The sequence below is a fragment of the Phyllobates terribilis genome, unplaced genomic scaffold (assembly GCF_046119375.1).
Source record: "Phyllobates terribilis strain yellow unplaced genomic scaffold, ASM4611937v1 Scaffold_2__4_contigs__length_985480577, whole genome shotgun sequence".
In the NCBI taxonomy this organism is placed as follows: domain Eukaryota; kingdom Metazoa; phylum Chordata; class Amphibia; order Anura; family Dendrobatidae; genus Phyllobates; species Phyllobates terribilis.
The window spans coordinates 943,819,314-943,880,261 of NW_027362762.1; the positions used below are offsets into that span (position 1 = coordinate 943,819,314).

Sequence of the window (60,948 nt, forward strand, 5' to 3'; positions counted from 1 at the left end):
CCACAGGTGATCAATGGGATTTAGATCCGGACTCATTGCTGCCACTTCAGAACTCTCCAATGCTTTGTTTCCTTCCATTTCTGGGGGCTTCTTGAAGTATGTTGGGCTCATTGTCCTGCTCGAAGACCCATGACCCAGGACGCAAACCCAGCTTTCTGACACTGAACAGTACATTGGGACTCAAAATCCTTTGGTAATCTTCAAATTTCATGATGCCTTGCACACAGTCAAGGCACCCAGTGCCAGAGGCAGCAAAACAACTCCAAAACATCTTTGAACCTCCACTATATACTGTGTTCTTTTCTTTGTAGGCCTCATTCAGTTTTTGGTAAACAGTAGATTGATGTGCTTTACCAAAAAGCTCTATCTTGGTCTCATCTTTCCACAAGACTCTTTCCCAGAAGGATTTTGGCTTACGTACTGTAAAGATCTGAGATTGTGGGTTTTAATAATCACCTAGGCAGGTTAACAATGCAACAATATTTTATTCCTCACATCCATGGTAATACAGCAATTCCAGGCAAATGTCCAAAATACAATTGTCTCAGTCCACAAGATTCCCTTCCAGGGACAGTAGTTCCACTGCCTTTGTGCCAGTATAGTCTGCAGTCACAGTCCCCGATCCTCCAGACGACAGGTAAAACAATGGAAGCATAGGTATCCAGTAGCAACAGTACTTTAAGAAAGTTTAAATCCAAACGATAGATCCCACAACTGTAGCATGTTTATATAGTCCAGTAACTGATCTCAAACACTCCATATGCCATGAATCCAGGGCCGACTCCAGGTTTTTCTGGGCCCCGGGCGAAAGAATCTCAGTGGGCCCCTTTAACACATACCACGATTCATGATGCAGAGATACGGTGGAGAAATATATATACAGTACAATGCCAAAGATTTCACTTCTTACATTACATGAGCGATATCTATTGTAAATTCTACAATAGCTCAGAAACCGGTGAATCGCTCCACACAGAATACTGGCCCCCATATAAGGCCCCATACGGAATACTGGCCCCCATATAAGGCCCCATACGGAATACTGGCCCCCATATAAGGCCCCATAAGGAATACTGGCCCCCATATAAGGCTCCATATGGAATACTGGCCCCCATATAACGCTTCATACGGAATACTGGCCCCCATATAACGCTCCATACAGAATACTGGCCCCCATATAAGGCCCCATACGGAATACTGGCCCCCATATAAGGCTCCATACGGAATACTGGCCCCCATATAACGCTTCATACGGAATACTGGCCCCCATATAAGGCCCCATACGGAATACTGGCCCCCATATAAGGCCCCATACAGAATACTGGCCCCCATATAAGGCCCCATGCGGAATACTGGCCCCCATATAACGCTCCATACAGGATACCGGTCCCCTTATAACGCTCCATACAGGATACCGGTCCCCTTATAACGGTCCATACAGGATACTGGCCCCCATATAATGCTGCATGCAGGCTGTTACCCCCCACATAATGCCCCATACAGGCTGTCCCCCCCTTATAATGCTCCATGCAGGCTGTTACCCCCCACATAATGCCCCATACAGGCCCCCCCCCCCTTTTAATGCTCCATGCAGGCTGTTCCCCCCCACATAATGCACTATGCAGGCTGCCCCCCCCCTTTATAATGCCCCATGCAGGCTGTTCCCCACCTTATAATGCCCCATGCAGGATGTCACCCCCCCCTCTTTATAATGCCCCATGCAGGATGTCCCCCCCTCTTTATAATGCCCCATGCAGGATGTCCCCCCCTCTTTATAATGCCCCATGCAGGATGTCCCCCCCCTCTTTATAATGCCCCATGCAGGATGTCCCCCCCTCTCTTTATAATGCCCCATGCAGGATGTCACCCCCCCTCTTTATACTGCCCCATGCCTCCATACATTAAAAAAAAAAATCAAATACTCACCTCCCTTCTCCTCACCTGCTACCTGCTGCCCGCTGCTCGGGTCCGAACTTCATCGTTGTCGGCGTCTTCCCGCTCAGCGCTCCCTGTGACGGCTCAGGGGAGGGCGCGGTGTAAAGACGTCATCGCGCCCTCTGACCTGAGACGTCACAGGGAGCGCAGAGCAGGAAGACAGCTGATCTGCGGAGGCACGGGGAGAGGTAAGTATCCAGCTGCCGGGGCCCTGAGCAAGCGGCGGAGAAGGGCGGGCGCTGACACCGCTATCCTCTGCCCATAGCCCAGCGGGGTGCGCGACCGCCAGTGGGCCCCTCTGCCTGCTCAGGGCCCCGGCATTTGCCCGGGTGCGCCGGGTGCTGACGCCGGCCCTGCATGAATCCATACATCCTTCCAGGTCCTCAGTCTCGATCCTATTCCTTCGATGTCATTCCACCAACTCCCCACTAAACACATGGGTTCTTTTCTCCTTCACTGGGATCAGCCTCCTGAATGGGCAGAACTGCTCTCACCATAGACACTGGTTGAACAATGGTTAGAGGTTACAGAGATACTGATGAGATTACTGGAATGCTGGTCACTTTACAAGTAAGGTTAGTGTACATAAACTGACGAGCAAACAGAACATTAATAAAACACAGCAAGCAAATCTCTAATAAAACACAATAATAATATCAACGGAAACTGAGCTCCATGATGGAAAAGTCTCATAGTCTTTAGTAAGTGGGCAGCTCCTCACAGATACATGTTGGCAAACTGCAGTATAGCTTTTTTATGTCTATATCAGCAGTGGGGTCCTCCTGGGTCTCCTGCCAAAGTATTTCATTTCATTCAAATGTCGACAAATATTTCACGCTGACACTGATGCACCCTGAGCCTGCAGGACAGCTTGAATATCTTTGGAACTTGATTGGAGCTGCTTATCCACCATCCAGACCATCCTGTGTTGCAACCTTTGATAAATTTTTCTCTGCCGTCCTCGTCCAGGGAGATTAGCTACAGTGTCGTGGGTTGTAAACTTGATTAAGTTGCGTGCCGTGGACAAAGGAACATCAAGATCTCTGGAGATGGACTTGTAATCTTGAGATTGTTAATATTGCTCAACAATTTTGGTTCTCAAGTCTTCAGACAGTTCTCATCTCCTCTTTCTGTTCTTAAAATTGCAAATTTTAATAAATAACATAAAGGTTCATATCACCCATTTCCCAGGATGTACATAAAATCTAAAAAAAAATAATGTAGTTGGATAGCTAAATATGTGACTGTTCTGATTAGTTTAATAATGAATTAATTTAATTAATACAATATCATAATATTGTGGGGAAAAAAAATTCTCGCCAAAAGTAGGGGCATAACGATGGATGCGACCAGGACTGCGCAGGAGAGCCCGCTGTCGCCATCATCTACTTCATCTGGATCTGCATCCTTGGACGCGCATTCTGCTGAAATTTATTGCGGTGCAGAGACCCTCCTGCACCCTGCACCACAATACATGCCGTCAGCCAATCAGAGGCCGGTAGCTGACGTCGGCTTCTACATCATGGGCGGCGCATGGCAGTGACATCATGTGCAACTCGTGCCTGCAGACCAACGTCAGCTGCAGGCTTCTGCACCAGCTATAGAAACGGACACCACGCATCTTAAGAGCATGGGAAGGTAAGAATAATTGTTTATTTTTAAAATGTGCTTTAGAAGAGTGAGGGACATTATTGCTGAAAGGATGGGGGACATTATAGTAGGAAAAGGCTCAGGATGGGGGGACATTCTTATTGGATGGGGACCAGGATGGAGAGGGACATTAAAACTGAAAGGGGCCCAGGATGGGAGACATTATACCAGGAAGGGCCCAGCATGTGGGATATTATACCTGGAGGGGTCCCATGATGGGGGACATTGTTATAGGATGGAGGAAGACATTATTACATAAAGATTCCAGGAGGGGGTCATTATTACTGAAAGGGGTCCAGGATGGGGGTCATTATACTAGAAAGGGGCCCAGGATGGAGAACTTCATACCAGGTAGTGACCCAGGATGGGACGCATTATAGCAGGAGGGGGCCTAGGATGGGGGACATTGTTATAGGATGGAGGGAGACATTATTACAGAAAGAGGCCAGTAGTGGGTCATTATTGCTGAAAGGGGCCCAGGTTGGGGGTCATTATACTAGAAAGGGGCCCAGGATGGAGAACTTTATACTAGGTGGTGGCCCAGGATGGGAGACATTATGCCAGGAAGGGCCCAGGATGGGGGACATTATACCAGGAGGGGACCCACGATGGGGGACATTGTTATAGGATGGAAGGAGACATTATTACAGAAAGAGGCCAGGAGGGGGTCATTATTACTGAAAGGGGCCAAGGATGGGGGTCATTATACTAGAAAGGGGCCCAGGATGGAGAACTTCATACCAAGTAGTGGCCCAGGATGGGAGACATTATAGCAGGAAGGGGCCCAGGATGGAGAACTTTATGCCAGGTAGTGAACTAGGATGGGAGACATTATACCAGGAAGGGGCTCAGGATGGGGAACTTTATACCAGGAAGGGGCCCAGGATGAGGACAATGTTCGATGAGGAGGCCCAGGAAGGGGAACATTGTTACAGGATGGTGGGGAGACATTATTACCGAAAGGGCCCAGGGTGAAGAATATTAATTCAATAAGGGGCTAGGAGGGGGACATTATTACTGGAAGGGGCCGGGATGGGGGACATTATTACTGGAAGGGTCCAAAATGGGAGACATTACTACTGGAAGGGCCCAGGATGGGGGACATTATTACTGGAAGGGGCCAAGATGGGAGACATTATTACTGGAAGGGCCCAGGATGGGGGACATTATTACTGAAAGGTGCCAGGATAGGGGACATTATTACTGGAAGGACCCACGATGGGGGACATTATTACTGGAAGGGACCAGGATGGGAGACATTATTACTGGAAGGGCTCAGGATGGGGGACATTATTACTGGAAGGGGCCAGGATGGGGGAAATTATTACTGGAAGGGACCAGAATGGGGTACATTATTACTGGAAGGGCTCAGGATGGGGTGCATTATTACTGTAATGGGCCAGGAGGGGAACATTATTACCGGAAGGTGCCTGGATGGGGACATTATTACTGGAAGGGACCAGGATGGGGGACATTATTATTGGAAGGGCCCAGGATGAGGGACATTATTATTGCAAGGGGCCAGGATAGGGGACATTATTATTGTAATGAGCCAGGTTGGGGGGACACTATTACTAGAAGGGGCCAGGATGGGGAAAGTTATTACTATAATGGGCCAGGAGGGGAACATTATTACAGGAGGGGAACATTATTACTGGAAGGGGCTGGGATGGAGGACATTATTACTGGAAGGTGCCAGGATGGGGAAAATTATTACTGAAAGGGGCCAGGATGGGGGACATTATTACTAGAAGGGGCCAGGGTGGAGGACATTATTACTGGAAGAGGTCAGGATGGGGGAAATTATTACTGGAAGGGCCCAGGATGGTGGACATTATTACTGGAAGGGCCAGGATGGGGAACATTATTACTGAAAGGGGCCAGGATGGGGGACATTATTACTGAAAGGGCCCAGGATGGGGGACATTATTACTGAAAGGGCCCAGGATGGGGGCATTATTGCTGGAAGGGGCCAGGATGGGGAACATTATTACTGAAAGGGGCCAGGATGGGGGGCATTATTACTAGAAGGGGCCAGGATGGGGGACATTATTACTGGAAGAGGTCATGATGGGAGAAATTATTACTGTAATGGGCCAGGAGGGGAACATTATTACTGGAAGGAGACAGGATTATTGGACATTATTACTTAGGGGTGAATACGCATGTCTTTATAAATTCTGGAATGCTACAAGGACCCATACATCTGACCAACATGCAGGTAGGGGTCTAGGTCCAAATTTTGCATCAGGGCCCATCAGACTGTAGTTCTGCCACTGCCAAAAAACTACTGCTTGCAATGTGAAAAAAAACAAGCGTAGATACAACTCTATCAACAGTTCTTGGAGGATGAGGAGGAGAAATTGAAAATGAAGAGGAGCCCACTGGGACCAACATAAACCTGCAGGCTGCCCTGTAAATTACCATTACATTAAAGGGATTCTTCCACCTGGAAAGGAAACATAATAACTATGAAATAAAAATCTCATACCACAATAGAAAAAAAATGATCACATACAAAAGAAAAAACAAAAACTACATAATAAATCAGTATAAGGCCAGAAATAAACTAGTTGTGCCTTTTATATGGTGCATGGGTACTGGTGGGCCAGTGGTGAAAAACCCAATATGACAGGGAGGGCTTAATAATGATATCCCTGGGGTTAACCTCGTCCACATAAGATCTTCTTAAATAAACATGGCAGTAACATTTACCCTCCACAAAGGAACCGCCACAAAAATCAACATGAGTACAACAACTTGGGCTACGCATTCATCATTGTTACTGCACTTTTATTGTCACTTTTGATGTTATTATATCCATGAGTCACATGTTGTGGCTGGGACCACGTCCTTGCTTCATCTCTGTTTTTTTACATTTTCTACTCCTTAGACCAATAAAACTAATACAAAAAAAAATCTTGTCATGTTTTAGTGACTGAGAACAAAAAAATATCCCTGGCGGTCTAGCGAAAATATAAAATATTATCACTGGGGTATATGACGCCAAATTAATTAGGAGTAAATAACAGATAGCCATCCAGTTACAATTTAAAGGAAGGATGGACCTATTAATAAATAATGTCCCTGGTGGTCTGTTAAGTATATGAATAATTACATATCCACGGTGGTCTGAGTAAGTGAATACAAATTTTGATTGACTAGATACATACATACATATGGTCTGATGAGGGAATAAATAATATCCCTGGTGGCCTAGTGAGCCAGTGAATAATGTCTCTGGGGGTTTATGGAATTAATAAATAGCATACCTGGTGGTCTACTAAGCTAATAAATAATATCCCTGGTGGTGTAGTGATTAAATGCATATATACATATCTCTGCTGGTCTAGTGAGTTATTTAATAATATTCCTGGGGTCTTGTATGCTATTGAATAATAAATATCTAAACTTATATAAGAGTATATCCCTGCTGGTCTAGGGAGTTAGTAAACAATATCCCTGTAGGTCTAGGATGTTAATATCTTCTCTGGTGGTCTACTAAGCTAATATATAATATCTCTGGTGGCCTAGTGAGCTAGCGCACAATAAATTTGGGGTTTAAGGAATTAATAAAGAGCATACTTGGTGGTCTACTAAGCTAATAAATAATATCCCTGGTGGTGTAGTGATTAAATGCATATACAGTACAGACCAAAAGTTTGGACACACCTTCTCATTTAAAGATTTTTCTGTATTTTCATGACTATGAAAATTGTACATTCACACTGAAGGAATCAAAACTATGAATTAACACATGTGGAATTATATACTTAACAAAAAAGTGTGAAACAACTGAAAATATGTCTTATATTCTAGGTTCTTCAAAGTAGCCACTTTTGCTTTGATGACTGCTTTGCACACTCTTGGCATTCTCTTGATGAGCTTCAAGAGGTAGTCACCGGAAATGGTTTTCACTTCACAGGTGTGCCCTGTCAGGTTTAATAAGTGGGATTTCTTGCCTTATAAATGGGGTCGGGACCATCAGTTGTGTTGTGCAGAAGTCGGGTGGATACACAGCTGATAGTTCTACTGAATAGACAGTTAGAATTTGTATTATGGCAAGAAAAAAGCAGCTAAGTAAAGAAAAACGAGTGGCCATCATTACTTTAAGAAATGAAGGTCAGTCAGTGCGAAAAATTGGGAAAACTTTGAAAGTGTCCCCAAGTGCAGTTGCAAAAACCATCAAGCACTACAAAGAAACTGGCTCACATGAGGACCGCCCCAGGAAAGGAAGACCAAGAGTCACCTCTGCTTCTGAGGATAAGTTTACCCGAGTCACTAGCCTCAGAAATCGCAGGTTAACAGCAGCTCAGTTTAGAGACCAGGTCAATGCCACACAGAGTTCTAGCAGCAGACACATCTCTTCAACAACTGTTAAGAGGAGACTTTGTGCAGCAGGCCTTCATGGTAAAGTAGCTGCTAGGAAACCATTGCTAAGGACAGGCAACAAGCAGAAGAGACTTGTTTGGGCTAAAGAACACAAGGAATGGACATTAGACCAGTGGAAATCTGAGCTTTGGTCTGATGAGTCCAAATTTGAGATCTTTGGTTCCAACCGCCGTGTCTTTGTGTGACGCAGAAAAGATGAACGGATGGACTCTACATGCCTGGTTCCCACTGTGAAGCATGGAGGAGGAGGTGTGATGGTGTGGGGGTGCTTTGCTGGTGACACTGTTGGGGATTTATTCAAAATTGAAGGTATACTGAACCAGCATGGCTACCACAGCATCTTGCAGCGGCATGCTATTCCATCCGGTTTGTGTTTAGTTGGACCATCATTTCTTTTTCAACAGGACAATAACCACAAACACACCTCCAGGCTGTGTAAGGGCTATATGACCAAGAGGGAGAGTGATGGGGGGCTACGCCAGATGACCTGGCCTCCACAGTCACCAGACCTGAACCCAATCGAGATGGTTTGGGGTGAGCTGGACCGCAGAGTGAAGGCAAAAGGGCCAACAAGTGCTAAGCATCTCTGGGAACTCCTTCAAGATTGTTGGAAGACCATTTCTGGTGACTACCTCTTGAAGCTCATCAAGAGAATGCCAAGAGTGCGCAAAGCAATCATCAAAGCAAAAGGTGGCTACTTTGAAGAACCTAGAATATAAGACATATTTTCAGTTGTTTCACACTTTTTCGTTAAGTATATAATTCCACATGTGGTAATTCATAGTTTTGATGCCTTCAGTGTGAATGTACAATTTTCATAGTCATGAAAATACATAAAAATCTTTAAATGAGAAGGTGTGTCCAAACTTTTGGTCTGTACTGTATACATATCATACATATCTCTGCTGGTCTAGTGAGTGATTAAATAATATTCCTGGGGGTCTTATAAGCTATTGAATAATAAATATATAAACATATATAAAAGTATATCCCTGCTGGTCTAGGGAGTTAGTAAACAATATCCCTGGGGGTAAAGGATGTTAATATCTTCTCTGGTGGTCTACTAAGGTCTAGTGAGCTAGTGCACAATACATTTTGGGGTTTAAGGAATTAATAAAGAGCATACTTTGTGGTTTACTAAGCTAGTGAATAATATCCCTGGTGGTCTAGTGGCTAAATGCATAAATAAATATTCTAGGGAGTTAAGAATTTCGCTGGTGGTCTAATGGAGTAGTAAATGCTATGTATGTGGGTCTAGTGAATTATTAAATAGAATCCCTGCTGGTCAACAAAACTAATGAATAACATCCCTGGTGGTCTAAAGAAAATTCCTAAATACATATCCCTGGCAGTCTTGTGCATATTGTCCAATGAATTAATAAATAACGCCCCTAGTGGTCTAGTGAGGTATAAATAAAATTATTGGTGGCATATTGACGAAATAAACAAACATACAAGCAGATACTTGCACTAGTCTAAGGGGTTAGTGAATACCATTGTTTGAGGTCTAAAAAAATCCCTGGTGGTCTAGTGGCTAAATACATAAAAATTCCTGCTCGTCTAGGGAGTTAGGAAATAATTTTACTGGTGATTTAGTGACTAAATAAATAATACATAGTTGTGTTGGTCTAGTGTAGCAATAAATAAATGTGGGTTTAATGGATTATTAAATAAAATCCTTCCTGGCCAACAAAGCTAATGAATAATATCCCTGGTGTTCTTAGGAAATCCATAAATACATATCCCTGGTAATCTAGTGAATATTATCCAATGAATTAATAAATAATGTCCCTGGTGGTCTAGTGATGTATAAGGCTATGTGCCCACGTTGCATTTATGAAGCAGAAAATTTCTGCTGCATAAATGCAAGTCCTCTCCCGGAAAAACGCATGCGGAATTCCGCACGCGTTTATCGCGCATTTTTCGCGCGTTTATCACGCGTTTTCCACATGCGGAATTGCCTTGCGTTTTTTATGCATTGAACTAAGGCAATTCCGCTTGCGGAAACGCAAAATTAAATGACATGCTGCGGATTTTTGAACGCGGCATAAACGCTGCGGAAAAATCCGCAGCATGTGCATAGAACTTGCGGAATCCCATTGGGGACCATGGGGTGCGGATTACCATGCGTTTTTCAAGCGTTTACGCTGCGGAAATTCCGCAGCATATACGCTTGAAAAATGCTACGTGGGCACACAGCCTAAGGCTATGTGCCCACGTTGCATTTATGAAGCAGAAAATTTCTGCAACATTTCTGCATGTCCCTTGCCAGAAAATCGCGTGCGTTTTTTGGTCGCGTTTTTGGTCGCGTTTTTGACGCGTTTTTGTATGCGGATTTTACATGCGTTTTTGTAAGCTTATTTCATGCGTTTTTGAGCACAAATAAAGTTATTGAAAAAAAAAAAAAAAAGAGGGAAATCCTGATGTCATTTCCTAGTTCAACCCCTCGTCACCATTTTGTTTTTTGCAAAAGACAGTATGCCACAGGAATTGCAGCCCCTGCGGGTCAGCAGACCATGCCTAAACCTTCTGCTAATGACTTGCTTAAATCTCCTGCACTACAACGTTGAGCAGGTAATATAAACTAAGTTTTTTTGGGGTACATTATTTTTATGTAGTGTGTGTACTAACCTATTATTGTTCTATAGGAGCGTTTAAGGAGGAGAAGACGACCCAAAAAAATTTGGGTGCACCCTATCTTGCAGGAGCGGACGGATAAGGGCCACTTTAATGTTCTCTACCAGGATTTAAGGAGGTAAGATATATGTGAAGAAAGTAATGTCACCCGTCTATGCTGTTTTTTTAAGGTTTTGTTTGTATACTATGTTACAAAATTATCTTTTAATATTTTTTTTTTCTCTGTTTACTATAGTTTTCCTGAAAAATTTAAACAGTTCTGCCGTCTGAACATTATTGCATTTGATCGGCTGCTGAGCCTTATGTCTCCTGACCTGGACTTCCAAGACACTGTAATGCGAAGGGCCATCTCTGCTGAGGAAAGGCTGCTCATCACCTTGCGGTAAGTTGAATGTTGATTTATATGTACCTGGTTTTGTTCGCCACCCTGCGGTGATGGCTGGTGTACCTGGTTTTGTTACCCTGTGGTGATGGCTCCACTGTGTCTGTCTTTGTGTACATATTTTTGGCTTGACCATGAGATCACCATGCACAGAGATCAGATTGAAAAGGTCACTGATGTGTAAACTCTAGAGCAAACATCGTAGGCAAACACAGACACAAAGTCAAAACACATTATAAATTGATATGTGTGAACTCAAGAGAAAACAAAAGATGACCAAAAAAGATTGAAAATGTGGAGCCCCCCCCCCCCCCAAAAAAAAAACGCGCCCATTGTTGGAATAGTTTTTTGTAATAAAGACCTTAATTTTTTAAAAGATGAATCAATAATGGATAATTACTGTTGGCTTGTATTTCTTTTTATGGCTTTTCTAATTATCTATTTTTCCTTTTCAGGTTTTTGGCCACAGGAGAGAGCTATACATCACTGCACCTCCAATTTAGGGTTGGTAAATCCACCATTTCCAGAATTGTGAGGTGCACATGTACCGTCATCTGGCAGAAGTTGCAGCCCATCGTGATGCCTTCTCCAACCGAGGAGACTTGGCTGCAGGTCGCAGCAGGCTTTCAAACTGTGGCCAATTTCCCAAACTGCATTGGTGCTGTCGATGGCAAACATGTGAGAGTTCAGCAGCCACCACGATCAGGATCACGCTTCTTTAATTATAAGAAATATTTTTCTGTGGTCCTGATGGCGGTGGCTGATGCACATTTCAAATTTGTTGCCATTGACGTTGGTGCTTATGGCAGTACTGGGGACTCTTGGGTGTTTAGATCATCACAGATTGGGCTGCAAATTCTTCAAGATGGCGTAACGCTCCCAGCCCCAAGACCTTTGCCGGGTTCCACACATCCAGTTCCTTTTGTGATGGTATCGGATGAGGCATTTCCCTTACAGACCAACCTGCTGCGCCCATACCCACGAAGGGCACTGAATGCCCGGCGGAGGATTTTCAATTATCGGCTGAGTCGTGCACGCAGATATGTGGAATGCACCTTCGGAATCATGTGTAGTCAGTGGAGGATCTTTCACACTGCCATCCAGTTGGATACGGAGACCGTAGACACTGTAATTAAGGCATGCTGTGTACTCCACAACTATGCTCGTGAGTACAGCACCGAGCAAGATGAGGAGTCACAGCTATCTGAATTAATTCCAGTTGACAACTCCAGTCAGGGAAGGCCATCCAACTCTGGTGCCAGGGTGCGAGAAACCTTCGCTGACTACTTCATGAGTCCTGAAGGTGCCGTGCACTGGCAATACTCCTGTGCTGGTGTTGAGCAGCCTGACCAGCAGAGAAGATCTGATGAACAATAAAAGAAGAACTTCCTCCTTTTTTTTTAAATAAAAATGTAAAAAAAAATGTTTCTAAAAAAAATAAATTTTGGTTAAACTTAAATTTGTCTAAAATATTTCTTGAATTGCAACCTTCTACATTTTGTTTTCCGACAATACGTCAACGCAAAAGTGAACAACCCACAAAGACCAGAGCCTGTAAATTGGCATTACTACCTAGAGCGCTCTTCACAAGTACTGTCTGCTAAAGTCAACCCTCACCATTGTTATTTCCTTGCTCTAAGAACAGAACTAGCAAATAACAGTGTTGAGAGTAGTATTCATCCAAAAAATAGTTGTGGTCCAAAATATCAAAGTATATTTCTAATTTAAAAACGACTGTATACAGCCGACCACATATGTAGATTAGTTTGAACAAATTTCAAAAATGTAGAGTTCCTCTGACCTGCGCTATGGTGATCGCAGATCAGGGGAACACTTTTTCATTACAACCCAATCCAACCACATATACACTTGAAAAGAAAAATTAACAGATAGTTTAAATAATTTTTTTAATACGTAATATAGAATAACTGTAAAAAACTTTGTAAAAACAACAAACTTCTAGAAAATTTAATCAGACAAACATTAACCAGGGGAGGAGTCCTGAGGAGATAATTTGCATATTCCCACTGCATTTTGGGGTAAGTGAAGAGTCTCCGCGAGCTCAAAGAACACTGGATTTTGGCTGTTGGAGCTGAAAAGAGGACATCGGTAAACCAGGGGAGGAGTCCTGAGGAGATAATTTGCATATTCCCACTGCATTTTGGGGTAAGTGAAGAGTCTCCGCGAGCTCAAAGAACACTGGATTTTGGCTGTTGGAGCTGAAAAGAGGACATCGGTAAACCAGGGGAGGAGTCCTGAGGAGATAATTTGCATATTCCCACTGCATTTTGGGGTAAGTGAAGAGTCTCCGCGAGCTCAAAGAACACTGGATTTTGGCTGTTGGAGCTGAAAAGAGGACATCGGTAAAGCATTTTGAAGCTTTTTTTTTTTTTTAAAGCTTTTTTCACTGTTTTCAGAACATTAACAGTAAGAACATGGAAGAGTCCAGGAGCCATTTGGTGAGCTGCATATCCTGCTACATGTTCACAGACTTGCCAGTGGAAAAGCCAAACTTCACATGCCAGAAATGCAAGCTTGTGTCCCTGTTGGAGGAAAAGTTGCGAAATCTAGAAGAGAGGTTAACTACCTTGAAAATCATTAAGGAAGGTGAAGAGTTCTTAGACAGAGCAGAATTATCTCTTCATGATTCAGAAAGAGAAGAAATTCTCTCTGCACCTGACGAAACAGAGGAATGGAAGCATGTGACCCACAGAAGCCGGAGGATCGAGAGGCAGTCAGCACCCATACTGCTCAGGAACCAGTACCAGGCTCTCACGCTGGAGAACCATGAAGAAATACAGCAAAATAAGACTTTGCCAGCAATGAATAACCTTGTAAGCCCTCAGAATCCTCCTGGATGGAGAAAGAAGAATGTTGTGAAGAAAAAACGGAGAGTGGTGGTCATGGGGGATTCCCTGTTAAGAGGAACAGAGGCCGCTATCTGCAGACCAGACATAACCTCAAGAGAAATGTGCTGTCTTCCAGGAGCAAAAATTAAAGATGTGTCTGACAGGATATCAAGACTCTTCAGACCTACAGATCACTACCCATTCCTGCTAATACATGTGGGGACAAATGACACCGCAGGAAAGGACCTGGAAACCATCTGCAGTGTCTTTGAAGACTTAGGCAAGAAAGTGAAAGAATTGGGAGCGCAGGTGGTCTTCTCATCCATCCTCCCAGTGGATGGCCATGGAACAATGAGGTGGAATAAGATTCTACAGGTGAACAACTGGCTACGTCGATGGTGCCGTCAACAAGGATTTGGATTTCTGGATCATGGAATGAATTACCTATACGATGGACTACTTGCTAGAGATGGGGTGCACCTTACGAAGACTGGAAAACATGTATTTGGAAGTCGCCTTGCTACACTCATCAGGAGAGCTTTAAACTAGAACAATCTGGGAAGGGAAGCAAAAGGCCAGAAAAAGCCATACAGCTGACAAATACTATTGAGATCTCTGCTACTGGAAGTGGAAAGGAAGAACAAAGACAAAAAAATCTAAATAATAAAAATATGGGAGGAAGAGAAACCAATCACAAACTAAAATGTTTTTATACAAATGCACAAAGCATGGGCAACAAACAAGGAGAATTGGAACTACTAATGCAGGAAAAGAAATATGATGTCATTGGAATCACTGAAACTTGGTGGGACGATACACATGATTGGAATAAAAGGCTAAAAGGATACAACTTATTTGCAAGAAACAGACTTGATAAACGAGGAGGAGGTGTTGCATTGTATGTTAGAAAAGCGTATATCTGCACAGAGATTGAAGCTTCAGAGACTGGGAGTTCTGTGGAAACTGTTTGGGTAAGAATACAAGGAGAGAACAACGGAAAGGACACCATTGTAGGCATTTACTACAGGCCACCTGGGCAAGCTGAAGATATGGATGAACTCTTTATGTATCAAATGACCAAGTTCTCCAAAAAATATGACGTAGTGGTCATGGGAGATTTCAACTATCCAGACATTTGTTGGGAATCTCTCTCAAGTAAAACTAACAGGTCAAGCAAATTCTTATCCTCTCTTGCTGACAACTTTATCTTCCAAAAGGTAGGGGAGAAAACAAGGGGATCTGCTACTTTGGATCTAATCCTTATAAACAGGGAGGAAATGGTTGAGGAGGTAAAGGTGGCTGGGACCCTAGGAGGCAGCGATCATGCTATTATAGAATTTTGGATAACTAGAGGAGGAAGACATGTGAAGACTCAGACTTCAAGGTTAGATTTTAGAAAGGCAGATTTTAAGAGACTCAGAAAGAGAATAGGAGGGATCCAATGGCTGGATGTCCTTAAGGACAAAAATGTCCAGGAAGGATGGGAAATTTTTAAAAATAAGATTCTCAAAGCACAATCGTTAACAATCCCGAAAAGTAGGAAGAATGGGAAGCATTTAAGGAAACCAGGATGGATGAACACAGAACTTAAACACATGCTAAAAAGAAAGAAAGAAATGTTTATTAAATGGAAAGAGGGAGGCATATCTAAAGAAGATTATAATGCAGTCTGCAGATCCTGCAGGGCACGTATCAGGTTAGCTAAAGCTGACAATGAATTAAGGCTTGCAAGAGATGTCAAAAGCAATAAAAAAGGATTTTGGGGGTATGTCAAAAGTAAAAGAAAAGTCAAAGATGCTATAGGATTTTTACAGGATGAAAATGGAGAAATGGTAAGAGAGGATGTTGAGAAGGCCGAACTTTTTAATTCCTATTTTGCATCTGTTTTCTCTCAGAAAGAAAATGTAACATCAACTGATCTTCACTGTCCTTTTAAAGGAATAGAGGAATCAAAGTTATCTGTAAACAGAAAGATTGTGAGGGAATATTTAGCTAACATAAATGAGTTCAAGTCTCCAGGTCCAGATGAATTACACCCCAGAGTACTGAAGGAGATCGTAGAAGAAATTTTAGAACCACTCTCCATAATCTTTGAAAATTCTTGGAGAACAGGAGAAGTCCCAGAAGACTGGAGAAGAGCAAATGTTGTTCCTATCTTCAAAAAGGGGAAGAAGGTGGACCCAGGGAACTATAGGCCGGTGAGTCTGACTTCTATACCAGGAAAGATCTTTGAACAAATTATTAAACAACATGTATGTAAGTACATGGATAAGAATGAAGTGATTAACCAGAGTCAGCATGGGTTTGTAACTAACAAGTCATGTCAGACTAACTTAATTTCCTTCTATGACAGAATCACTGACTGGGTGGATCAGGGAAATGCTGTAGATATAGTATATCTTGACTTCAGCAAAGCATTTGACAAAGTATCTCACACCATCCTTATTGAAAAAATGACCAAGTATGCAATGGACCAGGCAACTGTTAGGTGGATTCATAACTGGCTTAGTGATCGGACTCAAAGGGTGGTTGTAAATGGCTTCACATCCAGCTGGATGAATGTCTCAAGTGGGGTACCACAGGGCTCCGTCCTGGGACCTGTATTGTTCAACATCTTTATCAATGATTTAGATGAAGGAATTGAGGGTAAACTGATTAAATTTGCTGATGACACAAAGCTAGGAGGGATAGCTAATACTAGAGAAGAGAGAGAGAGGATTCAAAAAGACCTAAATAAACTGGAGCAGTGGGCAGCAACCAACAGAATGGTTTTTAACAGGGAAAAATGCAAAGTACTACATCTGGGCAATAAAAATGAAAAAAGCATATACAGAATGGGAGGAATAGAGCTAAGCAACAGTACATGTGAAAAAGACTTAGGTATACTAATAGATCATAGACTGAACATGAGTCAACAGTGTGATGCAGCAGCAAAAAAGGCAAATACAATTCTGGGATGTATTAACAGAAGCATACAGTCTAGATCACGTGAAGTCATTATCGGTCTTTACTCCTCTTTGGTCAGACCTCATCTGGAATACTGTGTACAGTTTTGGGCACCACATTTTAAAAAAGACATAGACAAACTGGAGCAAGTTCAGAGAAGAGCGACCAGAATGGTGACTGGTCTGCAAACCATGTCCTATGAGGAACGGTTGCAGGATTTGGGAATGTTTAGCTTGCAAAAAAGAAGACTGAGAGGAGACTTAATAGCTGTCTACAAATATGTCAAGGGCTGTCACATTGTAGAAGGATCATCTTTATTCTCATTTGCACAAGGAAAGACTAGAAGCAATGGGATGAAACTAAATGGGAGGAGACACAGATTAGATATTAGAAAAAACTTTTTGACAGTTAGGGTGATTAATGAGTGGAACAGGCTGCCACGAGAGGTGGTGAGTTCCCCTTCAATGGACGTCTTCAAACAGAGGCTGGACAGACATCTGTCTGAGATGATCTAGTGAATCCTGCTTTGAGCAGGGGGTTGGACCAGATGACCCAGGAGGTCCCTTCCAACTCTACCATTCTATGATTCTATGATTCTATGATTCTATGATTGCCCATAACTTGGGAAGAAATTACACACTGTGTACAGCACACCTGTCCTGTAATCAGTTTTGGGCCCTAAAATACGGGCAGCACCTGTAGGTTGTTTAATTATATAAAAAGAAACACCTTTTCTTACAGTCCCCTACGCCTGAAGTCTGGTATAGGTGACCATAAGAAAAGGTCTTTGTTAATTGTCTGATTCTCTAAAACATTGTGTATCTATCGACCTACAGGTGCTGTCTGTATTTGCTAGGGTCCAAAAATGCTGACAGGGAGGGGTAAAATTATTTAACTACATGTTTTGAAGGTCTTCTTCAAAGCTGTACCCAGGAAACATTTCTTGAGAAAAAGTAGAGTTGGGGGATGGTCCTCTGACAAATGATGATGCACCATGAGCCATTTGGCGACCATAACTTGGTTGCATATCTTCTGGACGGTATGCTGCAGCAACCTGCCCAAAACGCTGGGTTGCAGCTGCTGGTCGTGGTGGAGGCACACTGGGTTTGAAACAATTAAATATTCCGCATACTACGGCTGGGGGCGAGGGCATAACTGCTGCCTCTTCAATTGCCATGACCATAGCGCCTGCTGCAGTCATGTACATGTTCTGCCTATCTCGTGGCAGAGATCTGATGCGGGCAGCTTGGGCTGAGCAAAATTTATCGATGGCATCTTCCTGGGATGCCCTTTCCACAAGGCTGAGGGTTCGATTTGTGAGTGCTTCAAGCACAATAGTCCCACCCCCGTGGCTTTTGGCCTTTTTTTTGCCCGCCCTTCTCGATGCCACGAGATGAGCAGAACCAGACCCCCTCCCAGTGGGCCTCAACACATCACCAGCAGAGCTTCCAACGTCACTTGGAGCAGGAGCAGGAGAATCAGTCACCAAACCCGTCCCGATGTCCGCTGGATTGGACAAAGAATGTGAGGGACAACCAGATGCTGAAGATGCCGAAGCAGATGGATCCGGTGAGGAAAGCTGGAAAAAGTCCTCGGATTCCTCCTCTGCTTGCTCTGTGTTTGTGTCCTCTTCTGCTGTTGGGGCCATGATGTTTCCTTCAGTTCTGTATATAATAAAAGGTAAATCCCAATGTAAATACAACATTTTTGGAAACATTTCAATTAATATGTTTTGGGAATTTACCTCCGCAAACTCCTACTGGTTAGTATGAAGGCCAGCTCGTCCGCAAAAGGAAATTTTCTTTTTTTTGGTGATGAGCCACTTTGCACCGACTGGTGATACTTCACCAGCCGGTCGGTGACCGATCTCCACAGATTTTTAATATCATACACTGCAATGACACAACCAAAACAATTTATGAACTGCTTTAACACCAAAAAGTGCAATTATAAATAGATATAAAAATAAATGTAAAAATCAAAACTTACTAATTTCCTCTTGGGCATCACGTTCCGCATTCACCCACTGGGGATACATTTGGCTCAACACAGAGGCCCAGGCGTCTTTTTTCTTCTGCTTGTCTTTGTAATCAGGACTAGCTCGGTCCCATATTTCGGGATATTTTTCAATCTACAGTGAATAATAACGTGTGTGAATATTATTTTAAAAACAAAATGGAGGAATAAAAGATTAACCCCAAAAAAATAATTAAATAAACATATGGAGATATGTACGCACACACACCAACACTAACCCCTCACCTATATTGTACGGTTCTTTCACACGTCAATCTCCGGGACGAGTGTTGATGCCATTTTCCACACACAGCGGAGACCCACACACAGACCCATTGCAAATCATGCTCGGTCACACTCATCTGTACTAACGTGGATATGTGGACGTGAGAAATCAACCTTACAGCGTATGCAGGAGCTTTCAGTGAATGAACCTACATACACTGTACAATAATCTTTCACTTTAATAAAATCTTTTTAACCAAAAAAAATAAGTGGGCTCACGCATAGTTTTAATAACTAGCAAAGGGAAAGCAGACGGTTGTTGGCTGATGTTATAGTCTGTGAAGTAGCCAATAACCATGGACCCTTCCTTTGCTATTAATACCAGGCCGCAGCTTAGCCTTTACTGGCTACTATATAGGAAGCCCCCCCCCCAAAAAAAGTGACATGGGGTCCCCCTATAAATTGTAGCCAGCAAAGGCTAGCCACTTTGCCTTTTCTGGCTACTATATATGAAGACCCCCCCAAAAAAAGTGACATGGGGTCCCCCTATAAATTGTAGCCAGCAAAGGCTAGCCGCTTTGCCTTTTCTGGCTACTATATATGAAGACCCCCCCCAAAAAAGTGACATGGGGTCCCCCTATAAATTGTAGCCAGCAAAGGCTAGCCGCTTTGCCTTTTCTGGCTACTATATATGAAGACCCCCCCCAAAAAAGTGACATGGGGTCCCCCTATAAATTGTAGCCAGCAAAGGCTAGCCGCTTTGCCTTTTCTGGCTACTATATAGGAAGACCCCCCCCAAAAAAAGTGACATGGGGTCCCCCTATAAATTGTAGCCAGCAAAGGCTAGCCACTTTGCCTTTTCTGGCTACTATATAGGAAGACCCCCCCCCAAAAAAAGTGACATGGGGTCCCCCTATAAATTGTAGCCAGCAAAGGCTAGCCGCTTTGCCTTTTCTGGCTACTATATAGGAAGACCCCCCCAAAAAAAAGTGACATGGGGTCCCCCTATAAATTGTAGCCAGCAAAGGCTAGCCGCTTTGCCTTTTCTGGCTACTATATAAGAAGACCCCCCCCAAAAAAATGACATGGGGTCGCCCTATAAATTGTAGCCAGCAAAGGCTAGGCGGACAGCTGCGACCTGATATTAATAGCCTAGAAAGGGGCCATGGTTATAGGCCCCCTCCCAGGCTATAATATCAGCCCTCAGCTGCCCCAGATTTGGCACATCATATTTGTGTGCCAAATCTGGCACTTAGCCTCGCTCTTCCACGCTGCCCTGGTGCGGTGGCAGGGGGTAATAGTGGTGGGGTTCATGTCAGCGCCAGCTGACATGAAGCCCAGGTTAGTAATGATGGGCGTCTATAAGACACCCCCATTACTAACCGACAAAGTGTTAAAAATAAAAAAGACAAACACCCAGAAAAAAATAATTTATTTGAAATAAAACACAATTTTATTTAATTCTAATTTTACTAAAAAAAAAAAATAGTTACCTGTCCACGTTCCTGCGCTGATCTGCCATGCACAGCTGTTACATCTGGAGATGGTGACAGCTGTGCATGGCTGCTGTAAGCTCACACTGCCGGGAACACGTCCGCTCCCGGCAGAGGGAGCCACTGACTGAGGTCACCGGAGTGCATTCAGTCAGCGCTGCTCCGGTGACCTCCTTTACAGCCCTGTTGTACCGTGGGAATTTCTCACGATACAGCAGGGCCGTAAAGGAGCTGACCGGAGCAGCGCTGCCTGAACTCCGGTGAACCCGCTTATGCAATGACGGGGCTGCTTTACGGCCCCATCATTCTAGCAGCGGTTCAGAGCGGTCACATTCTATGTGGCTGCTCTAAACTGGAGATCATCGTGGGACACTCGTGGACTACTACGGAGGGGTAAGGATAAGGTTGTGGTTTATTATTTTATATTTTATTACAGGAGATTGATGGCTTCGGGGAATTAGGTGTCTAGGTGAGTATAGGTGTAGTTTTTTATTTTTTACTTTATTTTAGGTGGCGATCGGCGGGGACAGGTAATGTATAAACTTTTTTTTAGGTAACCACTGGCCACCAATGAAAAAAAAGGGGGCAGTAGATTACATATTATTGGGGCCAATAAACAAAAAACTTTAATAATGATAGCACCCCCCCAAAAAAAAAAAAAAAAATAGGGGGGGGGGGATAGGGTCAATAATATATGGAGGCACATATGGGGGCTATTAAATTTAATTTTGGGGCACATTTTACAGCAGGATCAGTCTGATGGGAACTACTGCTCCCATCGAGCTGATCCTGCTGGCATGAGTGGACGGGGGACAGACATAGGCCGATGGGAGTAGTAGTGTCACATCGGCCTATGTCTGCCTGCTGACACCCGCGCACACAGACCCCACACAGACCCCACATACACACCACACAGACCCCACACAGACACATACAGACCACATACACACCACACAGACACATACAGACACTTACCACACTAATGATGAATCCCACGTTGACATTCATCCGCTTGTACCATCCCACGTTAGCAGCCATGATCCTGAGAGACGGGAATATTATGGGATTCTCGTCTTCCTGGATTATGGGATGCTCATGGGATGGATGGATGGAACGCCCAATTGTGACGTCACTTCCTATTTGCTGCGGTTTTGAGGTACAAGACCGCAGCAAATGCGCTTCACTTCCGCAATTATTTTTACATATTTGCGGATTTGAAGCGGCCCAATGCAAGTCAATGGCGGCGATTACGCCGCGCTTCCGCAAAATTAAATGACATGCTGCGGATTTTTCCGCGGAGCATAAACGCAGCGGAAAAAACCGCAGCGTGGGCATTGACAGTGCGGCTTCTCATTGAGGACCATGGGGGGCGGATTACCAAGCGTTTTTGGAGCGTTTATGCTGCGGAAATTCCGCAGCATAAACGCTTGTAAAACGCTACGTGGGCACACAGCCTAAATAAAATTATTGGTGGCTTATTGACTAAATTAACAAAAAAAAACAAGCAAGCAAACACATTCCTGTACTAGTTTAATGATTAATGAATAATAATGTTTGAGGTCTAGTGAAACAATTAATACGATTCCTGGTGGTCTAGTGACTAAATACATAAATACATATTCCTGCTGGTCTAGTGAGAGAGTAAATTCTATCCATGGGGGGTCTATGGAACTAATAAATTACATCCTTAGTGTTAATGAATTGGTAGTTTATTGACTAAATGCATATACAGTATATATATATATACAGTAGTGCTCAAAAGTTTTCCTACCCCGGTAGAATTTTTCCTTTATTGGCTATGTTTCAGAGAATATGAATGATAACAAAAAAAACTTTTTCTCCACTCATGGTTATTGGTTTTCTTCTTTGGCAAACTGCTCCAGGTCCCTGATATTTGAAGGGTGCCTTCTCCAAACTGCCATTTTGAGATCTCTCCACAGGTGTTCTATGGGATTCAGGTCTGGACTCATTGCTGGCCACCTTAGAAGTCTCCAGTGCTTTCTCTCAAACCATTTTATAGTGCTTTTGGAAGTGTGTGTTTGGGTCATTGTCCTGCTGGAAGACCCATGACCTCTGAGGGAGACCCAGCTTTCTCACACTGGGCCCTACATTATGCTGCAAAATTTGTTGGTAGTCTTCAGACTTCATAATGCCATGCACACGGTCAAGCAGTCCAGTGCCAGAGGCAGCAAAGCAACCCCAAAACATCAGGGAACCTCCGCCATGTTTGACTGTAGGGACCGTGTTCTTTTCTTTGAATGCCTCTTTTTTTTTCCTGTACACTCTATGTTGATGCTTTTTCCCAAAAAGCTCTACTTTTGTCTCATCTGACCAGAGAACATTCTTCCAAAACGTTTTAGGCTTTCTCAGGTAAGTTTTGGCAATCTCCAGCCTGGCTTTTTTATGTCTCGGGGTAAGAAGTGGGGTCTTCCTGGGTATCCTACCATACAGTCCCTTTTCATTCAGACGTCGACGGATAGTACGGGTTGACACGGTTGTACCCTCGGACTGCAGGGCAGCTTGAACTTGTTTGGATGTTAGTCGAGGTTCTTTATCCACCATCCGCACAATCTTGCGTTGAAATCTCTCGTCAATTTTTCTTTTCCGTCCACATCTAGGGAGGTTAGCCACAGTGCCATGGGCTTTACACTTCAGACACAGGAACATTCAGGTCTTTGGAGATGGACTTGTAGCCTTGAGATTGCTCATGCTTCCTCACAATTTGGTTTCTCAAGTCCTCAGACAGTTCTTTGGTCTTCTTTCTTTTCTCCATGCTCAATGTGGTACACACAAGGACGAAGGACAGAGGTTGAGTCAACTTTAATCCATGTTAACTGGCTGCAAGTGTGATTTAGTTATTGCCAACACCTGTTAGGTGCCACAGGTAAGTTACAGGTGCTGTTAATTACACGAATTAGAGAAGCATCACATGATTTTTCAAGCAGTGCCAATACTTTTGTCCACCCCCTTTTTTAGGTTTGGTGTGGAATTATATCCAATTTGGCTTTAGGACAATTCTTTTTGTGTTTTTTTCATTGAAGACAAATTAAATGAAGAGAAAAACACCAAAGAATTTGTGATTGCAATCATTTTCAGGAAGAAACTGAGTATCATCTGACAGAATTGCAGGGGTGCCAATACTTTTGGCCAGCACTGTATATCTCTGCTCTTCTAGTAAGTTAGTAAATAATATCCCTTGTGGTCCGGTGACTAAATTGATAAATACATATATCTGCTGGTCTAATGACTTAGTTAATAATATCCCTGGGGTCCTTGGGTTTAGGGAATTCATAAATAGTATTCCTGGTGGGCTAGTAAGCTAAGGAATAATATTCCTGATGATCAAGAGATTAAATACATAAACACACATACTATCTGGTCTAGGGAGTTAGTGAATAATAGTTCTAGTGGTCTAGTGAATAAATTCATAATTACTAGTGTTGAGCGAGCACTAAAATGCTCGGGTGCTCGAAGCTCGGGCCGAGCTCGCCGTGATACTCGGGTGCTCGACCCGAGCAACGAGCCCAATGTTAGTCTATGGGAGACTCGAGCATTTTTGCGGTGGCACCCCCGGCAGTCTTTTAAAAGCCTAACAAGTGCCCAAAACGATAGTGACAGTGCTCAAATGACATGGGGACAGCATGGGGATCGCCCCAGGAAGCATTTCTGACCCCCAGGTCACTGCTGTCAACAACGTGGTCAGAGGTATTAAGCCACTTTTACAGGCTCACAATAAAACGAAAGTGAAACTTTTTTCCTGTGAAATATGTTAAGGAACATCCTTTCCAGGGAAAAGACTTGTGTATAAGTTAAAATAAATGACCAAAAACAAAAATACTCCTCCACACCTTCGGCTATGTTCACAAGTAGCATTTTTTATGCGTTTTTGCACTTTTGTATTGCTTACAACTATGACAAATGCATTCACCGGGAAATGTCATTTTAACATTTTACAACCTTATCTGGCCATGTGCTGTGTGACACATGCATAAAGTGCTGAAAAGACATGGGAACAGCATGGGGAAGACCCCTGGAAGCATCTCTGACTCCCAGGTCACTGTCTAAAAGTGTGCCCATCATAAGTGATCCTTGCCGCATCAGAAGATGCAGACTTACAACTATCCCCATGCAAGTTCTAGTCCCAGGGCAGTGTTCAATTGTACCTCCCCCATTCCTTGCAATACAAGCGCAAGTATGCAGAATGCCACCCACCCACCCCCAGGCTGCAATACCATACTGCTTGTTTGCTTGAACTTGAAATTGGGCCATTTAGGCATGTGGAGGAGGAATCTGGCCACCACGTCATGGCTGTGTTGGCGGCCTGGAATCCATACTCAGTCCCCAGCCGCTCGGCGGCCGGGTGTCCATACTCAGTCCCCAGCCGCCCCGCGGCCGAGTGTCCACATGGTCCCCAGCCGCCTGGGGGCAGTCGGGTGTCCATAAACGGTCCCCAGCCGCCCCCATTTCTCCTTGGAACATCCCCCCACACACTCTTCTTAGCCCGGCCTGCTTTAGGCAGCATTGGACGAGCCGACCAGAGAACCAGACTCCTCCTGTGGGCCCTGACTAGTGTTGAGCGAGTATGTTCTGTCCGAGTATGCTCGGGCCGAGCTCCCAGTATTTACAGCTGCTCGGTGATATGGTTGAATCGCTCCTGTGTGCATGATTTGCAACTGTTTGACAGTTTTATTACATGTGAGGAATGTGTAAGAAATAGACATTCCTCACATGTAATAAAACTGTCAAACAGTTGCAAATCATGCACACGGGAGCGATTCAACCATATCACCGAGCAGCTGTAAATACTCGGAGCTCGGCTGGAGCATACTCGACGAAAGGGTTAATAGAACATACTCGCTCAACACTAGCCCTGACTTCTCCATCGGTGGAGTTGAGAGTGCCAAGGTGAGGAGCATGATGATGATGACAGAAGTTAGCATCTGCTATGTTTTCTTTTAATGCAAGTGTAAGTGTGCAGCCTGCCACCCACCCACCCCCAGACTGCAATTCATACTGCTAGCTTGCACTTGAAATGGGGCCTTTTAGTTTAGAGGAGGCCGAAGCTGGCCACTACCTCATGGCTGCTTCGGCAGCGAGGTATCCATACTCAGTCCCCAACCGCCCCTATTTGTCCTGGTGTGCCTTATACATAAGATTAAGCACATATACCAAAACATTACCTGTGCCCTCCCCAGTGCATTTAGTGGGAAGGACAGCCTATTCCGCTGTAGTGTGTGCATGCCAAACCCCTGTTCATGGTACATGCGAAGATGCCTCCCACCTTGCACCTGTCGTTGCAGACTATCCCCATTCAAGTCCTTGTCCCAGGGCAGTGTTCAATTGTACCTCTCCCATTCCTTGCAATGCAAGCGCAAGTATGCAGCCTGCCACCCACCCACCCCCAGGCTGCAATACCATACTGCTTGCTTGCTTGCACTTTAAATTGGGCCTTTTAGGCATGTGGAGGCGGAATCTGGCCACCACGCCATGGCTGTGTCGGCGGCCTGGTATCCATACTCAGTCCCCAGCCGCCTGGTGGCCGGGTGTCCCCGCTTGCTCCCCAGCCTCCAGGGGGTGGCCGGGTGTCCATACTCGGTCCCCAGCCACCCCTATTTGTACCGGTAACCTTTCCCACACTTTTCTTAGCCTGGCCTGCTTTAGGGCAGCATTGGCCGAGCCCACCGGACTATCAGACTCCTCCGGTGGGCCCTGGCTTCTCCATCAGGGGAGTTGAGAGTGCCAAGGTGAGGAGCATGATGAGGATGATAGAAGTTAGCATCTGCTTTGTTTTGTTGTAATGCAAGCGCATGTATGTAGTAGCGGCTAGGCCTGAGGTGGTCAGCGTTTTGGCGCATATCCTACCTCCTCCGAGGATTGCTGGATGTTTTCCTGCTACTATCCAAGTTCTATGACTCCCGTTAAAACAAAGCTTCAGGTGATAAATGATGGATGAGGTGGTGGCAAAGGAGAAAGAGCAGGAGGAACAGGGACCATTCACATCAATATCAGGCCAGTCAACCAGATATGTCTTGTAGGATATGTTTCTGTAACAAACGGAGCGGTTCGGCTACACAGTTATAGGGCATACAGTGAGTGCAATGCCTACCAAAAATTTCGAGGCACTCCAATGCCCCTTGGAAATGACATGGAGGTCAGAGGGCGTTAACTAAACCTTTTTTTCCATTTATAGCAACTGGGTCTCCTGTGCACTGTTGGCCTAAGCAGTGAATGGAATGCTTTCCAAAAATTATGAGGTACTGCAATGCCCCTTACAAGAGCCATGTGTGGCACCCTAGGGGTCTGGTCCCCACAGTAATAGAGATTACGTCGGAGAGCAAGTGGGAGGTTTCCTGGTCAGGATCCCTTAAACATGCAACATCCTCCTGCCCCAGTCCTGGGAGGGGAGAATTATGCCCTTATAAACTGGATCTGGGGTGGGGTTGAGTGAGTCAGAGAACAGTCAGAGTCAGAGTGAGAGCAAGGGAAAGTAACAGCAAGGAGCTCTGTAGGAGCTAGGAGCTAAAGACGAGGGGCTGGAAGCTGAGCAGAGCTCGCCCTGGCAGAAGACAATAGGAACCGGACACAGGAGTCCGAAGCTGTGAGGACTTATATATCCAGCAGCAGAAACCAGCCGGCAGGGGATTTCAGGTCCTCTGGCCATAGAAGCCCGGAGGCTCAGTCACAAGCAAGGGACCAGCACCGCCGTCGTGGAGCGGAGGCTAACAGAAGGCCCCAAGTCACCAGCCATACGGGTGAGCACTACACGGTACACTCAGGGACGTGGGCTACTTCTACCCGCTTACAGCAAGGTAGCCAGGAAGAGTGCAGACAGACGGGGAGGCCTACAACTCCACCTGGCCAGGGGAACTCCTGCTTGCTCACAGACTGACCAGGCCTCTTATGCTAGCCAGTACTCCCGGGAGGGTCTACCTTATAATCATCAGTAAAGACCCTGAACTGCACTGCAAAGACTCTGAGTCATTCCTGCTGCGCTCGTGCACCATCACCCCCATCATCCACACTCACTGCCCTGAGGCTATACTCCTCCCGAGGGGAGTTATCCCATTTTATGCTGCGCACACAACACCAGCCTCAGTGGTCTGCCTCGCAGCGGTGGTACTCCCTGACCGCAATCCACGAGTGGCGCAGTCGGACAATTAACCTCAAAACCTAAGAAAGATTGCCACTGGTTTGACCAGCCTGAGCCACGAGACCGGGTCACCGCCACAGAGACTACAGACCCCAGAGACCCGGCACCGGGTATCCCACACACGTCTACACACGGCCCAGGGGGCGCGTCACATGCAGTACAGCATATTACAAACATAAGTCCCATTATTGGGGAGTGGGTGTCCCATAGTATTTGCTTATGCTTTCCAAGCAAAAGCTGCCAAAAATTAGGACGGAGCAACTTGCAATGCCCCTTACAAGAGCCATGCAGTACAGCATATTACAAACATAAGTCCCATTATTGGGGAGTGGGTCTCCCATAGTATTTGCTTATGCTTTCCCAGCAAAAGCTGCCAAAAATTAGGACGGAGCAACTTGCAATGCCCCTTACAAGAGCCATGCAGTACAGCATATTACAAACATAAGTCCCATTATTGGGGAGTGGGTCTCCCATAGTATTTGCTTATGCTTTCCCAGCAAAAGCTGCCAAAAATTAGGACGGAGCAACTTGCAATGCCCTTACAAGAGCCATGCAGTACAGCATATTACAAACATAAGTCCCATTATTGGGAAGTGGGTCTCCCATAGTATTTGCTTATGCTTTCCCAGCAAAAGCTGCCAAAAATTAGGACGGAGCAACTTGCAATGCCCCGTACAAGAGCCATGCAGTACAGCATATTACAAACATAAGTCCCATTATTGGGGAGTGGGTGTCCCATGGTATTTGCTTATGCTTTCCCAGCAAAAGCTGCCAAAAATTATGACGGAGGAACTTGCAATGCTGGCACCCTGGTGGTATAGTGGTGGTGGAGGCTGAGGATAAGGAGAAGAAGATTAAACAGCCGAAACGAGGAAGCGTATACCCATGTGTGGGTGTGAAGCGGTGCATGTGAATACACCTCCCGAAATAACACAGTGGATTTGACTTTATGTTACTCTGCTGTCATTTGGTGGTGATGGGAAGTCTGGCCCAATCCAGCCCTTGTTCATTTTGATAAGGGTCAGCTTGTCAGCATTGTCAGTTGACAGGCGAGTGCGCTTATCAGTTATAATTCCCCCAGCGGCACTAAAAACACGCTCTGATAACACGCTAGCGGCAGGGCAGGCCAGGACCTCCAAGGCGTACAGAGCGAGTTCATTCCAAGTGTCCAGCTTGGATACCCAATAATTAAAAGGCACAGAGGAATCACGGAGGACGCTGGTACGATCGGCAAGGTACTCCCTCACCATCTTTTGAAACTTTCCACTCCTTGTGAGAGTACCCCGCGCCTCAGGGCCTGTAAGCTGGGCGGGTGTCAGAAAACTGTCCCAGAACGTTGACAGTGTTCTCCTGCCTCTGTTGGATTGGAGTTGCATCTCTCTCGCCTGTACGCCTTGGTTGGGCAACGAACTGTGACCTCTGCCGCTAGCGTGTTCAGATGGGAATTTTTTTAAGAGTTCTGCAGCAAGGGCCTTCTGGTATTGCCCCATTTTTGTAGACCTCTCCACCTCAGGAATAAGAGAGTGAAAGTTCTCCTTGTAGCGGAGGTCTACAAGTGTCACCAACCAGTAATGACTGTCACCCAACATTTTGACAACGCGAGGGTCACGATTAAGGCAGCGTAACATAAAGTCAGCCATGCATGCCAGACTGGTAACGGGCAAGATTTCCGTGTCCTCACCAAGATGACGACTGACCATGCTCTCCTCCTCCTCCTCCTCCTCCTCTTCCTCCTCCCCCCTGTCCTCAGGCCACCCACGCTGAACCGACGGTATGACACTTGTACAGGTACTACCGTCTACAACGCATGATAGCAGCTCCTGTTCTTCCTCCTCCTCCTCCTCCTCCTCTCCCTCATTGTCCCCCAATGCACGTTGGGATGAGATGAGGCTGGGCTGTGTGTAATCGCCCGCTACGGCTTCTTGATCCATCTCATCATACTCTGGCTGCAATGCCTCCTCTTTAATTCTCTGCAGAGAAAGACAGACAAGTGGGATGCTGACACTAATGATGGCGTCATCGCCACTCACCATCTTGGTGGCCTCCTCAAAGTTTGTCAGGATGGTACATATGTCAGACATCCAGGTCCACTCCTGAGGTCTTATGTGTGGAGTCTGACCTGAATATCGACGGCCTTGTTGCAGCTGGTACTCCACAACTGCTCTCTTCTGCTCACAAATCCTTTGCAACATGTGGAGGGTAGAGTTCCAACGTGTGGGGACATCACACACCAGTCGGTGTGCCGGAAGCTGCAAACGCTGCTGCAACACAGCAAGGGTGGCGGAAGCTGTAGCCGACTTACGAAAATGAGCTGACAGGCGGCGTACTTTCACGAACAGATCTGGCAACTCGGGGTACGATTTAAGAAACTGCTGAACCACGAGGTTAAGCACATGAGCCAGGCATGGTACGTGTGTGATCTCACCTCGCCTCAGAGCCGCCACCAGGTTACGGCCATTGTCACACACGACCATGCCGGGATGTAGGTTCAGCGGTCTCAGCCACAGATCTGCCTGCTCTTTCACAGCTGTACACAACTCACAAGCAGTGTGAGGTTTATCACCTAAGCTTATGAGTTTCAGCACAGCCTGTTGCCGCTTGGCGGAGGCAGTACTGCAGTGCTTCCAGCTTGTAACTGATGTGGTGATATCTGAGATGGAGGCTGAACATGAGGAGGAGGAGGAGGAGGAGGATGCGCAGGAGCTGTACACTGTGGGGGCAACTCTGACTGACATAGGGCCCGCAATCCTCGGTGTGGGGAGGATGTGTTCCGTCCCAAGGTCCGACTGGGTCCCGGCTTCCACTATGTTTACCCAGTGTGCCGTCAGAGAGATGTACCGTCCCTGGCCACAAGCACTTGTCCACGTGTCCGTTGTCAGGTGGACTCTCCCAGTAACTGCGTTGTTGAGGGCACGGCAGATGCTTTGGGACACGTGCTTGTGTAGTGCGGGGATGGCACACCGGGCAAAATAGTGTCGGCTGGGGACCGAGTACTGAGGGACGGCCACCGCCATAAGATTGCGGAAGGATTCCGTCTCCACCAGCCTAAAAGGCAGCATTTCCAATGCAAGCAGTCGTGAAATGTGCGAATTTAGGACTGTGGCCTGTGGGGCGTTAGCTGCGAATTTCCGCTTTCGTTCAAAGGTCTGGGATATGGACAATTGAACGCTGCGGTGGGACGTGGACGTGGACGTTGATGCTGTTTCTTGAGAAACTGCCATAACAAGTGAAGACTGAGAGGCGGGGGCATCTTTACATGCAGTATGGACAGGGGATTGCCTTGCACACACAACAGGGGGTTCTATTGCACGCACAACAGTGGAAGAAGCAGTGGTGACACCCGCTGACACTGGTCGTGGACCCTGGGTTTCGCCCCACAAAGTCGGGTGCTTTGCTGCCATGTGCCTGATCATGCTGGTGGTGGTCAGGCTGGTAGTTTTGTCACCCCTGCTGATGCTGGCATGGCAGGTGGAACATATGGCCTTTTTGGGGTTATCAGCAGAGTCTTTAAAAAAATTCCAGACTCTGGAAGACCTACCGCTTGTACTGGCAACGTCCCTTCTGTTGGTGTTACGGGGAACGGTTGCCTGCCTTCTGTCTGCGGCCACCACACTGCTTCTTCCTGCCTGTTGGGGTACTCTGCCTCCCTCCCCCTGTGTGCTGCTGGCCTCACTCTGCATGTCCTCCTTCCACGTTGGGTCAGTTACTAGATCATCCACCACCTCCTCCTCCTCCACTTGCGCACCACGATCCTCCTCCTCACTTCATGGGAATTGTGTCTCGTCATCGTCCACCTCTTGTGACAGATTGCCAACGTCGACTTCCTGTGGCCGTGGCTGTTCAAATATTTGGGCATCGCAACATGGGATCTCCTCTTCCACCACTTCAAGCGTATCAGGCAAGGGGCCCAAATATGGAATTGGACCAGTGAACAGCTCTTCAGAGTGTCCAAGTGTGGGATCACTTGCTGTCTGACGACACTCGGCATGGTGGGAGGAAGGAGCATCAGGGTGAGGAGGAGTATGCGGTCGAGACTCACGGCTACTAAGAGTTGACCGTATGGAAGACAGACCGGAGGTGGTGGTGCCCAGGTAACTGGAAGTATTGTCTGCTATCCAATTAATAACCTGTTCACACTGATCAGTTCTCAATACTGGTGTTGTTCTGTGCTTCCCTAGTAATTCGGTCAAGAAGTGGGAGCGAGAAGATGTGGCTGTTGGTTGTGGCACATTTTCACCTTGGCCACGGCCCCGTCCTCTGCACGAACCATCACCAGAATGTCCACTTCCACGTCCCTTGCCACGCGCCTTGCCCATTGTAAATGAAGTAAAATAGCTTACACTTGCACTATCAATGGAAAAAGGGTAATAAAGAGTAGATTAGAACCGTGGAAGAGGAAAACCACAGTTATTGTTTACTGGGGTATACCACACTTTTTTAAATAGAGATATTTGCGGCTGAACAGTGAGCGACACACTCAAACTGCTTTTTTTTTAGATACCAAAGGCCCAAAACTGGATAGTACAGCGATTTGACCCGTGGAACTGCAAAACCACACTGGGATGTCGGGCCTACACAAGACTATTTTCAACAGATATATTTTTGTGTCACAACAGTCAGGAGACACTACTGTTTTTCTTTACGGAAAAAACTACCAAAACCTGAATAATAGAGATTTTTTACCGTGGAACAGCAAAACCACAGTTATAATTTACTGGTGTATACCAGGCTTTTTAATATATATATATATTTGCAGCTGAACAGTGAGCGACACACTCAAACTGTTTTTTTTAGATACAAATGGCCCAAAAGTGGATAATACAGAGGTTTGTACCGTGGAACTGCAAAACCACACTTGTATTTCTCGGGCCTACACCAGACTATTTTCAACAGATATATTTGTGTCTGAAAAATCAGGGAGACACTATTTTTTTTTTTTTTACAGCAAAAAATACAAAAAGCAGGATAATAGAGATTTTTTACCGTGGAACAGCAAAAGCACACTTCTGTCTCTCTGGCCTACACCAGACTATTTTCAACAGATATATTTGTGTCTGAAAAATCAGGGAGACACTATTATTATTTTTATACAGCAAAAAATGCCAAAAACAGGATAATAGAGATGTTTTACCGTGGAACATCAAAACCACAGTAATAATTTACTGGTGTATACCATGCTTTTTAAAATATATATATATTTGCGGTTGAACAGTGAGCGACACACTCAAACTGTTTTTTTTAGATACAAATGGCCCAAAAGTGGATAATACAGAGGTTTGTACTGTGGAACTGCAAAACCACACTTGTATTTCTCGGGCCTACACCAGACTATTTTCAACAGATATATTTGTGTCTGAAAAATCAGGGAGACACTATTTTTTTTTTTTTTACAGCAAAAAATGCAAAAAGCAGGATAATAGAGATTTTTTACCATGGAACAGCAAAAGCACACTTCTGTCTCTCTGGCCTACACCAGACTATTTTCAACAGATATATTTGTGTCTGAAAAATCAGGGAGACACTATTATTATTTTTATACAGCAAAAAATGCCAAAAACAGGATAATAGAGATGTTTTACCGTGGAACATCAAAACCACAGTAATAATTTACTGGTGTATACCAGGCTTTTTAAAATATATATATATTTGCGGCTGAACAGTGAGCGACACACTCAAACTGTTTTTTTTAGATACAAATGGCCCATAGAACTGCAAAACCACACTTCTATTTCTCTGGCCTACACCAGACTATTTTCAACAGATATATTTGTGTCTGAAAAATCAGAGGCGCACTTTTTTTTTTTTGGGGGGGGGGGGCACCAAAAAGTTAATAAGATGGGTATTTGTACATTGTGAAGGAGGAAAAAAAAAAGAGGATTTAGATTAAAAAAAGGATTTTTCCTGGCCCCCGGGACCTGGAGCTAAGTCCAGCAATTTCAGCAACAGGAGCAGCACACAGGACTGTAATGCAGCGTTTGCTGGTATAACCACTGCGTCTCCTATACAGCCTGCCTGCCTGCCTGCCTGATATACCTGGGATGGATATTAGTCCTGAGAAGGACTGTTTGTTTGATCTGGCAGCCTTTACAGACCCTACACTAACTATTTTGCAGGATAAATCTCTCCCTAAATCAGCAGCGCTGTCCCTACACTGTCTGATCCGGAGCGACTGTGTCCAAGATGGCGGCGCCCGGTTTTAAATACTCGAGGTGACGCTGTGCGGCCAGCCAATCACTGTAATGCCCACAAACAACATGGCTGTGGCATTACCGTGACTGGCTGGCAATCCCTGCATGTTCATTGGCTCTGTAAAGAGCGCCAAACATGCAGGGCGGAGACCCGAGCTCCCGCCCGAGTAACCCGGAAATGCTCGGTGCTCGCCGAACATCCCGAGTAGCGTGATGCTCGGGCGAGTACCGAGCAGTGTCGAGCATGCTCGCTCAACACTAATAATTACATATCCCTGCTAGTCTACAGAATTAGTGAATATGATCAAGTGACTTAATAAATAACGACCCCGGTGATCAAGTGAGCTATTAAATAAAATTCTATGTGACATATTTTCTAAATACATACAAGTTAATTTATATACTAGTGTAAGGAGTCAGTGATTATCATCCTTTCAAGTCTAGTGACTGTGAGCTAATGAATAATACCCCTGGTGGTCTAGTGATTAAATAAATACATAGAAAAAATATCTCTGCTTGAGAAAAAGAGTTAGTGACCAATACCCCTGATAATATGGTGAGCTAAACATATATTACTCCTGGAGGTCTAGTGGTCAATAAATAATGTCCCTGGTGGTCTTGTGGATAAATATCAAACATCCTTGCAACTAATGAAGCTACTCTTAGTCAGCTTTTAACTTTTTGACCATGGAAGTGAAAACTTTGTAGGAAAGTGAGAACAAAAGGTTGAAAGCTCGAAAATCCTGATAGCTCTTATATACCAGGACCTGATCCGACAGAGATTTATTCCTTTTTTTTCTAATGAACATACAGTGTAGTTAGTACTGTGAAGCTTAGGACAACCGCAGAGATAAGTCCTCCTCGTCCCACTGAACACTTAGTCTCTGACTTATACACTTGAAATACGCCTTTAAGACCTCTGGATAACCTGCTGCTTTATAATACACGGTTCTGTATTGTTAAATGCCGCCTGCGTGAAAACAAACAATGGAACAAAGGTGCACCGTAAGGTAGTCTACAATTTAGGCTTCCTGGAAAAAAAATGACCCACGGTCCCACAGGGGTGAAATGGGTAATTTTACAGAAAAACACAGCACAAGTGATGAAAAAAGTATATGTTATGTGATAACACACAAGCCATAAAATGACCTGATTGACCTAGAAAATTGTGCGTTTTCCTTGCAGGGCTATATTTTCACAAAGAACATAATACCCGTCTAACAGGTTTCCCGGCATCCAAGGTTATTGTAAAGAGGTAGCCTCGATGGATTCCTTACCGGTGACTGCTTTGGGTTATGCTAAAGTTTATGTATTCGAAAAGTATAGAAGATCGGATCTGTCAAGAATTGAATTTAGCAAATTGTGCAAATTTTACCCAGAAATTAGACTTTTTTTCTCCACAAATTCTGGGGTCTTTCCAGAAACGTAATATGTAAAAAAAAAAAAAAAAAAAGAATAAAAAATGAGTACCCTATCGCTCACTTCTCCAGCCACCCCAGCTGCTCGTTGTCTCCCATCCAGTCCTCAGATTCTCTTCTTACAGCCCTTATGCGCTGAAACCCCAAACCTCATGCTAAGAGCATTTCTGTGTCACAAATAATTTGGGGATTCGTGGCAGCTCTGGGTATGCTGTAATTTAAATGTAGCTTTTTCCTGTTGGTCCAGCAAGGGTTAATCTTAGTCTCTTTCTGGCAGCTTTTTAGGATGGTCAACTGATGTAGGTTGGTGCCACTCCCACCTCCCTTTAAATAGCCACATGATCCATCAGCTGATCGCCGGTTATAGTTCTAGCTATGCTGACCTCTTTGAAGGAGCAGGTGTCTGGGGAAGCTGTGGTGTTCATTGCTGTTGCAGCGGTGAAGTTTTGTCTGGAGGTATCAGGAGGTTCCCTTCCCTCGTTCCCTACGTCTAGGGCCTTCCTTCCCCCTATGTTATCCCGTTTCATCCGTGTGTTGTGCCGTCCACCAAACATCCCCTTGTCGTTCTGTGACACTCTGTTCTTGCATGTCGGAACTTTGCATCATACATTATGATGCACATTCACAGCCGTTCCTCTACGATTCGAATTAAAAAAGAATCCGTATTCTGGCGAATTTTTGGAAAATTCGAGTAGAACTCAATTCCATCTCTAGCAAAAACCTGTGCTTTTAGAACTATTTTTTTAGCCAAGTTGTGTCCATTAACATTTTTAAGGGGGATGTATATTATCGCAATCAGTGTCGGACTTGGGTGCCAAGGACCCACCAGTAATATTAGCTCTAGGCCCCACTTTTCAGCTACTTGTAACTATGATTTTATCCACATTCACATATTTACATAGCAATAAACTGGGTTGATTGTTAAATGAATAAGATGCTGCCTTTTTCTATATATAGTGAATCAAGTATATTATGTCAAGCACTGCTCATATAAGAGGGTTGTGGCCCACCGGAGGATTCTCCTGTTCTCTGGTGGGCCAGTCCGAGCCTGGTTGCAACAAATTTTTTATTGCTCCGATGTATCTAAAATTAAAAATGAAGCAAGTTTACACGTGGACTGGGTTAAAAATCTCCTACATTTTTGCATATTTCCATAGTTACAGACCACAAACAAGCGCTGGGGTAGTCGGATCCTTCACAGGGTTTCATTTCCACACTGCATAGGCTCTAAATACACAAACTATGTGAATATTTTGAATGATGACTATTTGGAAAGTGATTTCACTTTTTATGTTAGATGCTTTCAAACACGTAGTTTCAAGAGTAAAATATGAGCGCTCACTTTTTACAGCCGAAAACTCATCTGTACAGAACAGGATGTGTTAGTCTGTAACCTTTACCTTTAACATGCTTGTCTATAATTTTCTTTCTAATCTCCTGAGACACCTCTTTCCTTTGCTTCCTCTGGTCCATATTGAGTGTGGTACACACCATGTCACCAAACAGCACAGTGAGTATCTGTAGCCCTATATACAGGCCCACCAACTGATTACAAGATTGTAGACACCTGTGATGCTAATTAGTGGACACAACTTGATTTAACATGTCCCTTTTGTCACATTATTTTCAGGGGTACCATCATTTCTGTCCAGGCCTTTTTCATAAGTTTAATTTTTTTTTAAATTCTGTGGAAGCAGAAAAGCAATGTCTGACTTTTATTTGTTCATTTCCATATATTTTTAATTTATTATTACTTTTGTCAGATTCAAGTTATTTTTGTGACCATTGTGGGTTTTTCTTTCATTAAACGAGGGGTACCAACAATTTTGACCATGTGTGTAGATAGTGATATGGAAAATCAAATAAAAATAAAAGTTCAATCACATGAGACATGAGATTCTGGTAGGAAAAAAAATTGTTCCAAAAGTGGAAATAGTTGAGGTGACCTGAAATACAAAAGTAATTATACACTTATTTCCAGCCGTACTATATCAAGAAAAACTTGGATAAAAGCCCCCGGGGTTCATAATCTCCATTAAACAAACAGCCAGTGATTCGTTACAGTTAGAAAACTAATTAGTCTTGGCCCCAGGGGGCTATCAGCTGCAATGTCAGGTCGGGCCTGAATTCCTCTGTAGTACGAGTTTTTGTAAGTGAAAAATTTGTAGGACTCAACAGGCAGATGTTAAGGATGAAGGTATTGATGTAAATGGTCTGACCCTCCCTGGGGCAATGTCTTGTGTTATCCATTAAAGGGGTTGTACACTACTTTATATAACCCCCCCTCCCCCCAATGTATTCTCCCAGGGCCCATAAGGATTACGTTGCAGATAATGCCTGTGAGTGGCGCTATCGCTGACCGCTCACAGGCATCACGTGACCCCCGGCTGCAGCCGGTTCTGACATCCGCTGATGTCACGACAAGTGCTGGCAGCAGCCAGGGGTCTTTGTCTTCCGCGTTCCAGGTGGATACCAGGCTGTGGGAGGGGTTACCCCCCGCGTCACACCCGGCATCCACCGCGCGCTCTGCCTCTCCCCATTCATTCGGAAAGTGCGCGGTGGATGCTGGGTGTGACACAGGGGGTAACCCCACCCATAACCCAGCAGCCACCGCGGGGACCCCAGCGCTGAGTCACGCCTCACTTGTCGTGACGTCAGCGCGGGGTCACGTGATGCCTGTGAGCAGCCACCGAGAGCCAAAGCGGCCATCTATAGCCAAGATGAGCCAAATCTGGCGCTTAGCCGCCACTATTCCCACTTGCCCTGGTGCAAGAGGGGGAATAGGGTTGGGATTCATGTCAGCCTTGTATTGGCAGCTGACATGAAGCCCAGATTAGTAATGGAGGGCGTCTATAACATGCCTCCATTACTAACCCCGTAGTAAAGTTTTTGAAATAGAGACATAGCTAGAATAAAGTCTTTTATTTTATATAAAATTACACACGGTTTTAATCATTTATTTAAGGATAAAAAACACTGTATACTCACCTAATGCCTAATCCGCTGAAGTCATTGTCACCTGTAAAAAAATCACAAATAAAAAACAACCATATCCCTCACCTGTTCGACGTGATGACATAATCCAGAGTGTCCCACGAAGATGTTGGTCACTTCTACAGCAGTTACACCAGAAATCACTGGTGTGACTGCTCTAGAGGACAGCACTGTATACACTGACAGGAGTGTAGACACTCCTGTCAGAGTATAGTGATGAGCTGCCAGGACTGAGGTCACTTGAGTTCATCAGCTGATAAGCTCCGGTGACCTCACTTACTACACTAGTTTTGCATGAGAAAATTATCACACAGCACTGATGCCGTAAGTGAGGTCTCCGGAGCTCTCAGCTGATTGAACTCCAGTGACCTCAGTCCTGTCAGCTCAGTGCTTTACACTGAGCGATAGTGCTCCCTTCAGTGTACAGAGTGCTGCCAGGTGATTGAATTGCCATGGGACACGTGATGACGGAGGTAGGTGAGTATGAAGTGTTTTTTATTTTAATATCGATTTATTTTAACTTTTTTACACTGTGCACAGACGTCGGCTGAGGAGACTACTTCTCCCCTCAGCTGTGCTGATAACACTGTGAGCGGCCATAGGATGATGGGAGGAGTAGTCTCCCTCAGTCAATTCTTTGTGCCTTTTTGCCGCGTTTTTGACTCATTGACCAGAATTGAGTCAAATCCGTAGCTAAAATCCGCAAAATATTTTTATATCTGCGTTTTTGCTGTGGATTTGACTGACGGATTTGAAGTCAATGGGTGAAGAATGTTGCAAAAACGGTGCATTTCTGCATGGAAAAAACATTGCGAAAACGCACAGTGTGCACATAGCCTAAAAGAATTCCAATCAGCAAATTTTCTCAAATAACATTCATTAGCAAAAGTAATGAGAAGTCAGGTCTGAACTGTCAGGTTGTGGGATCCCGGTATGCGCAGCAATCCTGTCCTGCATCACACAGACAATCCACTAATGTGAATGAACTTTCTGTAATGCTCCTTTTCTCCTGTGGGGGCGCTGCAGGGAAATTAAACACTTACTGCCATCATGCAAAACAAATTATAGCTAATCACTACTGGTCCCAGCAAAGGACACTGTGTGATTTATGTCTCGTCAAAAGCGGAGTACCCCCTTTAATTAAACAAAAAAAAAAATCAAGATTCTACCTGCACTGATTTAACAAATGCGAGATCTTTCTCATGATATACGACTCTTTAAATCTTTTAAATGCTTCCCTCTAGATGCAGAGTATGTCCCGGCCCTGCCTTTATTTGCTGTGGAAATGTGTGGGAGGCTTTTACTGCTCAATCAAACAGCTGGCATTCCACAGCAGGCGCCATGCCAGGTACAAAGGCCTACGGTCTGAAGATGTTATACCCACAGTGACAACTTCCCACAGATCTGCAACCTCTGACTGTGCTCTGAGAACTGGAGAGACTCCTGCCGGGAGGTGATCAATCATATCATGTGCGTGTTAGAACTATTCTCTGGAGCTTATTATGCAGAAACACTTGTTTTTTTCCCCTTAATATGTTCCAAGATTTCTTCCCTTCTGCATAAAAGTCACCACCGCTCTGTAAACCCCATAACTGCAGAGTCCAGGCCTCCTTTGAAATCAGCGCAAACACTGCGCCCCCGCCGGGAGCTTCATGGCCGAGCAGCTGCATGCAGTCGTACATCACCAAGCACAATGCCGAGAGTCAGATGGAGTGGTGTAAAGCCGCCACCAAAGGACTCTGGAGGAGACGTGTTCTGTGCAGTGACGGATCGCACTTCTCTGATGGAGGAGTCTGGGTTTGGTGATTCCAAGAGGATGTTACCACCTAACTGCTTTGGGCTTTTATCAAGGGGCGGCCGAGACCTCTTAGCTCCAGTGAAGGGAAATCTTAATGTTTCAACTTCCAGCTTTGTGGGAACAGTTTGGGAACGGGCCTTTTCTGTTCCCCATGATTAAGCCCGGTGCACAAGGTTCAAACAGACATGGGGGGAAGAACATGAGCGCCCACACAGAGCCCGGACCTCAGCCCCATCCTATAATAGAGATTGTGGCCCCGACCTCTCCCCAACATCAGGGCCTGACCTCACAAATGCTCAAAAATTCCCACAGACACCTCCAAAATCTTCTAGAAATTCTCGCTAGAAGAGATCTGCAGAGAGGACGACTTCATATTAATGTCTTTGGATGAAGAATGGGAGGTCAGAAAAGCTCCTTTAGTAGTTATGTGGAGGGTGCACATACTTTAGTGCATATAGTCCATATGAACTGCATAGTTACCCTGTAAAATAAAGCAAAATGTTACCAAGACACCTTTAAACCCTTCCCATAAAAAGGATGTAATTGTATGTTGAGATTGAAAGTAATTTATTGCAATCAGGCATGTAGCTACGTCCCAGGGTGTCATCTGCTGCAGAAACAGCTCCAAATGCTGGGACATGGATGAGTTTGACAGAGGGAGATGGCTCCATCTGTCAGCCCATTAACACCCCACAGCACAATCAATAGGGTAACAAGGAGGCTTAACAATGGCTTATGTATTTACCATATCCCTTAGTCTATCAGATTCTGCCAGAGGTGTAGTCAAATAAGTGACAGGCTACTTAAGGCTGTGTGCCCATAATGCGGTTTTTATGCTTTTCTGCGGCTGTATTTGCGCCACAAAAACGCATTAAAAAAGCTTAGTACAAGGTCTGTCATGGTTACTAATGATGATCCGCATGTGCTGTTCACATGATGCAGGAATATCCGCAGTGGATTATCATTGAGGAAAAATTCGCAGCACAACCAATTTAGGCGCGATTTCGCAGAGAAATCGCGCCCATTGACTTGCATTGAATCGCAGCAAACCCGCATGTATAATATGTATACATGCGGATTTGCTGCTTTTCAATGTAAAATCAATAGGCGCAAAATCACACCGGAATCGCGCTGTGGGTGGTACCCGGGTCTGGAGAGGAGGCTGCTACTCCTCTCATCTGACCGCTGCTCTGGCTGATAACAGCGAGAGCAGGGTGGAAGGGAGAAGTGGCAGCCTGCTTCTCACAGCCCGCGTGACAGTGGCTGTGTAAAAAAAAAGAATCAAAAAGTAAAAATAAACCTTCATACTCGCCTGTCTGGCGACCCACGGTGTCCTCCTGGGCGATGTTGTCCCGTCGGCAGCTCGCTGCACACTGCGGGGCGCAGGCTCGCGCCCTGCAGTGTGCTTCCAGGACCTGCGGTGACGTCACCAATCAGCTGATGGTCGCCTGACCATCAGGTAATCAGTGCCACAGCAATCAGCTGATGGTCATGTGACCATCAGCTGATTGCTAAAGCCGGTAATCAGCTGATCGGTCTCATGACCGATCAGCTGATGCTGAGCGTGGAAAGATTCACAAGAATTTTCCCACGCTCTCTATCTCACCGGAGCTCATCAGCTGATCTTCAGCTGATGAACCCCAGTGACCCCCTGCTGCACTGTATACTGACAGGGGGTGATTTTCCACCCCTGTCAATATACAGTGCTGTATTCTACAGCTGTGACATCAGTGATTGCTGATGTCACAGCTGTAGAAATGATCCGGATCGTCGCGGGACCTTGGCGTTACATGGATTACGTCGTTGATGGCAGACAGGTGAGCTATATTGTTTTTTGTTTTTTTTCAGGAGAACAAGGGCTTCGCGGACACATGTAATAAAAAAAAAAAATTGTAGAACCGTGTCTGTTTTATTTCATTAAAATTCTTTATTTTGGCCGTGTCTTTTATTGAAAATGCAGCGACCATTTTACTACGCGGTTAGTAATGGGGGCGTCTTATAGACCTGGGCTTCACGTCAGCCGCCAATACAAGGCTGATGTGATCCCCGACCCCATTACCCCCTGCCACCGCTACTGGGCAGCATGGAAGAGCGAGGCTAAGGGTATGTGCACACGATGCAGAAATGCTCAGGATTTTTTCCTGAGCGTTTCTGCATCTCTCTGGCAGGAAAAACGCATGCGGATTGTACATGCGGTTTCCTGCCAGGGACGTGCGGATGTGAAGCGGTCTTCACTTTCATTTCCGCATGCGGGTTGACAAGCGCTTCCCAAGCGATTTTAGCATCACTTGGAAAGTGCTTGTCAACTTCACACTATATAAATCCATGCAGCCGGCATGGATTTATATAGTGTGTGAATGTCAAAAAATAAAAAATAAATCTATACTTACCCTCTGATGGCCCCCGGTGTCCTGCTTCATCGGTCCCGGCTGCCGGCAGTGAAGACTTTAGGACCTTCTGACGTCAGCGTCACGTGACCCGTCACATGACTCTGACGTCAGCGAAGGTCCTTCTTCATTCAACCGCGAAGTGCCCGGGAAGCCGGCAGGACGCAGCGCGGGCCGTCAGAAGGTGAGAATATATATATTTTTTATTTTATTCTTTTTTTTTAAATGGTACCTGGGTCTGGATGAGAGTCCTCTCCTCCACACCCGGGTACCATCCGCACATTAGACCGCATGAAAAGCGCATCAACATATACAGTGATGCGGATTCCATGCGGTCTAATGCAAGTCAATGGCGGCAAAAGAGCAGCGTTTCCGCAAAATTAATTGACATGCTGCGGATTTTTGACCGCAGCGTTTACGCTGCGGAAAAATCCGCATCATGGGCACAGCACATGCGGATTTCCATTGGGGAACATTGCTGCCCTTCTACCATGCGTTTTTCATGCGTTTCCGCGGCGTTTACGCAACTGCAAAAACGCCGCGGAAACGCATGAAAAACGCATCGTGTGAACTCAGCCTAAGCGTCAGATTTAGCGCATCTTATGGATGCATCATTTCTGGGGCTGCTGAGGGGTGATATTAATAGCTGCGGAGGGGGCTAGTATCCATGGCCCCTTCCATGGCTATTAATATCAGCCCATAGCTGTCTAATTTAGCCTTTGCTGGCTAGATTTTATAGGGGAACCCCACGTCAATTTTTTTCTTGGGTCCCCCTGTAATCTAGCCAGTAAAGGCTAAACAAACAGCTGTGGGCTGATATTAATAGCCATGGAACATTGTTGGCTAATGGCCCCTTCAACGGCTACTAATATCAGCCCCCAGCGGTTGGCTTTCCCTCTGCTGGTTATAAAAATGATGCGGGAGTCCACGCCATTTCTTTATTTTATTTTAGGCTTTGTGCCCATAATTCAGACGTAGCACCGCTTTGGACGCAAATTTTTGCTCCCTCCAAAACGTTGCATTCTATTGAACGCAGGTAAATCCACATGTGTTCACTGAACCATGCGAATTTACTGCATTCTATACTTTCTTGTGGTCAAATTTCTGTTGTGGAGACTAGCGACTCCTCAAGAGCGTTTGACATGCTACAGTCCTGAAAGACGCACCGCATGTCAGTGTCCACGGGTGATTCGCAGCCTCAGATGCACGCATAGCGAACATGGATTTCTAGAGATCCAATCCACTACGCTGTAACTTCTGGATGCTGCGGGTTTGACACTGTATAAATCCGCAGCGTCAATCCTGCAGCGTCAATCCTGCAGCGTCAATCCTGCAGCTGCTCCTGAACGTGGCCACGTACCCAAACTCACCCACAGCATGTCAATTTCTGTAGCAGACACGCTAGTCTCCGCTGCACATTTTGACCGATTGAAGTGTCATTATATGCGGTGGATTCGCATGTACTGACAACAAAAGTGTGGCATTATAGCTCCACGTTTTGGACGCAACATAAATACATTGTGTCCAAAGCGCTGCTGAGTGCTGATTGGGGAGGGGGGACGTAGGGGCTAACGAACCAGCTGGAGATGTTAATTATGGCCAGCGAAAATGTTTGCCTAGTGGCACATTCCCAGGCTAAAAAAAAACAGCTCACAGAAGTCGCATAAATTACATGAATAGAAATGCTAATGAAGATTGGGTAAATGAGACTAGCTGACACCCAGCTCTTTTGTTTGGTGATGTCAAGGTGTCAATCAGACCTTTTCATGACCAAACAAAGTAAAGAAACACACAAACACAGTGTAAACACTTTATTTGAAATACAACTGACCCGTTCTTTAATCATTTAAATGTGCCAATATACTCACCCCAGTTCTTATGGTAATCCAAGGGCTTAAGCAATGTCCCATCAACTTTATTTAGCTCCAAAAATCATTCATTGATGCTCAAAAACCGCTTAAAAAACGCTTAAAAAACGCATGTAAAAACGCATCAAAAACTCATGTAAAATGCGTTTTTTTTGGCAAGGAGAGAGAAAAATGCTCAGGAAATTTCTGCTTCAAATCTGCTTCGTGGGCACATAGCCTAACGCACTGCACTACCTAAGTAATACAGTGTATTATCAATGCGATTAAAGGATCACATGTGCAAGTACTCTTATGTGGCTAGTAAGTATTGTAAAAAAATGTTTAGAAGTGTAAACAAATATATATAAATATCAAAATACCCAAATCTAATAAAAAATGGTTTATTTGTGAAAAAAATACTATAAAAACTACATATATTTAGTATTGCCACATATAGACACAGAATCCAGAATTGCTGTTTTTCTGTTCTTTTTGCCTCCTAAAGAGGGAAATAAAAAATGATCAAAATGTTGTATATACCGCAAAAATATTACCATTGAAAACTACATCTTGTCACACAAAAAGTAAGCCCCTATACAGCTCCGCGGACGTGTATTTATTGTACAAAAATGATAAAACATGAACAAAACTATATACCTTTTCTATAATTGTACTGAGGCACGGAATAAAGTTAACGCAGAATAGTGTAAAATTTAAAATGCAAAAATATTGTGCAGAATTGCTGTTTACTTTATATTCCTCCTTATAAAAAAGTTTATAAAAGTTTGATAATAAGTTACATAGAACCCTAACTTGATGTCTACTGACCAATGCCACTCATCCCGAAAATGAAAAATCCGTCATATGATTATGTCGCCGACAGACTAAAAAGTTATGGCACCTGGAACACAACAATAAAAAAGTGAAAAATAAATGGTTCGTTACAACAGTGTTAGTCACAAAACCCTCCAAACCCTCTAAACTACAAATGCGGGGCATAATAGTCACCAAAAGTGTCAACTAGGGTTGCCAGTACCAATACCCCTCCAATAAGACCAGTCTAAAGGCTAATGTTGGCTAAACATGCCAATAACGATGGGTTCACCCAACAGTCTAATGTGTATGGGGGCCTTGTACAATTTATTGTCTTGGGAGTTAAGGATCTGGCATGACCGATTTTGGACTGCCGATCCATTTGGTCTCCCGGAGATAAGTCGCCATCCAATATGTCTGGCGGCAGCTTTTTATAGGTCACCAAACGAGCACTCCTGTGTATGGGAGAGATGATCAACATAGCTGCCAGCTGAGTGAGTGGCCAAACAAAAGCCATTGTCGCGCCCCCGTGGGCCTTACTGTTTGGGGACAGTATATATATATCACGGTGGCTGGCCCAGGGCGGACAGTACACAAAAGGGGTAGAGATTATTAATAAAGTTCGGAGAAATTCGTGACGCCACCTGTGGTGTCTGGTGAAGGTCACCAGCGCTACAGCAGTCCTCTGAGGCAGGTGACAAAGCAGCTAAAGATGGTACAGCTCCCCACAGGTGGAGCGGGCCTCAGGGCAGTGTAGATAGATAGATTGTGGGTGCGCTGGGAGTTGTTGTGCAGGTAGAGAACGCAGCAGGAGTAACGGACAGAGACAGGGGGTTTTGCTTCGTTACCTTTACTGGTACAGCTGGTAAATACGGTCCAGGGTACTCTAGGTGAAGGGCGCACTTTTGGACTTCTCCCCAGGGAGCGGGTATAAGGCCTCCTGATCCGTGTCTGCCTCTGTGTAAGCTCCTGGCCAGCCTGCAACTGTGCCTAGCTTATGTGTCTTGCTTTTTCTACTCCACCTGTTGCTCTGAAGTAGGACCTCCAGTTGGTAACCACTTTCCCTGGACGTCGGGGCCTTCGTGGTTCCTGTTCCTGTATGTGTCTAGCTTCAGGTTTGCCAGGGACTTGTAGTCCTCCTGGGATTCCGGTTAACCCTACTGGGTGTAGAGGGTCCCTGTAGGCTCGGACCCGATGTCCGGTATATATACTGGGGTGAGCCTGGTATGCTCCTCTGCCCCCCTTTATCACTCCTTTCTTCCACTCGCCTTCGGCCACGCTCGGGGCCCTCACTAGGCTTCCGTACTGCTGGAGGCCTAGTTTGCCTCACACAGCAGCCTCCGTGCTCCTCTCTGAACACTAACTGTAAACTGATCTGAGCTGCCTAGCTCCACCTTCCCTTTATATATCCCTATCAGGGCTCCCTCTGCTGGTATGAGGTGGAAGGTGGAGGTGTTTGCATGTAGTGAGGGCCTCTTGTGGAGAAATCCGTCCATGCACCCTTCTGGGTTCTATGGCACTATGCGCAGCAGGGCGCCACACCATCTAATGCAGAATCTGAAGGCATACATACCATATATCGTGCAGTGGACCCTACTGGGGGGGATAAAGAAATTTACCCAAGTTTAATGGAGACAAGATAGAGTGGAGGACATTCCCCCAACTTTTCAGTTCTTGATGCCCCAACTGGACTATGGGCTCCTTCTCTTCTAGGTACGTGCCTATGAAATGCAATGAGGCAGTGCCCCCAATATCTCTATTCGGTGGCTCCTTAATACAAGCTGATACATAATATCGTCCCTTTGGAACCTTGTGTGCCTCCATACTAACTACATGCTCTGATGTCAATGTGCCACCAGGATGTACACGGCCACCCAAAAATATACAATCCCACATTACCCCTAGAACAGTAGCAAGCAAAAATGTCTTACACAGCAGCCATAACCAGTAATACCCATCCCATAAAGGGCCAGCCACTAATGTCCCATATAGCAGCCACAGGGCCATCCACCAAATGCACGGCCAGATGATATCTACCACTTCCTAGATCACTGGGTTCTCTCTTATTTCTGTGCCGACCACACAGAAGAACTTTCCTCCCGGCAGATCCGTGACTTGTATAACAACATAATTCTTACAAATGGAAAGTGGTGATAAAGGTGAACCCATGTAATAGAAATCTCGTGACTTCCCACTCAGTTTTGCAAATTTGATTCATGAAAATGTCTAACGATGAGTCGATTTCTCGTGATTAACTCATTTCTTTACACTGCAGGGCTCTGTTTGTACCATACAGTCCGGCTCATCGTTATTGGCTTCCATGAAGTTTAAGTACATAAAGTGGAATATCTCCTGAAAAAAATGAATGAAGTGACAGTTTTTTTATATAGAGACTTGTGTTAAATACAAAAGAGCAAATGAGAAACAATAACTTAAAACAAAAAACAATGGGAGGGAAAAATAGAAAAACCTAAAGCTTGCTGTGTCACTGGTCACTGCTGTTGGCACCTTTCACATTAATTTAGTATGGAAACACATTTTGACTCGCCTGTGGTAAATCACAAAAGAGATTCACCTGTGATTAATTGTTGTTGCCCATGTGATATGAACTCGCCAATGAATGATGACTTCAATGTTTTAAAAAGCCACATGGTAGGCCCTGTCCTTTTGTCACAATGGTGAAGACAAAGGAGCTGTCTGAGGACATCATAACTGATATTATTAGCAAATGTAATAGTGGGGAAGGGCGTAGCCTTCCCTTGGCACTGAGATAGTTAAAGGAAGTGTTCCTGAAGTCAGACCTCTCTGAACTGTTGGTAGACCAAGCTAAGGGGTTAGCTTTAGTGGTCCAGTCAGTAGAGTAGAGGGGGAACTTAGTGCCCTGATCAAGCCTTGAGTGACATAGAGCTTGTTCCTGGCATAATTCCTTGTGGGCTGCAGTACTTGTAAACAGCCACAAGATGCCACTGTTCTGGGTGCAGATGTCAGGTTGAGTCTGCTAGCAGGGTTACAGACAGTGATGAGTTAATGTTGTGTGATGACAGCTCACCGAGGGTGGGCACTTTAGGAAAATTCCTGCTTAAGTTTCCAGAAAGCAGGAGAAGTTACTCAGTAAGAGATAGGACAGTGGATTGTACGGGCAGCTAATATATGTGGCTGCTAGGGTAGACGGGAGCTCCATACCCTCAGACAGTGGGATCACCAGTGTGAAAGTCTCCCTACGCAAGAGCAAGAGTCCTGTTAGCCGGCCGGAGAAACTCATCAAAGGTAGTGAGGACCCGGGGCACTTCTAGTCTGCAGGAAGCAGAGGAAGATAAATAGGACTCCAGGCTAAGACGTGGGGGAGAGATATCGGATCCAGATCACTGTTGGTATTTCAGAAGAGTCTCTTGGGCCAGATTAGAGTCACAGAGATGCTTCACTTAAAGAGGGAACCAGGGCTGAAGGAGTTACCAGCGCCTGTGAGAGAGATGATAACCTGTCGGGCCTTATCCATTATATCTGCCTGTAAATATTGTACATATTCCTCTTCCCCAAGTAAAGTTCAAGTTCTGGTTAAGAACCTCGTGTCCTCTGAATTTATTGCTGCCCTGGTCCCAGAAGAGAAACGCTTGGAGACAGCCGCGATCGGATGGTTTGAAGTAAGTGGAGAGCCCCACATACACAGCCACACATCAGAGGGAGGACACGTATTGTCTGTAGGGTGCCAGAGCGAGAGGGGGCTACAGCTCGCCCACGACTACCTCGCTGGGGCACCTTACTCAAACACAAGACTTCCAAAGGGTATAAGGCCATCTCCAAAGACCTTGGTATCTCAGTTTCAACAGTGTCAATGTTATTAACAAGATTGCCAAGCATGGAACTGTCAAGAATCTCCTTTAACGTGGGGGAGAGAGGAAAATTGACAAGAGATGTCTTCAAACATTAGTGTGAATGGTGGAAAAAACACCATGTCAAACATCCAAAGACCTGAAGGCCAACCTGGAACAGTCTGGGGTCATGGTTTCAATGAGTACGTAATAGTAGAGAAGATATATGGCACCACCTCTGCTTTAAATATACTTTCCCTTTAATGCAGCGAAATTCCTGGATATAAGGTGGTGCATGTCCAAGTAAATAATCATAACTTGCAAGAGCTAAAATAAAGGTAGCACTCACCGATAATTCCAAGGATGTCCTTTATTAGTACTCACAGTACATATTAACTTGCGGCATTGGACGGAGGTTCCTGAGGGTGTGCGGGGGAGTGAGAGAGAGGACGACGGCCATTTCGCTCCCGGCCGTCGTCCTCTCTCTCACTCCCCTGCACACCCTCAGGAACCTCCGTCCGATGCCGCAAGTTAATATGCACTGTGAGTACTAATAAAGGACATCCTTGGAATTATCGGTGAGTGCTACCTTTATTTTAGCTCTTTCAAGTTTCAATGAGTACCATATGCCACACACTATACCAAGCAGAGCTTTATGGGCAAAGGCCAAGGGAAAAACCATTGCTGAAGAAAATATATAAAAAGGAATGGCTGATCTTTGCCAAAGAGTACCTTGACAAACCACAATCCTTCTGGGAAAATGTTCTGTGGACAGATGAAACAAAAATAGAGCTTTCTGGCAATGAAAAGCAACAGTTTGTTTACAGACTGCGTAATGAAGCTTATAAGGAAAAGAACACCTTACCAACAGTTAAGCATAGTGGACAATCCATAATGCTGTGGGGTTGCTTTGCTCCGTCTGGTACTGGAGGCCTTGACCGTATCACAGGAATCATGAAATCAGAGAACTATCAAGAGGTTTTAGAGCAAAATGTCCTACCTAGTGTAAGAAAACTTGGTTTTAGTCGAAGATCATGGGTCCTCGAGCAAGACAATAACCCAAAGCACACATCCAAAAGTACACAGGAATGGTTGATAAAGAAAAAATGGACTGTTTTAAAATGGCCAGCAATGAGTCCTTACCTCAATTTCATTGAAAATCTTTTGGGTGAGCTGAAATCTGCCATTGGGAAAAAGAACCCTTAAAACATTCAAGAGCTTCAACAAACTGCAAAGGAAGATGGGAGGAAACTGCAGCTGAGAAGAGCAAGAAGCTTATAGATGGCTACAAGAAACGTTTGGAGGCTTTCAGCAATGCCAAAGGGAGTGCAACCAAGTATTAATTAGGGGGGCAACCAAGTATTAATTAGGGGGGCCTTTATTGCTGCACATGCTTTTTATTCTGTTTCTTCTTTGAAATTGCAGCATGGAAGTTAAAAAACAATGTTTTATTGTTGTATTACTTTGGACCACTAATTAAAAAATCCTGAGGATATAACTTTGGTACATTTCCATTTATTTCTGATGATATTGTATAGTCTATGAAAAAAAATAAAGGGGTGCCCATAATGGTGAGCAGTACTGTAGTTATTCCGTAGATGTGGGTGATTGACGACTATGATCTTTTTCCCTCATTTATTTAGGACATGTTATCATGTAGATTTTTGTTTTTTTGATTGTTTGTTTGTTTGTTTTACATATAATCAACTTTAGAAAATTAATTTAATTGCTACAACATTTATTTTGTAAGACACAAAGTTACCGTAATTTTATGTTATGAAATAATTAATCGCCATTACAGCAGAACTTTATTTATTTGGCTTTATTAACTTTTTATTACCCACAAAATCCGAGTTGGATTGAGAAAATTAATTGGAACAAGTTTATGCCCCCCGAGATTTTTTTAATTAAATAATTAATCCCTTCCCAATGGGGCAATTTTTACATTTTTCTTGTTTTCCCCCCACCTTCTTCTAAGAGTCATAACTTTTAAATTTTTCTGTCGACATAGCCACATAAGGGCTTGTTATTTGAGGAACGAGTTGTACTTTTGAATGACACCATTCATTGTTCTATTAAATGTACTGGAAAACAGGGGGGAAAAAAATCCAAGTGCGATTAAATAGTGCAAAAAAAATGCATTTCTGCAATTGTTTTTTGGGGTTTTTGGTTTTTCTGCTGTAAAAAAAAATACTTAGTAATGCAATTTTAAAATCTGTAAAAAAAAAATGTTTTTTTGTCACTATTTTCCCATGCCCGTAACTAGTGATGGGCGAACCCGTGACTGTTCAGGTTCGGCTAATTGAACCGAATGCCGAACAGTTTTTTAAAAGTTCAGGTTCGGGTACCAGAACACTACCCGAACCCCGAACCCGAACACGGACCCCATTCATGTGAATCTGGGAGCGAAATATCCCTGGTTTCTTGCGCTGCCACTTGCGTGACAGCGCAGGAAACACAGGCTATGATTGGCGGTAATAGCATTACCGCGGCCAGAGCGTTGTGGCATCATGATGACAGGTGTCAGCATGATGCCACAGCTGTGACAGTCACCTGCGGTAAAAAGCTTACCATGGGTCATAGGTTCCAGCTGATGGTACTACTACCACCATCAGCCGGCGCCTCCTGCCATAGGAAACAGCGAGCGCTGGCACCACTGGATGGGAGCAGTAGTCTCCCATCCGCCGGCGCCTGTGCTCTGCTGAAAGTAAAAAAAAAAATGTTAAAATTAATAAAAAAATGTTCAAATAAAATAAAACACATTATACTCACCTGTACCTTGTCCCTAATGTTCGCCGCCCCTGCAAAAAATAAAAAAACACCATATACTCACCTTACGCCTAGTCCCTGAAGCCCACGATCACCTGTAATAGAAGTAAAATTATAAAGCAACCTCATCCTCACCTGTCCGCCGCAGTCCAAATAGCGAGGGTCCCACGAAGATCCCATGAACAGAGTGGCCACATTTTACAGCAGCCGCAATGAGTGGGAAAATACTCACTGTGCGTGCGCTGACCTCATTTGTCGGCAATACACTGAGTCATATATCGGTGTCTGAAAAAAAAAACGCAATTCTGGAGTTCCAAATTTATTTTTCTGATCATATTAACTCATTTCATATTTTGTTAGATCGGCCTTACAACTTCTAAAGCACTTCACCCAGTTTCTGCCGTCCTGCTGCACCGGGACCCCTCTCTCCCGAATTGCTCATCCAGACCGTTAGGCTATAAGAATCCACCTGACCAGGTGAGACATAAGAGATGTAGGGAAGTTTTTGGACTTTTAATAATATTTTATTGAACTAGTTTGATGCATTTGAGTTTGTGGTTACAAAATTAGTTTTGTGCAACATTTTATTACTAAGGAGGGATTTGTGGGTCTGTTTTATTCTGGAAAGTTCCCATGATATATTGAATTTTTTTAAGCTTTTGATGTAGTTCTATTAGTTTTGCAGAATTATTTCTAAATATTGGAACCAAGTCAAAGTGGCTTGTTGGTTTGCTTCTTGTCACCCAGCACCTTGGCCATTTTTCCTGTGGGTCTAAACCGGTTCTCCTACATAAGCCCTTATTCCTGATAGACCTTTTCTTATTCTTCTGTATTTATTGTCATTTCTGGTTTCTGTACATAGTTTCTGTCTCATTGAAAAACCAACCCCATGTGAGGTTAGGAAGACGCATTTCTCCATATCAATGAGCTCAGAAGGCCACCACCAGCTCCATAGACGTTACCTAACCACGCTGAGCCATCATCTTTGTATTCCTCATCCTGCCATTGTCTTTACTACCTGCCGTTCTGTTGTTAGCTAGAAATAGAGGATTAACAATTCAATTAGTGGAATCTGGATGAACCGCAAGTGACCGGTGAAAGATCTAATGGCACCATTTGTCTGAGTACAGTTTATCTTGTCCAGAGGATCTTCCTAAAAACACATATCCAAAGCTTCCAATACACAACCAACATATGGGTCTAGGTGGACAGCTATGGAGAGAAGTATTGGAAGGAACTTCTTCATTAATTCGGGTTCCGCATTCAACATCATCGCCCCTGGTGTATGAAGTCCATCCCCTCGCCCCCCTGGTTTATAACATCCAATTCCATTGCCCCCCAGTGTACAACATCAGACCCCATTGCCCTCCGGTGTATAAAGTTCATCCCCTCAACCCCTGGTGTATAACATCCGTTGCCCACAGAGTATATTACATCTGCCCTATCAGCCACAGTGTATAACATCCGGCCCCATTGACCCCAGTGTATAACATCCGGCCCCATTGACCCCAGTGTATAACATCCAGCCCCATTGACCCCCTGGTGTATAACATCCGGCCCCATTGACCCCCTGGTGTGTAACATCTAGCCCCATTGATCCCGGTATATAATGTGGCACCCCTGAGGGTTCGGTCGCCACAGGGGTCCTGCATCTCTTTAATGAAGTGTGGTATCTCTCCTTCGAGGTAAGGACGGTGCAGCTGTCAGGACCCCACCTCTGCATCCAACACTACACCTCTCCCATCTGAGGGGGGCTAATATGCACCAGGGTTCTGCCCCATCCGGGATAAGAGGAGATGGGGGAACCAAAGTTAGGGGGAACCATGTAGTGAGTGAGAGTGGAGGACACACTTAGAGGTTACACCACAAAATTCATATTTAATAAACAGCCATCTTGGGCTTATGGTTTTTGATTGTGATCTTCATCACTGAACGTGGCTTTCTGTGTGAACCTGCAGTTGATGGGGACACGGTCCTCGTGCTCTGGCCTTGAGGTGAGGAGCGGGCAAGAGTTAACGGCTGTCTCTACCCGGTCAAGGTCCCTACCTAAGAAGGCCTGGAGGGGAGTAGAGGAGAAAAGCTCCACAGGCAAAAGGATCCCAGGAGGATGCAGACGGAGCGGCATACGCCACCTGTCCTCACTATTCTGGCCTAGTCAGAGGGATTCCTGCTGCAAAAGGGGTACCGGCCCCCGATATCTGATTCTGTCACTTCAAGTCTTAGTCAGAGAAGCCCGGAGGCTCAGAGGATCCCACCGGGTAACGGATGGAGCGGAGTCGCCACCCGTACCCTTGTTCTGTGCATAGTCCAGAGGGAGACCCGGCCTTAGTACACGCACTTCACACAGACAGGAGAGGACCTAGTGGAAAGTCTAGGAACACTCTGGTGCGGGGTCCTGACCAAGTACCTGAACTACCCGGAGGTTGTCGGACCTCCGGTCCTGGTGGCTGCAGCGCGCCGTGAGGAGCAGGGAGAAGCCTTGCAGCTGTGTATTCTACCGTGAGTAAAGCTTGGAAGACTGCCCCTATGGCCTCCGGTCCTTTATTCTCGCGCCGCACCGCACCACACCAGAATTCACTACTACTCCCTCCATCTGCGTCTCTGCCCTGAGGCCCTGCTTCGCCTGTGGGGAGTAGCTCCATCCAAAGCTGCCACTACACCCCGCCTCAGAGGACTGCCGCAGCGCTGGTGGCCATCACCAGACACCACAGGTGGCGTAGTCGAAATACCACTCGAATCACTGTCACCGACCCTCCTAGCCCTTAACTTTTTAATGTGACAACCCTGGGCACGGACCGGGCCTAGGCCGCGACTACATCCACCTTGCACAGTGGCCCGGCTTCCGAGTACCCCAACTCTCAGGGTGGGCTAGCGAGCGGGGAAGGAGAGGCGTCCCCTTAGTCCAACCAACACGGACGTAGTACAATCATTTTCAACTCTCTCCTCCACCCGGGCGTCACAATAACATCCAGCCCGATTGACCCCGGTGTATAACATCTGGCCCCATTGACCCCGGTATATAACATCCATCCCGATTGACCCCAGTATATAACATCCGACCCCATCACCCCCAGTGTATAATATCCTTTTGAATTGCCCCTGGTGTATAACATCTGGCCCCATTGACCCAACTGTATACTATCCGTTCGTATTGGCCACTCGGTGTATAATATCCGGCCCCATTGCACCCAGTGTATAACATCCGGCCTCATTGCACCCAGTGTATATCATCCGGTCCCATTGCATCCAGTGTATATCATCCGGCCCCATTGCACCCAGTGTATATCATCCGGTCCCATTGCACCCAGTGTATATCATCCGGCCCCATTGCACCCAGTGTATATCATCCGGCCCCATTGCACCCAGTGTATATCATCCGGCCCCATTGCACCCAGTATATATCATCCGGCCCCATTGCACCCAGTGTATATCATCCGGCCCCATTGCACCTCACAAATGCTCTTCTGGATAAAGGTGCAACAATTCCAATAGGTGACCCGAGAGTTCTAGTCCTCTGAAGAGACTATTTCCATATTTAAATTCCCAGAGAAGGATTGCATAGCCTATAAGTCTCCTTACAATGGTTTGACACTCTCCACAAAGTGAAACATTCCCCACTAGACCCTCAGTCAGATATCTCTCATTTAACCAAATCAGATCTCCTGCTTTTCACTGATGAGGGGAAAACACCCCAAAACACGTGTACTCGTACCTCAAAAAAGGGAATGGATAGAAAGTACAATTCAAATGGAGGCCCTGAACTTCAATATATTTCTGTGATCCCTAAGTCCAGGATTCACACTTGCAGTATATGTAGTGGATGGACTAATAATGCTCTGCTAATAATGTGGCTTCCTCACGGCTGGCACCAACGATGGAGACCGGCGTGAGAATGGAGCAGGCAGGCATGATACAAGTGGACCCGTTTTTTATTCCCCGTCCAGCCCAGTCCCTTTCCAGGTTCTTCCCACAGTAATGGAAAAAAAAAACAATATCAAAATACATATTATCACTTTTTTTTTTCCAAAAAAACCTTCCAAGGTGAAGAGCGTGGACTTACTGATAATATCTCTTCCAGGAATGTGTGGTGGTGACTTCGGATGCAGCCAAAGACTTTTTAATTATCGGGCCCGGTTCTACATTTAATGGGACGAGTGCGTAAATAAGGAAATGTAATGATTCCCCATCTTATCTGCTCCATCTAGAAGATAAGGGTTATTGCCGGATATTTCATCCTCTCCGCTCCAGAGCTCGGGGTTTTCTTCTTGTAAACGAAAGGAAAACATTTCCTGAGCTTCTCTTCCTCGTTCCTTACAGGAACAGTAGGACAAATGGAAGAAACCGACTTACCTACAGTGTGTTCGACTTTGTTTTTTTTCATCTTCGCATCTAAGTCTTATTTTTTTTGTCTACTTTTTTCTAGTCTTGGGCTTTACATTTCAGAAAATGGCTGGCTCGCGGCACAGGGATGATGCAGACACATTACTAATGCTGCAACGGCTATCTCTGATCCCGGATGTTTTACTGAAAAGCAACCGTGCAAGCTAAGAACTAAGGGCTTGTTCACATGTTGCGTTTTTAACACGTTTTTTTTCCGCATTTTTCCAGCGTTTTTCAATACCAGCGTTTCTGAAATCTCATTCGCACGCTGCTTAGTTTTGCAGAATTGAACCTTCAAAGATTTTTTTTAAATCTGCAGCGTGTTAATTCTTTCAGCGTTTTTGCAGCATTTTTCACCCATTCAAATGGGATAAAAACTCAAGTAACAATGCATAAAAAAAAAACGCACATATTTTACAAAGCATTTTTCCTGCTAACATTCTGTTTTTTTCAGCAGAAAAATCTGCTGCAATTATTAAGCGTGTACAGATACCCTAAGGCTATGTTCACATGCAACTGCTTTTTATTCTGCAGCCAAAACCTGCTGTATTTGCAGGGAAAATGTTGCATTCAAAATACCCGTTTTCATCATTTTTGCAGTGTTTTTGACCTGTTTTTTGCAGTGTTTTTTTTAGCGTGCGCTTCGTCTACAGGACATGTTTATTAAAGTTTGTTTTGTTCACAAAAAAAACACGATGGGTGAAAAAACGCTGCAAAAACGCTGAAAGAAGTGACATGCTGCAGATTTAAAAAATGCAGCAGTTTTCCAATTCAGTCAGGGAAAAAAAAAACAATGTGTGTGTATGAGATTTCTGAAATCTCAGAGCCTTTGCTGGTGCTGTAAAACGCAGCTTAAAATTTGCATTTAAAAAAACGTAGCAAAAACGCAACATGTGAACAAAGCCTTAGTCTATCAGATAGTGGGGAGGATTCTGTTGCAAAAAAGTTACCTCCCAACAAAAAACTTAATCTAAGCCCAAGAACTTTTTTTGCAAGTTTTCCCAAGGATGTAGCCCCCAAAAAAAGCTCCTGAGTCCCAATGCAAAATCTGTAACAGGGCTCAGGGATGAAAAGTTGCACAGTTAATCTTATATTCATTAAAATGTGGGCAAACTCCACAGAAGTTCAAAAAGTTTTCAAGTGCTCCCCCAATAATAGAAAAGTTATAATATGGGGGAGAAGAGTTGTAGCCAGGAACGGCTGCAGGTTTATACGAGCCCTTTTGATTTTTCCTCCTCCTCTTTCAAGTACTATAACTTTTTTATTTTTTCAGGGCTTGGTTTTTTATTGCGGTACAATATGTAGTTTTTATCATTACCAATTTGGGCTCCATTCGACTTTCTGATTTCTTTTAATAAAGTTTAATTATTTTGTTTTTTGTGACCAAAAAACAGCAATTTTGCAATTTTGATTGTTTTTTATTTCTATGTTCAAATATTGAGATATATTATTAGTTCGGAAAGTTGTCCACATCGCTATACCAAATATGTTATATTTTTATTTTATTTCTTTTTTTATTTACGTTCCAGGAAAAGTCGGGTGAAATGAACTTTTTTTTATATAGATGTATTTTTCAAAAAATATTTGCAAATTTTTTTTTTTTACATTTTTATTGCCTCCCCTCCCTGGGAATTTGAACCACTAGTAATGCAATGTGTTGTAAAATTACTTATCTCCTATGATGCCCATTTCTAACCTTTTAAATGATGCAGTCATGATTGACAGCGCCATCTAAGAGGTTAAACTGCTGATCGACGGGTTAAACTCGGGTGCCAGCTGTATAACACAGCCTGCACCCACAGTGGAAGTCGCAAATTGAAACATGGTGCAGATTGGGGCCCCCTGGTGCTGTGGGTTTGGTGCTGGTGCCAACATTGGGAGTAGCTTTTACGATTTATATTCCTAAGGTTTGGCACATCATTCTCTTTGTTCGGAGCTCCATTTGCACGTATAGTTACCTGGAAAAAATCCAGTGGTCAAACGTCTAATTTATTGCCATGCAGTGGGACCAAAGGGTTGACTGATGTTTGTGGTCTGATGTTGCGAATGAAAAATCATCATGGACTGCTGGGTTGAGGGAGGAGGTAAAAAGGAACAGAGCTCACCCTTCATGTTGCCACAGGTGTGTCAGAAGTGACAGACAGACACCCTGCAGTTGGTTGCAGGAGATCTCTTCGTTTGGCATTACAGACAACTTCTTAGAAGCTGTATCTCTAGGACCCAGCGGCTACCTTCCTCTGGCTAATTAACACCATGGCCTGGGTGTATAAATACCTGCTGTGTGCCAGAGGGAAGTGCCGGCGATATTCATTACTCCTTGTGAAGGTTTGAGCAAGAGCAGTACTTCTTCCTGTCTGGTGCTGGAGGACGTGTGCGCATTTGTCTGGAGTCGACTAAAGCTAAGCGATTTTCCCTTGTTTGTCCCCCCCTTGTTGTCTTTAGTGTTCAGCGGTGATCGACTAGTGCTCATCCCCTCCCTTCCCTAGCCTGAGCCTAACACCAGGGAAAGACAGGGTGAGGCACGCATGCAGCGATTGGTGAAGAACCAATATAGGGACGTTAGTGGAGACAGGGTGACACTAGATCAACCTGGGAGGTCTCCACTCCCCCCTTTCCCTAGAGTCTGGGCTCCCTTTCCCTTTATGTTGCATTTAGTCTTTCCTACACCTTGCATGACACATGTTAGCCGCACATTTTACTACGCTACCAAAATTTTTTCTCATAGGTCTCCACCGACCGAGATGAAATTCTTTTAGGAACTTTTTGTGAATCTATGGATCAATGGTAAACTTGACAGCTAGGTGGAATTAAGTCATCGGAGTCTACTCAACCCATCGGGAGATGTCCTTTAAAGGTTGTGTGGCGCCCCTGCGGGTTCAGTCGCCACAGAGGTACTGCATCTCAACCAGAGGTGTGGTATCTCACTCTCAGGTAAGGATGGAGTACTGCCCGGGACCCAAACACCAGCATCCAACACTACACTACTCCAGACCAGCAGGAGGGGCAAGATGCACTGCTGCGCTGCTGAGACCTGACCCTGGCTGGAGTGGGGGGAACCAAGAGAGGGGGAACCATGTAGTGGGTATGGGTGGAGGAAGCAGGTTAGGGGAGCACTTGAGAAGGAGGATATAAAAGGAGAGGCCATCTTGTGAGTCCAGTCCAGTCTGAGGGAAACAGATAATCAGTCAGTCAGAACAGTCTGAGTGCTCAGGAGGAGGGCCTAGTGAGAGAGGCCCAGGACAGACTGAAGAGAGGAGAGGAGCAGGAAGAAAGGCTCCAGTAAGACAGAAAGGATCCTAGGGGCACGGGCAGTGTGGATGCCACCCGTGCGCCCGAGTCTGCAGAAACGTGGAAGGATCAGGCCGCCGAGGGGACCGGCCCCTAAACCAGCAGAGTTCTTCAAGTCTCAACTAGATAACCGGAGGGTGCAGCATTTCAGGTGCTGCAGCCAAAAGCCACATCTAACTCGCCAAAAAGGTGGCCATAGAGGACCCAGGGGACAGAGAAGACGTCACCCGACAAGGTCCGCGGTCACTGGCTTGGGACAGTGGGTGTGAGGTGCAGGGAGACGACCAGAAGAAACACACAGAAGGGGGTCCCGTTACGTACTCCGGAGGTACCTGGGAGTTTGCTGAACCCCTCCCTGAGTAAGCACAGGACGATGTGAGAAGTTACCCTGGCCCTGGTAACTTGGAGTCTAAAAATCGTGAGTAAAACCCTGAAGACTGCACCCCACTGTCTCTGCGAATTATTACTGCGCCATCATCCCCTGCACAACCCTACACATTTACTTCATCTATAACATCCCTGCAACGCCCTGGAGCTAAGCTCTACGTGTGGAGAGCTAAACCAACTCTGCTGCATTAACATCAGCTCCAGAGGACCTGCTCCACAGCGGCGCCTCCATATAGCCGCATACCACAGGTGGCGTCACAAACATTTCCTAAAAACTATAATCCTTTTCTTTAAAACCCCTTTTATTGACCGCCCTGGGTCACGGACCGGGTCACCGCCACTGTGACATCTCCCCTAGCAACGACCGACTCGGCACAGAGTACCCCACGGCCCAGGGGGCGTGTCAGTTGCGTTACTTCGAACCCATTTTCTTACCCTCAAATATGCTGCAGAAGAGAATGGCGTCCTAAATGTTCCTTCAATCAATGGTAAATAGGTAATTTAGAGACTTAGCATACTATTTGGAAGGGTAACCTGTCTATCTGGTCTGAGCACTATCCATTGGAGAAGGAGTCATGGAGTGGAGAACGATTTGGCAGGAGACCAAAAAAAAAAAAAAGCCGAGTACAATGGATCTTGTAGAGCTGCGCTGATTTATGGCCTCAAAACAAAGGTGTCTTATTGTAAAATCTATAGGAAACACGCCTACGCAGAATGGTTGTTCTACAGCTCAAGTGTCAGTTTCCAGCAAAACAAGAGATTATAAATGGAAGAAAGTGGGATGAAGAACACAGAGGGGGCTTTATGTAGAAGATTTCACACCTTCAAAAATTTTCTCTGGGGAATTTCCATCAAATATCCTACAAGAAATAAGAAAAAAAAAACAACTCATAACTTTATAGAGAGTTCCTCCATTGCAAAAAAACCCCAAAAAGCTTGACATTTATGGGTGAAAAATCGAGCCTTCCCAATCTTGTATCATGAGGAAGAAGATTTGGCAAAAAATGTCCAAGGGAACTGCGCTTGCATGGGGTAATGAGGTCTACCTGGGAATAGTGGGCATCTGATGGCTACGGTTTGGCATGGCAGACAGAGGCATGCCCCGGATGTAGTCTGATTGCACGAGAGTTGGAGGGATGAAGATAGGATCAAGGATAGGATCAAGCGGGGTCAATAGTTCTTTTACAGGGGCAGG

General features: G+C 45.0%; 1 protein-coding gene across 1 annotated transcript; it reads right to left on the minus strand.

The window, feature by feature from the left end:
- Positions 1 to 17,061: 17,061 nt before the first annotated feature.
- LOC141253086 (uncharacterized) lies at positions 17,062 to 60,249 on the minus strand. Its single transcript, XM_073670841.1, has 4 exons — positions 60,189 to 60,249; positions 18,781 to 18,922; positions 18,536 to 18,683; positions 17,062 to 18,455 (listed from the first exon to the last, which is right to left on the minus strand). The coding sequence occupies exons 2-4, from the start codon at positions 18,827 to 18,829 to the stop codon at positions 17,687 to 17,689; spliced, it is 966 nt and encodes a 321-aa protein (XP_073526942.1). The 5' UTR covers positions 18,830 to 18,922; positions 60,189 to 60,249; the 3' UTR covers positions 17,062 to 17,686.
- Positions 60,250 to 60,948: the final 699 nt, after the last annotated feature.

What these genes read in the sequence shown, in the direction of transcription:
- LOC141253086 (XM_073670841.1), bottom strand. Translation starts at nt 18,829, where the DNA reads ATGTATCCCCAGTGGGTGAATGCGGAACGTGATGCCCAAGAGGAAATT. An exon ending in TGATGCCCAAGAGGAAATTA is followed by an intron (nt 18,684 to 18,780) that starts GTAAGTTTTGAT and finishes GTGTCATTGCAG; the next exon opens with TGTATGATATTAAAAATCTG. An exon ending in ACCAGTAGGAGTTTGCGGAG is followed by an intron (nt 18,456 to 18,535) that starts GTAAATTCCCAA and finishes TATTATATACAG; the next exon opens with AACTGAAGGAAACATCATGG.